Source organism: Paralichthys olivaceus, chromosome 5 (genome assembly GCF_024713975.1).
Source record: "Paralichthys olivaceus isolate ysfri-2021 chromosome 5, ASM2471397v2, whole genome shotgun sequence".
NCBI classification, from domain to species: domain Eukaryota; kingdom Metazoa; phylum Chordata; class Actinopteri; order Pleuronectiformes; family Paralichthyidae; genus Paralichthys; species Paralichthys olivaceus.
Genome location: NC_091097.1, coordinates 25,379,043 through 25,451,131, shown reverse-complemented (window position 1 = coordinate 25,451,131; position 72,089 = coordinate 25,379,043). Strand labels below are relative to the sequence as shown.

Sequence of the window (72,089 nt, the reverse complement as noted above, 5' to 3'; positions counted from 1 at the left end):
TCTTCTCCAAATTGGATCTTCGTAATGCCTATCATTTGGTCAGAATCAAGGAGGGGGATGAGTGGAAGACCGGTTTTAACACTCCTTTAGGGCATTTTGAATATCTTGTAATGCCTTTCGGTCTCACCAATGCACCTGCTGTTTTCCAAACGCTTATTAATGATGTGTTGCGGGATATGTTGAATAGGTTTGTTTTTGTTTATCTAGATGATATTTTGATTTTTTCACGCAATATCAAAGAACATGTTCAGCACGTTTCACTGGTGCTGAAAAGACTACTTGAGAACAAACTGTATGCAAAGGCAGAAAAATGTACTTTTCATGTTTCATCTGTAAGTTTTCTGGGGTTTATTGTGGAGAAAGGGCAAATTAAGACCGACCCTGCCAAGGTTCAGGCAGTGGCCGAATGGCCCACTCCTACATCAAGGAAGCAACTTCAGAGGTTTCTAGGATTCACCAATTTCTACCGTAGGTTTATCCGTGACTATAGCAAAGTTGCCACACCTCTGACCAAGTTAACTTCAGTTAAGATCCCCTTTGGATGGTCGCCGGCAGCAGAGGCGGCGTTGTCTAAGCTAAAATGTTTGTTTTCCTCTGCACCTGTGCTAATCCATCCTGACTCTGCAGTTCAGTTTGTGGTGGAGGTGGATGCTTCGGACTCCGGTGTGGGGGCGGTTCTTTCTCAGCGAACTGCCTCCGACCAGAAGCTGCACCCCTGCGCCTTTTTCTCCCACCAGCTCTCCTCTTCGGAGAAAAACTATGATGTAGGAAACCGGGAGTTATTAGCGGCCGTCCTGGCCCTCCAGGAGTGGAGGCACTGGCTTGAGGGCTCTATTCACCCGTTTATAGTCTGGTCTGACCATAAAAATCTCTCTTACCTCCGCTCTGCCCGTAGGCTTAACTCACGCCAGGCTCGGTGGGCCTTGTTCCTGGGACGCTTTAACTTTACTCTCACCTTCAGACCCGGCACCAGGAACATCAAACCGGATGCTTTGTCCCGTCAGTTCGCCCCTCCTGTGGAGGATTCTGCTGGGAGTACTATCTTACCTTCCTCCTGTGTGGTCGGAGCAGCTGGGTGGGAAATCGAGGGAGTGGTCCAGGGAGCCCAGAAGGACCAACCAGTTCCTCATGGGTGTCCACCCAACCGTCTGTTTGTTCCTCCAGCTGCCAGATCCTCAGTTCTCCAGTGGGGGCATTCCTCCAGGATTTCATGCCACCCTGGTTCCCACCGGACTTTGACCCTCATACAACAACGTTTTTGGTGGCCCTCGATGGCTGCAGACACTAAGCTGTTCGTTTCCACCTGTTCTGTCTGCGCCCGGAGTAATGCTTCCCATCAGGCTCCTGCCGGCCTGCTCCGTCCCCTGCCCATTCCCCACCGGCCGTGGTCCCACATCGCTGTGGACTTCATCACGGGCCTGCCGCCTTCGGAGGGGAACACTGTTATACCATCGTGGACCGCTTCTCCAAGGCGGTACATTTCATCCCCCTGTCGAAGCTGCCATCCGCCCTCGAGACAGCCACTCTTCTGGTCCAGCATGTGTTCCGTCTTCACGGCATCCCGGTAGACATTGTATCGGACAGGGGTCCGCAGTTCTCCGCCCGTGTGTGGAGAGCCTTTTGCCAGGCGTTGGGGGCATCGGTCAGCCTGTCGTCTGGTTGCCACCCACAGACGAACGGCCAGACAGAACGGGCAAATCAGGACCTAGGGGCGGCCCTGCGTTGCGTCTCATCCCGCCATCCGGCTTCCTGGTCCACCCACCTCCCCTGGGTAGAATACGCCCACAACTCCCTGGTCTGCTCCGCCACAGGTATGTCCCCGTTTATGGCTGCCCCCGCCACCCACCCGGAGTATTGATGACCACCCTGCCTATACGGTTACTGAGATATTGGACGTACGTCGGCGAGGCAGGGGGTTTCAGTATCTGTTGGATTGGGAGGGTTATGGGCCGGAGGAGCGTCAGTGGATTTCCCGCTCCCTCATTCTGGACCCCACACTCCTCCATGACTTTTACTCTCAGTTCCCGGACAAACCTGGTAGGCCACCAGGAGGCATCCCTTGAGGGGGGGGTACTGTGGTGATTCTGGTGTTGGGTGTGTTGTCTCTGTCTTCCCCTTCTGTTCTGTTCCTATCCTGCAGGTGGTGTGTGTGGCAGGGGGTATGGCTGGCTTCCTCACTGCAGCTAACAAGGCACACCTGCAATCATTCACCCATCATCCCCTCCATAAAAGCCTGGTCCTGACTCCACTACTCTGCCAGTTAATTCCGTCTAGTCCGGTAGCGTACCTTGTCACCTCTGATTCTTACTCCTCGTTTTTTTGTTTCGTACTTAACCAGTATTGTTTTCTTTTGCTACACAGACTCCTCGGTGTGCCTTGTTGCTGCTCCTCGGTTTTCGTTTTCCCTCGTGCGTGTTTTCCCTTGGATTATTCGGCCAGCCAGCACCCTGCCTCCACAGCCTGCCTGCTCTGTTTTCTGGTGTTAATAAACTTTTCGTTAACACTAGACTGCTCTCAGTGTCTGCTTTGGGGTCCAACCAAGAACCACCCGTAACATACAGAGTCCCCATATAGATGACCTTGCTTTAGAGGATGACAGTGAAAAAGAGACTTCTAATTTGTAAAAAAAAAAATGTTGTTATGTTATTTCCTAAAAATAAAGTTTAGGAGGAACATATTATTTTAAACTCCAGTGTTTGTTCTAGTCGTATGCATATAGTGATGATTACAGCTTTGCATTATATGTTGAAAAAATATATATATATGTTGTGGTTGAAAATTTGTGAAAGTTGAAATGATAATCCTGCGAGGATAAGAAGCCACATCGCCATGCATCGTATGCTCTTGCAACCTCTCCATGGTGGTGACCCTCTACGTACGCAATGTACATGGGTTGAAGACTCTTCAATGTGTTAATTATGATGATGGTCAAGGTGCTTAAGTTTTGATTTTGATTGAAGTTGTTGAATCAAGTATGTTTATTTAATTATTTTATTGTGCTGATGAAATCAAGTATGTTCATGTTACCCTCTCAGTTGCTTGAGTTTCATCTAATATCAGACACGGCAAAAATCGGTCTTTTTCCTCCCCATCATTGAGGTTTGGCCTTTGCACCTGTCTAGAGTAGAGTAGTTAGTGCAGGGTCTTTTTCACTTTTAGTTGAATAAGTGAACATTTTTGGCCTCTGTCAGCAGGTGCATGTGATCTGTGACCTCTGTCGTGAGCTCCTTTAATGCCTTGGTGTTTCAGGGGATCATCATAAAATGAAGGTTTGCTTCATAAATGCCCTTGTTGGCCAGAAGATGGTACTCATGGGACTCATAGGTGTAAGAAATGGTAAGGGTGGTACAAAAGAGGGGTTTTCATTTACCTCACTGATTGTATGAATTGAGCTTAACTGAATGACAAGTTCAAAGAATAATGTTTGTTGATTTTGTGTTTCGTATATTCTCTTGATTTGTTGTTTAATTGAGAAGGATTTCGTAATGCATGATGTTGGATCTGTTCTGAAGGGGCTCCGAGCAGTCTGAAAATTAAAAAAAAAAAGTAGGGTAATGGTAATCAGGATTGATCTTATGATCAAGAAAAGGGGATTGTTATGGAATAGACACTGTCTCTTGTCCTCTCTGGGGTAGAGTGCAACAGGCTGTTGTGTTTGGGAAGTGCGAGAGCTTGACAAAGGTCAAAGGCTTCACTCCCTAGACATCACAGATATGAGACTGAGTAACAGTGGAAGTTCTACATTGAGTTACTCCCCGGGCGAGACCCCCTCCGAGCCCCCCCCCCCCCAAAAAAAAGTTAGCTAGTTTTTTATTATAACTATATACGTGAGGCAATTCTGCACAAAACAGTAGAAGTTATCAGACCTTAAATAAATAGACACTATATACAAAAAGTGGCAAATATATACAATTGGATATATTAAAAAAAGTAACAAGAGCAGAGAACAACAATAATGTAAAATATTAAAATGAACAATATACAAATAAAATATAGAATAAATATTCTAAATAGCACAAATCCTTCATCAAACAAATTTGAAAACATACTAAAGAAAATCTGATTATAAGACTGTTGCACTAAGAACAGGAAACTAAAACCTGACCTTTGCAATAAAACCAGTGTATTGCACTATATGTACCCCCCTTGTCCGTTTCTATTTGGGAGACCCAGAGGTGAACTGTCCCCCACCCGCCCCTCCCCTTCTCACACAGCTTCTGTGTACCGTGCGGCACCTTCTCAGCAAGCAGTGGCGCCTGCAGCAGCTGCAGTGGCGTCTGCAGCAGCTGCAGGGGGCGTCAATTTGCCAATTTCCCACACACTGTGACATGATAGATAATAGAAAACCGCTTTGCTGCGCAGATGATTATTTTTTTCTAAGTGCTCGTGCCGCCCCGTGACATGAAAAAATGCTGCCCTGGGCGGCTGCCCGGATCGCCCGTGCCTAAAACTGCCACTGCTGTGTAAGCAGCACTACTGTCTCCATAACTAGAAAATACATTTGACTGTTTAGGAACTAGCAGACCCATAGATTAAATGATCTGTTGGGGTTTAAAGTGTGACTGCTGGAAAGCAGACTTCAGAATATGAGAGAGCATCATGCACAGATGTTGTATGGATGAATTCTGATTTTCTCCTTGGCCAAGCTTCAATAAATATTTCAGCATAAGACGTCAAAAGTCTACTGAACGCTTTCTTCACTGATGAGTTGACCATTGATCAGCAGATTTTCCACACCAACCACATTATCTAAAGAGTTTAGTTTACTATTAAATTATTCAGGTGTGCTAAGTGTACTAGTAATGTGCTTTTCTTGCATTTTCACAAATAAAGGAAATGTTTCACATATCAGAATTTTTATTAATGAATGTAGCATAATCTAGTCCAGATTTGAGAGGTCTAGGTGTAGTGGTTTTTGATCTGGACTAACGTGGTCTAATGTGGTATAAATAAAAACAGTGACATCGTCCCTTTAGCATTTTCACAAATAAAATTAAGGTTTCACAAGTTCAATAGTGGGTGTCAGGCAAAGTGAATGTCTTACCTAAAATTTCTAAAATGTTTTTACATCAATAACATGCACCAAAAACAGACAATCAATGGACAAACAGTCGCTCATCAAGTTAATATTCCCTTCGCTTCCCCTGCCAAATCAAAAGTTGGTGACTCTTTATTGGTAGATTTTTGACAAGAAAACTTATAGGTTGTGTTTACACATGTCAAGTTTATTAAAATCTTATAATATATAATCTTGTATAAAGCACAAGAAAATAATAATCAAGATAAGACAAGTACTTTCACATTATGTGAGTGAGAAAAACTTCATGTTTTTATTTAGATGTCTTCCATTTCTCAAATTATTTGCAGCAGTTCTGTCACGATGTGAACTTGGAGATAGCACTCGGATGCAGAGTTAGGAGAATGCTGACAAAGATCCAATTTTTATTCAACCCAGAAAAATACAATAACTGGCTAACAGAGGGCGCCTCAAAAAGAGGGAATGATTACAAAACATACAAATGAAAAATCCTACCTTCCGTGAAGAGATAAGAAATAAACAACACTTAACAGAAAACTGCTCGGAAGAGGGAAAAGCTATGAAAAGGGTTTACAAAATAAATCTAGTCCTGAGAGGGAAATGCTATGAACATTAACTAAAAAAATAACACTCCTATAATGAGGGACAACAATGCTAACCCACAAAACAAAAATCTCCTCCGAAGAGGGACAAGATCTAAAGATAAACTAACTATACTAACTAAAAGAGAGCTATGAAAACTATAAGGCAAAGCCAACAAAAAACAATTTTAGCGACGCAAAAGGCTGGTGGCACTTGACGAACGTACAAGACACACTGGCACAGGACAAAGGGGAGAGGCAGACTATAAGCACACATGGAGGTAATGGGAAACAGGTGAGTATAATCAGGATCATGGAAGACAATCAGACCGAGGCACATGAGGAAGGGCAAGTGACCTGAAACGAGAGGAGAGTTAATTTCCAAAATAAAACAGGAAGTCACAATACAAACATGGAGACAGGACAAAAACTTAACTTGATTTTACTGTGGTGTGACAGGAGACAGGACAAAAACTTAACTTGATTTTACTGTGGTGTGACAAGTTCGTCTCTTAACATGATGTACAGGTCAGCCGCAGCAAGTGGATCTGCAGGAGCATCCCACCCATTCTCCTCCTTCAGGAGACAACACAGTTCAAAAACGGTCAAGTTCATCCTGCATAGAAAGAAGCACAGTACATACAGAAATGTGAAATAGGTTTTGCAACACTTAACTGTTGCCTGTCTATACTGAGGCCTAGGTTGCTGTGTTGTATTGTTTATGGAGGGGTAGAAAATGCCAAAATCAAAAATAAATAATTTAATGAATAATTACAAACAACAACAACTGCTACAATTCCAATAGAACCTACAGCAACTTCATTTCAGAGGTTGAGGAAAGATTTTTACCTGAACAAGATTCATGAAACAGAACTGGATTAGACTTTTGTCCAAAAATTCTCCTGTGAAATGACCATCATCCTGGAAAGTTTGAAATAAGTTCATCCAGGACTGTGCACTCTGTTTGCGAAGGGTACCCCACCATCCTTCAATGCGCTGGTTTGCTGTGCTTCTTCCATTAAGGAAACTCTTCTCTCCTGCAAAACTGTCTGGATGGTTTCTCCGCAAAAAACATCTGCATTTCTTAAACACAAACATTTTCTGTTCCCCCTGCCTGGTCCACCTATGCTTGACACCGTTTTGGTAAAGTAACTTGCTAATTTGGGATCACTGTTTGTGGTAAAGGCCTCCATCCATAACACATAGCGGCTGAAACCATCTTTGCAGCCATTGATGGCAATGCCATAGGGTTTTAGCTTGTCATAGCCGTCCATGTGCCAAAGTGCATTTGGCACCATGCTCTTCTCAATTCTACACCTTGTGGATCAACCAGTTTGATTGATGAGCGTCTTATGGTGTCTTGTAACACAACAAATCCTCGCTGAACTGCTCAAAGATGTAGCCAGCGATAACCTTGCATCTGTCCATTGGTCATAACCTCATGTTGGACAAAAGCCAGCACTTCTTCCATGTCAGACTGGTTCTTCCTCCTGAACAGCCCAAGTATTCTACAAACTCTCTTTAAAGTTCTGACACTTATCACTGTCTGGTTGTAATGCGCTAAAATTGCAAGTATTTCCTTGTTACTGAAAAGAAAGTTTGAAGTATAATTTGATTAGGTCCTCCAAATCAGGCACTGCAGGCATTGTTGTGAAAAGGAAATTGAAGGGATCTATCATTCTGCATCATCCATGAGTACAATGACATTGTGGTCGATCTGCACAGAGGAAGACATAAAATAAAAGACAATGATTTTTTTCAATGTGCACATGCAAAAATGTTCAAGTGATATTACATGTTCTCACTGTGAGACAGATTCCAGAGGTGTTGCCTGCAATCATCTAGTTTACTGTATTCTGGACCCTTTCCGTGCACGTAGGAAAAGCCTTTGCGTTGACTTAAGTGAAACTAGTGCTACTAAACATCTGTCAGACTTGAGAGAATGGGATGAATAGAGCTGGCTAAATCGTTTGAACTAACCCTTGTAAGCACTGTGCTGTTTATGGTTCAAACAATAAATCAACAGGCTAATTGATCCTAGGGAGTGCAATGCCTGCACATGAATTTACATAGTCATGTAATGTCTTCTGTTTTAGTCTTGTCTGTCTATTTCTCGCATTTGCATTTGTGTAAACTGGGAATCCAAAATCAAATCAAATCAAATTTTATTTGTATAGCCCAAATTCACAAAACACATTTAGCCTCAGAGGGCTTTACAATCTGTACAGGTAGTGACACCCTCTGTCCTTAGACCCTCAGTTCGAGTGAGGAAAAACTTGCCCACAAACAAAACCCTTTTAACAGGGAAAAGAAGGTGGAAGAAACCTCAGGGAGAGCCACAGAGGAGGGATCCCTCTCCCAGGACGGACAGACGTGCAATGGATGTCACGTGTACAGAACAACGCAACAGAAACAATTGTACAATTACAATGAAAGACAATGATTACAGTAGCAGTGGTTAGCAGTGGTGGTAATATGTAATAATGCTACAATAATAAACATGTTAATATTAATGTCATGGAATTATGACTAATAGTAATAACAAGAGTGGATGTCAGGCAGGGCCATGGCAGTAGTGGGAACCACGATCCAATACAGGGAGCAGCCATGATCCATGAGAACCTGCTGGGCGAGAGAGCACAGAAACTCCAGGGAAGAAGTTTAGTTAGTAACATGCATTAATGAGACATGTTTAGAGATGGGGATGATAATAGAGAGAGAGAGAGGGGGGTGGAGGTGTCCCCCAGCAGTCTTATCCTATAACAGCATAACTAAGGGCTGACCTGAGCCAGCCCTAACTATAAGCTCTATCAAAGAGGAAAGTCTTAAGTCTACTCTTAAAAGTGTTGACCGTGTCTGCCTCCCGAACCCAAAATGGTAGTTTGTTCGACCATTTGTACAGGCTTCCTCATCTTGATACTGAAGGTTGAGTATGTAGTAGATTGCAAACACAGCAAGTCCCGTTGCAAATGTTGGTGTGATGCCCTCAGAGATTATACGGCCCTCAAGGGTGATCCTCCAACCTCCAACTGTGACTTGCCCTGTTGCACCTGAAACTTTAAGTCATACCAACATGAGAATGCATCTCACCTTATGTAAACATTTGTTAACTCAAGATGAATGACCAATATGCTATATTATATGTCTAACACAGGATCTAAATGAAATGTATACCATGAAGTATCAGGCGAGGACTTGCAGAAAGACTAAGAGTCGCCCCATGCAATGCATTGGCACTTATATTATTATTATGGGTGCCTTGCCAGCTGGGGGCTCTGCCCCCAGCTGGCAATGCATTGCATGGGGCAAAGCCCCATGCAATGCATTGGCACTTATATTATTATTCCTCGGGTTTATTATTCTTATTTCTTCTTCCCAAAATTTCGTCCCGCTACTCCTCCCACAGATTTCATCGCACATACTCGAGACCTATAAAATACGATGCGGAATTACGTCGAATCCTGTGCTATGACTTTTCTAAGAATTTCGTCCAGTAGTTCGCTCAAAAATCGCGAAAACGTGGCCAAAATCGACGAATGGGACTCAAGGTCTCTTGCCCTAAAGAGAGAATCGGCAAAAACGGGCGTTTTTCAGCCACTTTTTCTCTGTTTAAACACTTCTCCTAGCCACAAACGGAGTCCGACAGACATGATTTTCACATCAGGTGAAAATAGAGATTGTTTCCTACGCACACATGCCACTCTGACATCTGTCGGTTCAGTAGTTTAGGCTTGAACATTTTTTTGAAAAATCTTTTCCGGTCTCACCTCTCCATTGACTCCCATGTTAATTTCTGGAAAAAAGTCCGAAAAGGAGAAATACGAAGAAAAATTTCTAACTCGCTCCCACGGTCTCATTTCTGAACTCTCTCGCACCAAAACATATCTGTACGTTCGTGGAAGTCTTGGGATTCTCACAATGTTTTCATTTCTCAGATAGGACCTATAGTTTTTGAGTTACAAGCATTTGTTTGAAGAGTGGCGCTAGAGCAGCGCCCTCTACCGTTTTCATTGACTTCAATGGAGATCTCCAAAAAAGATTCCTGATGAGAAAACTAAATTTCTAAATCGCTCTTACGGTCTCATTTCTTAACTCTTATTAAATATAAAAGTATAAAGTCTTGTGATTCTCACAATGTGTTCATTTCTCAGATACGACTTATAGATTTTGAGTTAGAAGCTTTTGTTTGAGGGGTGGTCTGAAACCAGTTTTTGTCTCCAAAGTGTGCGCGCAGCAGGTGTTCCTCATCTAATCAGTGAGTAACCATAGCAACCCCATAGACTGTCAGAGGTCAAGTCTCCTCTATAAATTTACTAGATTCAAAGTTTTTGCCACCATCCGCTTTGGCCCAGTGGTTAAGGCACTCGGATCATGTGACGTGAGTCTGGGTTCGAATCCGGGTGTGGCTGGTGGTTTTTGCTAATTTTTGGAGCATATGAATAAAAGTAAAAATAAGCCCCCCCACCCCCCCATAGTAACTGGATATTACCAGGAACATGTAATGGGCCTTTATTTTGAAAATAAGCCCCCCCCCCCCATTATAACAGAATGTTACTAGGAAGTCTATACAGAGCCTATATTTTGAATATAAAAATAAACAACCCTCCCCCATTGTAATAGAATGTTATCAGGAAGTCTGTAGAAAGCCTTTATTTTGAAAATAAGCCCCCCCACCCCCCATATTACAAGGAAACATGTACAGAGCCTATGTTTAAGCGTATAAATAAGCCCCCCCATCCCCCCCCATAGTAACTGGATATTACCTGAAAACATGTAATGAGCCTTTATTTTGAAAATAGCCCCCCCCCATTGTAATAGAATGTTACCAGGAAGTCTGTACAGAGCCTTTATTTTGAAATAAGCCCCCCCCCATTATAATAGAATGTTACCAGCAAACATGTAATGAGCCTTTATTTTGAATATAAAAATAAACAACCCTCCCCCATTGTAATAGAATGTTATCAAGAAGTATGTACAAAGCCTTTATTTTGAAAATACCCCCCCCCCCCACCCACGCATATTACAAGGAAACATGTACAGAGCCTTTATTTTGAAATAAGCCCCCCCATAGTAATAGAATGCTACCAGGAAAGCTGTACAGAGCCTGGATTTTCAAAGTAAAACCCCCAAATAGTTACAGAATGTTTCCAGGAAGCCTGAAAGACACTGGATTTTCAAAATAAACCCCCCAGGTGGTTACAGGATGTTCCCAGGGAGCCGGAAAAAGAGTGGACTTTCAAAATAAAATCCCCAGATTGTTAAGGAATGTTTCTAAGAAGCCTAAAAAAAGCTGGACTTTCAAAATAAAATGCCCAAATAGTTATAGAATGTTCCCAGGAAGCCTGAAAGACGCTGGATTTTCAAAATAAAACCCCCAAATAGTTACAGAATGTTTCCAGGAAGCCTGAAAGTTGCTGGATTTTCAAAATAAACCCCCCAGATGGTTACAGAATATTCCCAGGAAGCCTGAAAGATGCTGGATTTTCAAAATAAAACCCCCAAATAGTTACAGAATGTTTCCAGGAAGCCTGAAAGACACTGTATTTTCAAAATAAAACTCCCAAATAGTTACAGAATGTTCACCAGGAAGCCTAAGAGATGCTAGATTTTCAAAATAAAGTCCCCAGATCGTTAAGGGATGTTCCTAAGAAGCCCAAAAAAGTCTGGACTTTCAAAATAAAATCCACAAATAGTTACAGAATGTTCCCAGGAAGCCTGAAAGTGGCTGAATTTTTAAGATTAAATGCCATGGATGGTGATCAGACCTTATAACATGGTTTCTCTCTGTCTCTGAAATTGGTACAGTCTCTCTGTCACTGACCTGGATTCATGCATGATTATAAAATCAAGCAACATTTGGAAATGTCTTTCGCTCTCACCGTCTCTCATGTAAACCTGGATAATATGTCTCTCTGTACGCGAGCATCGGCGACGAGCACAAGGCACCCATTCAAAATGTCTCGGCAGGAGAGATTTTCTAGTTCTTATTCTTCTTCCGTAAATTTTCGTCCGCCTACTCCTCCCAGAGATTTCATCGCACATACTCGAGACCTATAAAAAAACATGCGGAAATACGTCGAATCCTGTGCTATGACTTTTCTAAGAATTTCGTCCGATATTTCGCTCAAAAATCGCGAAAACGCGTCATTTTCAAATGAATGGGAGTCAAGGTCTCTCGCCCCCCAAAACGAGAGTGTAGACGATCGGATTTTCAGCCACATTTTTTGTCTTTAAACACTTCTCCTAGCCACAAACGGAGTCCGACAGACATGATTTTTACATCTGGTGAAAGTAGAGTTTGTTTCCTACGCACACGTGCCACTCTGACATCTCTCGGTCCAGTAGTTTAGGCTGAGTCAATTTACCGAGAAAAGTTTTCCGGTCTCACCTCTCCATTGACTCCCATGTTAATTTTGGGGAAAAAAGTCAGAAAGGAGAAATACAGAAAAAAATTTCTAACTCGCTCTTACGGTCTCATTTCTTAACTCTCAGCAATAAAAAAGAGATCTGTATGTTTGGGGAAGTCTTGGGATTCTCACGGTGTGTCCATTTCACAGATAGGACTTATAGTTTTTGAGTTACAAGCTTTTGTTTGAAGAGTGGCGCTAGAGCACAGAGCTCGCTGTTCCCCATTGGATTCAATGTAAAGTTGAAGAGAAGATTTTGGAGGGAAAAAACTAAATTTCTAAATCGCTCTTACGGTCTCATTTCTTAACTCTTATGAAATAAAAACATATATGGACGTCGGCCAAAGTCTTGTGATTCTCACAATGTGTTCATTTCTCAGATACGACTTATAGATTTTGAGTTAGGAGCTTTTGTTTGAGGGTTGGTCTGAAACCAGTTTTTGTCTCCAAAGTGTGCGCGCAGCAGGTGTTCCTCATCTAATCAGTGAGTAACCATAGCAACCCCATAGACTGTCAGAGGTCAAGTCTCCTCTATAAATTTACTAGATTCAAAGTTTTTGCCACCATCCGCTTTGGCCCAGTGGTTAAGGCACTCGGATCATGTGACGTGAGTCTGGGTTCGAATCCGGGTGTGGCTGGTGGTTTTTGCTAAATTTTGGAGCATATAAATAAAAGTAAAAATAAGCCCCCCCACCCCCCCCCCATAGTACCTGGATGTTACCAGGAACATGTAATGGGCCTTTATTTTGAAAATAACCCCCCCCCATTATAATAGAATGTTACTAGGAAGTCTATACAGAGCCTATATTTTGAATATAAAAATAAACAACCCTCCCCCATTGTAGTAGAATGTTATCAGGAAGTCTGTACAAAGCCTTTATTTTGAAAATAAGCCCCCCCACCCCCCATATTACAAGGAAACATGTACAGAGCCTATGTTTGAGTGTATGAATAAGCCTCCCCATCCCCCCCATAGTAACTGGATATTACCAGGAACATGTAATGAGCCTTTATTTTGAAAATAGCCCCCCCCCCATTGTAATAGAATGTTACCAGGAAGTCTGTACAGAGCCTTTATTTTGAAATAAGCCCCTCCATAGTAATAGAATGCTACCAGGAAAGCTGTACAGAGCCTGGATTTTCAAAATAAAACTCCCAAATAGTTACAGGATGTTCCTAGGAAGAGTAAAAAAAGCTAGAATTTCAAAATAAAATGCCCAGATTGTTAAGGAATGTTTCTAAGAAGCCTAAAAAAAACTGGACTTTCAAAATAAAATGCCCAAATAGTTACAGAATGTTCCCAGGGAGCCGGAAAAAGAGTGGACTTTCAAAATAAAACTCCCAAATAGTTACAGAATGTTCCCAGGAAGCCTGAAAGATGCTGGATTTTCAAAATAAAACCGCCAAATAGTTATAGAATGTTTCCAGGAAGCCTGAAAGACACTGGATTTTCAAAATAAAACCCCCAGATGGTTACAGGATGTTCCCAGGGAGCCGGAAAATGAGTTGACTTTCAAAATAAAACTCCCAAATAGTAACAGAATGTTCCCAGGAAGCCTGAAAGATGCTGGATTTTCAAAATAAAACCCCCAAATAGTTACAGAATGTTTCCAGGAAGCCTGAAAGACACTGGACTTTCAAAATAAAAACCCCAAATATTTTCAGGATGTTCCGAAGAAGCCTGAAGGAGGGGGAATTTTAAAAATTAAATGCCATGGATGGTGATAAGACCTTACATCATGGTTTCTCTCTGTCTCTCTGAAATTGGTCAAGTCTCTCACTGACCTGGATCATGTATGTTTATAAAATCAAGCAGCTTTTGGTAATGTCTTTCGCTCTCACCGTCTCTCTCTCTCTCTCTCTCTCTCTCTTAAACGTAATGTCTCTCTGAAATCGGATGTCATGTAAACCTGGATAATATATGTCTCTCTGTCCTTCGTCTTAAAGGAAATGTCTCTCTGTACGCGAGCATCGGCGACGAGCACAAGGCACCCATTCAAAATGTCTCGGCAGGAGAGATTTTCTAGTTATTAATCAGAGTTCCAAATTTGTAGTCAGTAATTTCATGAGACTTATTCAATAAATTGGCTATCTTTTCCCTTCCTTTGAAGGGTGGTGCCCCGATTTATCTTTTATTAGTTTAATTATTATTTAATATTAATATTTTTAATATTAATATTTCAGTGATAGCCACATTTATTGAATGCCCAAAAGCACACCATTTAATGGTGCCCTGCATGAAGGAAAGTACATAATCGTACCCCGCGCGAGGGAAAGTACATAATAACAACATTAATACCAACATTTTTGGTGCTCCAGGCAAAGTCATTAATAATAACATTATTTTGACGCCACGTGGAGCAGTGCACAAAAATATATTGAGTTTGGTGATGTTGACAGGTCACACTCCAGGACATCAGTTCATGTAAAAGAATGCCCTTAAAAAAGCAGACTATGAACAGAAACGTTGTTTCAAAATGAGATTATTCATGTAAATACCCTGAAAATCAAAACTGACTATCTGTATTTCAAACTCAGTAATTGTTTGAAATGTTTTGAGTTTTGAGACAAAACAAGAACAAATACAAAATACACTAAAGGTGTGCACTATAACTAGCCTCTTTGGTCCACTTTGTTTTACATGACCAACACCGGAAATCAGTACTCTCTCACCAAGTATGATTTGACTGTGAAATAATAAGATGATCATATTTAAATCTGAAAATCAGTTTAATGCAAAACATTTGAATACAAAAATAAAATACAAAAATATTTCCTTAGTGTGATCTGTTTTCATTCCACAACATCACAACATCTCATGACACCACAAAAACGTCTTGCCAAGAATTTTTCTCTTTTTTCTCATCAAAAATAGTAATTAGTAATAAGATTTTTTGACAAGAAATAAGACAATTATTCTTTGTAATATTTTGAGCTTTTGCAGTGCACATGAAGCAAAGCCTGTTGTATGGGAAGCATGAAAATATATTACAATTACAGTCATGAAACTGTAATTCTCTAACAGTACCTCTAAATTCAACAGTTTAAAACAACAAAAAGGACCAGCATGTGCATTAAAACAAGAATGCATCACTTTGCTTCAGATTTTGCTATCTGGTACATTATATGTTCAGTCAAAAATAACTTGTAAGTTTTTTAACCCTTCTGTAAACTACTTCAACTTTTGTGCAAAACTGCAAAATGGATCAAAATGCATTATCTCTGTAAAGTATCTTCAAGCATGTAACATTTTGAAGTTAACAGAACATTGTTGGCTTTTGGTTACAGCCACTGTTCCACCTTTGTGGATGCTAGACAAATATACTATATACAAAATGCTCTAGAAATCCAGCATTTACAAACTACAACAAACACAACATTGCTCCTCTAAGAACAATATGTTGTAGTCTTTGAAATACTTAGCCCTTAGTGTAATGTTTGTAGCATTTATGGTCCTCATGACACTGTTGTACATGAAATACTGTCGCCTAGTGGCTGATTGTAGTTGGTATAATCTATGATTCTGCTCCCTGATGGATGTATACATGTGCAGGTTCATTGCTAAAGATCAGTGCAATTTCTTAAGAACATCACAACCATGACCATTCTGGGGTCTTCACTTCACATACCATGTTTAGTCCATATCCATCACCCATATTCCACTTTGCAACACAGACAGAAACTCTGACCTGAATTCTGAATAAGTGCTGTAGTTGCATGCAAGTTCCAGTCCACAAGTGCAGGTGTGGGCAACAGGCCTTCTGGAGAACTCTGACATGTCGGTGAATGTAACCTTGATGGTTTTTGACAGAAAAAGGTCAGACCCTGTGCAGAACCTAAGGAACTGTCCAATCTCTCTCTGATCAATTTCTCTGACAAATCTCAGAAGATGAAGAGAGATGGTCCTCTCTGCTGGTGACATAGAGTTTGGAAACTGAATGTATTGTGTGATACTTCTTGCCTTTGGTTGAAGATTAGCAAGTATCTTGTCCAGCACTCCACCACTCAAAGACTCTCCAATAGTTTCCAGGACTGGCTTCCAGCACTTTACTATAAATGATGGCTGTTGTACCAACTCCTTATGTGCGATTTATTTCAACAATATTGGTAAATTTTGTTCTGTTGGTAGAATGGTGCAGTTGTGACTTCTCAGAATGGTGAGAAGCTCTTCCATATCAGCTCCCTTGAAATCAGTCAAAGCCTCTGTAAGTGCATCCTTCTCAGTGGGGCTGATATAGTTGAAAAATACCTCCATAAGGCTGCAGTTTTTTGAAGATATGGAAAGGGCTTCATTAAGAAATGGTGGAGCCAGCTGAACTGGTATGTATTCAAATCTCTGCCATCCATAGGCCAGAATAAGGGCAACAGCTTTCCACTCCCTTTCTTGAAAGGCATGATGCAATGTGGGGATCTTGTATGTGGTTCCAGAGGTTCTTAATACATAGAAATTGCTCCAGAAATCAGTGAGACAGTCCATAACAAGCCCACTTCCAACTCCATTCTCCAACTCATCATTTTCCTGCACACGCCTAAATCCAATATTGGCATCTAGTATATTCTCATCTGAAAATGCTTCAATCATGTCAGAAAGACAATGCACTGTGCAAATAATAATGGTCTGCTTCTCAACTACGTTCTCTGGATTGTCATAGAAATTTACAGATGAGCTGGCTGTTGAGGTGTGGTTTGAACTTGTTTCCTGATTTATGACTTCAAGTGGTGCTGACTGACGATCAACAGAGTTGTGACATTCACTGTTTGTGGGCACAAGGTTGGAACTTTTGTGACAATCCTCAACTTGGCAGAGACTCAGTAGCAGAGAAAACGAGTGAGGCAGAAAAATAAAGTATTAAATCAAACTTTACTTAGATGTCCAAAGAAACAAGTCCATACAGGTAACAGGCAGAAAACGAATGATGACAATCTGGCAGAGGGTGAGGGGAAACACAGGGTTTAAATAGGGAATGCTTAATGACAACAAGGTACAGGTGTGTGGGGAAACCAACAGGAAGTAAAGCTAGACACAAGAACCCAGACACCAAAATAAAACAGGAAGTGAAATCAAAAACAGACACAGACTGAACAGATCGTTACAACTTTGTACTTCAGTCATGGGTTCAGGATTCTCAGGATTTCTATCACTTGCTGGATTATTCTGCAATCTCTAGTACTGGAAGGCAGGGTTGGAATCCACTTGAGGTTCAATGACATTATCTGATGCCTGCTGTTTAGAAGCATGGAGAGGCTGATAAATCAGTGTGTCACAGAGAACATCCAGGGAAATGTTTCCATCGTCATCAAGGAAAATAACTTCATTATCAGGTGATAGACTAAATATCTGGGCCATAGATGGTTTAGATGTCGGAGAAGCTGGGGTAGAATTAGAAATCAAGCTGATGGTACACCTGCATGCATTAAAGGGCTGGAGCTAGACAAAGGCCTGTCGGAGGACAGAGAGCTCCAAGAGCACTCAGGTGACATGGTATGAGAGGAAGATTTGGGGGAAAGATCTGGTGAGGTGGGAGCCTCTGCTGCCTGGGATCTCTCTGGTGACTTGGCTTGTGTTGATGAGTCACTTAAATCTGAATCATCACTTTGTCTTTTCTTTGAGCAAATGTACAACCTGAGTATTTTATTACGAGTTGTATCGTACAACGCCCCAACTGTGAGTGTGCAATCTAAGGGCTCCTCAAACCAAGTCCAGAGCAAGTATGATTTGATGAGCTTGCTGTTGCTTGGCCAGAGCTTGGAAGTTTCATTTTAGCTCATATGCGTTCTATAAGTTTCTTTTTCTTATCTGCATTGCTCCCAGCTTCTGCTGAGGCTGAGCCTGTCCAATTTTTGGCAAACACACGGTCTCCAAAATGAGGAATGTACTTTGACAGGGTTTCCTCATCCATCATACTGACAACATCTTGGTCCACCTACCAGGGTGAAAAAAAAAAACAACAACAAAAAACTCATTAGTATCAACATTAATATGAGATTAAGACAGGTGCTCTTCAACCTAAAAATGGTTAGGTTACTGTCTTTAAGGAATAGTTCACTTTAAAACTCACTGTATGGCATGGTTTAGGCTCTATGTCAGTCAAAAGCCAACTAAAATGTTTCAATCTACATAATATTCACAGAGTTACAACATCATTGTCTTCACCAATTCAATGTCTGGACACCATAGAAAGGGGCTGCTTATGGCCATAAAGTGAGTTTTTAAGTTAACTATTCCTTTAATGTAGACCAATAAGGGGTATTTTCACAACCCATTGGCAAGATTCATATTCTTAGGGTATGTGTTTTCAGAAGGATTTTCTAAACTGGAATTTTCCAATTAGAACATGTCACATTTAAATAGCAGTTTCATCACTTATATCTAAGGATAAGCAAACCATAATGAGAAATACATTGGGGCAATGCGAGTTGTCAGCGGTTAGCAGGATTTAGTTTAGGCTATGTGAGAAAAAGAACGCAAAACAGAAATATGTCTTTCTCTTTCTATAGTGACAGCATCCTTATTGATGTAGGGCATGCAATATTAACATGTTTCCTTTTTTTCTTCAATTAACTGCACAACTGTACAAAACGGTTTTTGACATGAGCTTAAGGACTTTTGGCTGTCTTGTAGATAATCATTGAAAAGTGAAAAAGAAATAAGCTCACTGCACATAACACAATAACACACCCAATTTACCAGGACAGCAAATATTCCCTTATCAAAGCAGGTAATTTCTCCTTTATCATCAGTCTTACTCATTTTACAGCTTGACCAGGTAAGTAAAAACGTTTCTCATCTATTAATATTTCTCTTACAGAAACATCAGGTAAGTACATGGTCTTTTAATAACAAAATCATCATCAACATCATATTTAACTAGAAGTCCAAGGCATCCATTGGTCCCATGTCATGATAGCTTGTTGGGAAGAGTTATTGTGTTGTGTTGATGTTATTTACCTTGCCCTGTGACATTTTCTCAAGGTTTGCATCAGGTATCCCTCTTTGCCTCAAGGCAGCAAGGAACGAATCATCCATTTTTGAGCAGCTGAATGATGACAGAAGTGTTAGCACTGGGAGGCTCAGAAAAAAAATATATTACTTTTCGTGGAGCTTTCTATTATACAACAAGTAGGTCCAACCAAGCAATCGGATTGGTCAACTAGACGTTTAGAATGTGCTCAAATCAGCATGACAGCACACCTGACTAATCACTAAAAATATTACTCCGCCATCTCCACATTGTCACGTCCTGAAAATATGTAGCATGTAAACAAATACGAATAAGTCCACTGGAAGTCAACTTTAATAAAGTAATACATCTGAATTTACAATTTCAGCTTTCTTTAATGAATTATGTGTGTTACGGAGATGTTAGACCGCCTCGTTAATACAGGTGTGTACCTCGTTAATACAGGTGTGTTCCTCGTTAATACAGGTGTGTGCCTCGTTTGTGTGCAGCACGTCAGAGATCAAACAGTTCAGTAACAGAGAAAATATTTATAAGACTAAAGGTGGACTAATCTGGACTGAAGAGGAATATTACGTTAGATACAAACATGCTGTTCATTTTGATTATATCGATCTTTGTTCTACACGTTGTGACTTCTGGACTTTAACGCTGTGGAGTTACTGGAAATGTCTGGATCATCCTCCATCAGCTGTGCAGGTGAGTTGCTGAAACGGCGCGAGCTTCATAATAAACGTGAAGTTAGGAGGCCAGTCTGTCCATGGAAATCTGTTTGTCAGCAGATATCTGAGTCACTGAGACTGAACTAACAAAGCAGTTTAGAGTTTATATGGGAGTATGTATTCAGTTTGGGAAACTCCACGATCTCCATCAGCTTTGACGGGACCAGAAAGCATCTCCGTTGCTAGGTCATTACTAAGGCTCGGGCTACTTGCTGGACTAGTGAACTGGGTTCCATTTCACACAGGAGTCTACTGCTGTGACTGATTGTTTTCCAGGTATTAGTCAGGCCCCGTGTATCTCCATAGAAACGGACATCAGAACAGAAACGGCGAGCAAAGAAATGTTCATTTTGAGAGCAAATTGCCCCAAAACATGAATATCTTTTGATTATATATTTTATTTAAGTTAGTCATTGTTGTATAATCGCAATATTACACTTGAGGGTGTGCTTTAACGTCATTTGAGCACTTCAAATGACGTTAAAGCACACCCTCTCGGGTAATATTGCTTAAACATAATAACCTAACATTACGTTAACTAAATGGGAGCATATTGCTAGCAAGCTCACGTAACGTTAGGTATTGATACACAACACAGTATCCATTGAGAAGCTAAACGTGGGTGACTTACGGGATGGTTATTTGTGTCCAGTTTCTCCTGAGTGAGAGGAGCAGACACGCTGCACGCAAATGAATTAACTCGTTATCACGAGAAAACGGAAGGATTATCTTGTTATCATGAGAAAACAATCTTTGTTATATCGAGATAACGAGATAATTTAAAAAAAAATCGATGGCCGTTCTCGGCTTCTGTAGTTACTCCCTGATTTGATGAGAAACACCTGTTGTCCCCTCACTTTAGAGAGCCGAACAAGCGCCAGACCACCCCTCAAACAAATGAGTCTAATGACCAATTTAAGAGAGACAGAGAGAAACCATGATGTAAGGTCTTATCACCATCCATGGCATTTAATTTTTAAAATTCCACCTCCTTCAGGCTTCTTCGGAACATCCTGTAACTATTTGGGGGTTTTATTTTGAAAATCCAGACTCCTTCGGGCTTCCTGGTAAGGTCTTGTCATCATCCAGGACTTTTATTTTGAAATACCAGCATCTTTTAGGCTTCCTGGAAACATTCTGTTACTATTTGGGAGTTTTATTTTCAAAGTCCACTCTTTTTCCGGCTCCCTGGGTACATCCTGTAACCATCGGTGGGTTTTATTTTGAAAATCCAGTGTCTTTCAGGCTCCCTGGGAACATTCTGTAACTATTTGGGCATTTTATTTTGAAAGTCCAGCTTTTTTTAGGCTTCTTAGAAACATTCCTTAACAATTTGGGGATTTTATTTTGAAATTCTAGCTTTTTTTACTCTTCCTAGGAACATCCTGTAACTATTTGGGAGTTTTCTTTTGAAAATCTACAATTTTTCCAGCTCCCTGGGAACATCCTGTAACCATCTGGGGGTTTTATTTTGAAAAACCAGGCTCTGTACAGCTTTCCTGGTAGCATTCTATTACTATGGGGGGGGGCTTATTTTCAAAATAAAGGCTTTGTACAAACTTCCTGGTAACATCCAGTTACTATTGGGGGGGGTTTATTTTCAAAATAAAGGCTCTGTACAGACTTCCTGGTAATATCCAGTTACTATTGGGGGGGGCTTATTTTCAAAATAAAGGCTCATTACATGTTTCCTGGTAATATCCAGTTACTATGGGGGGGTGGGGGGGGGCTTATTTATACGCTTAAACATAGGCTCTGGACATGTTTCCTTGTAATATGGGGGGTGGGGGGGGGGTTTATTTTCAAAATAAAGGCTTTGTACAGTCTTCCTTGTAACATTCAACATGTTACAACCCATAATAACTAGAAAATCTCTCCTGCCGAGACATTTTGAATGGGTGCCTTGTGCTCGTCGCCGACGCTCGCGTACAGAGAGACATTTCCTTTAAGACGAAGGACAGAGAGACATATATTATCCAGGTTTACATGACATCCGATTTCAGAGAGACATTACGTTTAAGAGAGAGAGAGAGAGAGAGAGACATTACCAAAAGCTGCTTGATTTTGTAAACATACATGATCCAGTTCAGTGAGAGACCAATTTCAGAGAGACATAGAGAAACCATGATGTAAGGTCTTATCACCATCCATGGCATTTAATTTTTAAAATTCCCCCTCCTTCAGGCTTCTTCGGAACATCCTGAAACTATTTGGGGGTTTTATTTTGAAAATCCAGTGTCTTTCAGGCTTCCTGGAAACATTCTGTTACTATTTGGGAGTTTTATTTTGAAAGTCCACTCTTTTTCCGGCTCCCTGGGAACATCCTGTAACCATCGGTGGGTTTTATTTTGAAAATCCAGTGTCTTTCAGGCTTCCTGGAAACATTCTGTAACTATTTGGGGGTTTTATTTTGAAAATCCACTCTTTTTCCGTCTACCTGGGAACATCCTGTAACCATCTGGGGGTTTTATTTTGAAAATCCAGTGTCTTTCAGGCTTCCTGGAAACATTCTGTAACTATTTGGGGTTTTTATTTTGAAAATCCAGCATCTTTCAGGCTTCCTAGGAACATACTGTAACTATTTGGGAGTTTTATTTTGAAAATCCACTATTTTTCCAGCTCCCTGGGAACATCCTGTAACCATCTGGGGGTTTTATTTTGAAAAACCAGGCTCTGTACAGCTTTCCTGGTAGCATTCTATTACTATGGGGGGGCTTATTTCAAAATAAAGGCTCTGTACAGACTTCCTGGTAACATTCTATTACAATGGGGGGGGCTATTTTCAAAATAAAGGCTCATTACCTGTTACTATGGGGGGGATGGGGGGGCTTATTTATACGCTTAAACATAGGCTCTGTACATGTTTCCTTGTAATATGGGGGGTGGGGGGGCTTATCTTCAAAATAAAGGCTTTGTACAGACTTCCTGATAACATTCTATTACAATGGGGGAGGCCTTAACCTTAACCACTGGGCCAAAGCGGATGGTGGCAAAAACTTTGAATCTAGTAAATTTATAGAGGAGACTTGACCTCTGACAGTCTATGGGGTTGCTATGGTTACTCACTGATTAGATGAGGAACACCTGCTGCGCGCACACTTTGGAGACAAAAACTGGTTTCAGACCAACCCTCAAACAAAAGCTTCTAACTCAAAATCTATAAGTCGTATCTGAGAAATGAACACATTGTGAGAATCACAAGACTTTGGCCGACGTCCACATATGTTTATATTTAATAAGAGTTAAGAAATGAGACCGTAAGAGCGATTTAGAAATTTAGTTTTCTCATCAGGAATCTTTTTTGGAGATCTCCATTGAAGTCAATGAAAACGGTAGAGGGCGCTGCTCTAGCGCCACTCTTCAAACAAATGCTTGTAACTCAAAAACTATAGGTCCTATCTGAGAAATGAAAACATTGTGAGAATCCCAAGACTTCCACGAACGTACAGATATGTTTTGGTGCGAGAGAGTTCAGAAATGAGACCGTGGGAGCGAGTTAGAAATTTTTCTTCGTATTTCTCCTTTTCGGACTTTTTTCCAGAAATTAACATGGGAGTCAATGGAGAGGTGAGACCGGAAAAGATTTTTCAAAAAAATGTTCAAGCCTAAACTACTGAACCGACAGATGTCAGAGTGGCATGTGTGCGTAGGAAACAATCTCTATTTTCACCTGATGTGAAAATCATGTCTGTCGGACTCCGTTTGTGGCTAGGAGAAGTGTTTAAACAGAGAAAAAGTGGCTGAAAAACGCCCGTTTTTGCCGATTCTCTCTTTAGGGCAAGAGACCTTGAGTCCCATTCGTCGATTTTGGCCGCGTTTTCGCGATTTTTGAGCGAATTATTGGACGAAATTCTTAGAAAAGTCATAGCACACGATTCGACGTAATTCCGCATGTTTTTTTATAGGTCTCGAGTATGTGCGATGAAATCTGTGGGAGGAGTAGCGGGACGAAAATTTACGGAAGAAGAACTAAGAAAAACTAGAAAATCTCTCCTGCCGAGACATTTTGAATGGGTGCCTTGTGCTCGTCGATGCCCGCGTTGCTTCGAACACAGAGACATTTCCTTTAAGACGAAGGACAGAGACCCTGAGAGTTGACCAATTTCAGAGAGAGAGAGAGTGAGAGAGAGAGACTGTAATAGTTCGAGAGGAAGGAGAGAGACCCTGGGAGAGAGAGTGAGACAGTGAGAGATAAAGACATGTATAAAAGCTGCATTTTGATCACATGATCCAGAGTGGTGACTGAGAGACTTTACCAATTTCAGAGACAGAGAGAAACCATGTTATAAGGTCTGATCACCATCCATGGCATTTAATCTTAAAAATTCAGCCACTTTCAGGCTTCCTGGGAACATTCTGTAACTATTTGTGGATTTTATTTCGAAAATCCAGACTCCTTCAAGCATCCTGACAACATCCCGCAACTATCTGGCGTTTTTATTTTGAAAGTCCAGACTTTTTTGGGCTTCTTAGGAACATCCCTTGACCATCTGGGGATTTTATTTTGAAAATCTAGCATCTTTTAGGCTTCCTCGGAATATTCTGTGACTATTTGGACATTTTATTTTGAAGGTCCAGCGTTTTTTAGACTTCCTAGGGACATCCTGTAACTATTTGGGGGTTTTATTTTGAAAATCCAGCATCTCTTAGGCTTCCTGGGAACATTCTGTAACTATTTGGGGGTTTTATTTTGAAAATCTAACATCTTTTAGGCTTCCTGGAAACATTCTGTAACTATTTGGGGGTTGTATTTTGAAAATCCACACATTTTCCGGCTCCCTGGAAACATCCTGTAACTATTTGGACATTTTATTTTGAAAGTCCAGCTTTTTTTAGGCTTCTTAGAAACATTCCTTAACAATTTGGGGATTTTATTTTGAAATTCTAGCTTTTTTTTACTCTTCCTAGGAACATCCTGTAACTATTTGGGAGTTTTATTTTGAAAATCCACTATTTTTCCAGCTCCCTGGGAACATCCTGTAACCATCTGGGGGTTTTATTTTGAAAAACCAGGCTCTGTACAGCTTTCCTGGTAGCATTCTATTACTATGGGGGGGGTTATTTCAAAATAAAGGCCATGTACAGACTTCCTGGTAACATTCTATTACAATGGGGGGGGCTATTTTCAAAATAAAGGCTCATTACATGTTTCCTGGTAATATCCAGTTACTATGGGGGGGGATGGGGAGGCTTATTTATACGCTTAAACATAGGCTCTGTACATGTTTCCTTGTAATATGGGGGGTGGGGGGGCTTATTTTCAAAATAAAGGCTTTGTACAGACTTCCTGATAACATTCTATTACAATGGGGGAGGGTTGTTTATTTTTATATTCAAAATAAAGGCTCATTACATGTTTGCTGGTAACATTCTATTATAATGGGGGGGGTGGGTTATTTTCAAAATAAAGGCCCATTACATGTTCCTGGTAATATCCAGTTACTATTGGGGGGTGGGGGGGCTTATTTTTACTTTTATTTATATGCTCCAAAATTTATCAAAAACCACCACCCTCACCCGGATTCGAACCCAGACTTACGTCACATGATCCGAGTGCCTTAACCACTGGGCCAAAGCGGATGGTGGCAAAAACTTTGAATCTAGTAAATTTATAGAGGAGACTTGACCTCTGACAGTCTATGGGGTTGCTATGGTTACTCACTGATTAGATGAGGGTCACCTGCTGCGCGCACACTTTGGAGACAAAAACTGGTTTCGGACCAACCCTCAAACAAAAGCTTCTAACTCAAGATCTATAAGTCGTATCTGAGAAATGAACACATTGTGAGAATCACAAGACTTTGGCCGACGTTCACATATGTTTTTATTTCATAAGAGTTAAGAAATGAGACCGTAAGAGCGATTTAGAAATTTAGTTTTCTCATCAGGAATCATTTTTGGTGATCTCCATTGAAGTCCATTCAAAAGTTAGAGGGTGCTGCTCTAGCGCCACTCTTCAAACAAATGCTTGTAACTCAAAAACTATAGGTCCTATCTAAGAAATGAAAACATTGTGAGAATCCCAAGACTTCCACGAACGTACCGATATGTTTTGGCGGGAGAGAGTTCAGAAATGAGACCGTGGGAGCGAGTTAGAAATTTTTCTTCGTATTTCTCCTTTTCTGACTTTTTTTCCCAAAATTAACATGGGAGTCAATGGAGAGGTGAGACCGGAAAAGATTTTTCAAAAAAATGTTCAAGCCTAAACTACTGAACCGACAGATGTCAGAGTGGCATGTGTGCGTAGGAAACAATCTCTATTTTCACCTGATGTGAAAATCATGTCTGTCGGACTCCGTTTGTGGCTAGGAGAAGTGTGTAAACAGAGAAAAAGTGGCTGAAAAACGCCCGTTTTTGGAAACTCGCTCTTTAGGACGAGAGACCTTGAGTGCCATTCGTCGGTTTTGGCCGCGTTTCCGCGATTTTTGAGCGAATTATTGGACGAAATTCTTAGAAAAGTCATAGCACACGATTCGACGTATTTCCGCATGTATTTTTATAGGTCTTGAGTATGTGCGACGAAATCTGTGGGAGGAGTAGCGGGACGAAAATTTACGGAAGAAGAACTAAGAATAACTAGAAAATCTCTCCTGCCGAGACATTTTGAATGGGTGCCTTGTGCTCGTCGATGCCCGCGTTGCTTCGAACACAGAGACATTTCCTTTAAGACGAAGGACAGAGACCCTGAGAGTTGACCAATTTCAGAGAGAGAGAGAGTGAGAGAGAGAGACTGTAATAGTTCGAGAGGAAGGAGAGAGACCCTGGGAGAGAGAGTGAGACAGTGAGAGATAAAGACATGTATAAAAGCTGCATTTTGATCACATGATCCAGAGTGGTGACTGAGAGACTTTACCAATTTCAGAGACAGAGAGAAACCATGTTATAAGGTCTGATCACCATCCATGGCATTTAATCTTAAAAATTCAGCCACTTTCAGGCTTCCTGGGAACATTCTGTAACTATTTGTGGATTTTATTTCGAAAATCCAGACTCCTTCAAGCATCCTGACAACATCCCGCAACTATCTGGCGTTTTTATTTTGAAAGTCCAGACTTTTTTGGGCTTCTTAGGAACATCCCTTGACCATCTGGGGATTTTATTTTGAAAATCTAGCATCTTTTAGGCTTCCTCGGAATATTCTGTGACTATTTGGACATTTTATTTTGAAGGTCCAGCGTTTTTTAGACTTCCTAGGGACATCCTGTAACTATTTGGGGGTTTTATTTTGAAAATCCAGCATCTCTTAGGCTTCCTGGGAACATTCTGTAACTATTTGGGGGTTTTATTTTGAAAATCTAACATCTTTTAGGCTTCCTGGAAACATTCTGTAACTATTTGGGGGTTGTATTTTGAAAATCCACACATTTTCCGGCTCCCTGGAAACATCCTGTAACTATTTGGACATTTTATTTTGAAAGTCCAGCTTTTTTTAGGCTTCTTAGAAACATTCCTTAACAATTTGGGGATTTTATTTTGAAATTCTAGCTTTTTTTTACTCTTCCTAGGAACATCCTGTAACTATTTGGGAGTTTTATTTTGAAAATCCACTATTTTTCCAGCTCCCTGGGAACATCCTGTAACCATCTGGGGGTTTTATTTTGAAAAACCAGGCTCTGTACAGCTTTCCTGGTAGCATTCTATTACTATGGGGGGGGTTATTTCAAAATAAAGGCCATGTACAGACTTCCTGGTAACATTCTATTACAATGGGGGGGGCTATTTTCAAAATAAAGGCTCATTACATGTTTCCTGGTAATATCCAGTTACTATGGGGGGGGATGGGGAGGCTTATTTATACGCTTAAACATAGGCTCTGTACATGTTTCCTTGTAATATGGGGGGTGGGGGGGCTTATTATCAAAATAAAGGCTTTGTACAGTCTTCCTTGTGACATTCTATTACAATGGGGGAGGGTTGTTTATTTTTATATTCAAAATAAAGGCTCATTACATGTTTGCTGGTAACATTCTATTATAAAGGGGGGGGGGGGAGCTTATTTTCAAAATAAAGGCCCATTACATGTTCCTGGTAATATCCAGTTACTATGGGGGGGTGGGGGGGCTTATTTTTACTTTTATTTAAATGCTCCAAAATTTAGCAAAAACCACCACCCTCACCCGGATTCGAACCCAGACTTACGTCACATGATCCGAGTGCCTTAACCACTGGGCCAAAGCGGATGGTGGCAAAAACTTTGAATCTAGTAAATTTATAGAGGAGACTTGACCTCTGACAGTCTATGGGGTTGCTATGGTTACTCACTGATTAGATGAGGAACACCTGCTGCGCGCACACTTTGGAGACAAAAACTGGTTTCAGACCAACCCTCAAACAAAAGCTTCTAACTCAAAATCTATAAGTCGTATCTGAGAAATGAACACATTGTGAGAATCACAAGACTTTGGCCGACGTCCACATATGTTTATATTTCATAAGAGTTAAGAAATGAGACCGTAAGAGCGATTTAGAAATTTAGTTTTCTCATCAGGAATCTTTTTTGGCCCTTGCCATTGAAGTCCATTCAAAAGTTAGAGTGTGCTGCTCTAGCGCCACTCTTCAAACAAATGCTTGTAACTCAAAAACTATAGGTCCTATCTAAGAAATGAAAACATTTTGAGAATCCCAAGACTTCCACGAACGTACAGATATGTTTTGGCGAGAAAGGGTTCAGAAATGAGACCGTGGGAGCGAGTTAGAAATTTTTCTTCGTATTTCTCCTTTTCGGACTTTTTTCCAAAAATTAACATGGGAGTCAATGGAGAGGTGAGACCGGAAAAGATTTCTCGGTAAATTGACTCAGCCTAAACTACTGGACCGAGAGATGTCAGAGTGGCATGTGTGCGTAGGAAACAAACTCTACTTTCACCAGATGTAAAAATCATGTCTGTCGGACTCCGTTTGTGGCTAGGAGAAGTGTTTAAAGACAAAAAAAGTGGCTGAAAAACGCCCATTTTTGCCGATTCTCTCTTTAGGGCGAGAGACCTTGAGTCCCATTCGTCGGTTTTGGCCGCGTTTTCGCGATTTTTGAGCGAATTATTGGACGAAATTCTTAGAAAAGTCATAGCACACCATTCGACGTAATTCCGCATGTTTTTTTATAGGTCTCGAGTATGTGCGACGAAATCTGTGGGAGGAGTAGCGGGACGAAAATTTACGGAAGAAGAACTAAGAATAATAAACCTGGAATGTTCGAGGAATAATAATATTAGTGCCAATGCATTGCATGGGGCTTCGCCCCATGCAATGCATTGCCAGCTGGGGGCAGAGCCCCCAGCTGGCAAGGCACCCATAATAAGCCCGAGCAATAATAATATTAGTGCCAATGCATTGCATGGGGCTTCGCCCCATGCAATGCATTGCCAGCTGGGGGCAGAGCCCCCAGCTGGCAAGGCACCCATAATAAGCCCGAGCAATAATAATATAAGTGCCAATGCATTGCATGGGGCTTCGCCCCATGCAATGCATTGCCAGCTGGGGGCGGAGCCCCCAGCTGGCAAGGCACCCATAACTAGAAAATCTCTCCTGCCGAGACATTTTGAATGGGTGCCTTGTGCTCGTCGCCGATGCTCGCGTACAGAGAGACATTTCCTTTAAGACGAAGGACAGAGACCCTGAGAGTTGACCAATTTCAGAGAGAGAGAGAGACTGTACCAGTTCAATAGGAAAGAGAGAGAACCTGAGAGAGACATTTATAAAAGCTGCATTTTGATCTGCAGCCTGATGAGACTGATGTTTCCAGTAGTAAGTCACAAAGTCAATGGAAGTGAATTGAACCAAACTGCAGATTGCCTTCTTTGTGGCAGGTTTTATTTGTTTTGCCACACTGTAGCTATGCCTACAAATTTCGAACCCAGAATTGCAGTTTACACCACTACAAATAAAACTCAATTCCAGAGAAAGAGTAAGTAAAGCATCTCTCACAGTTTATTTGTACAAAGGAATAAATAAATTAAATAAATAACAAAAATATTACACATTGAACAAGAAAACTATAAATTACAAACTCAAGATATACATTGACAACATTTGATAGAATATAACTTCACATTTTATACATTTATAAAAGTTAATAAATTATGATTTGTTTAAAAATATGTTTAAATTTGTATTTGTATTGTACTTTCCCTACATCTATATTTATAAAAACAAAAAAAACAAAAGGGAAATATTCAAAACACTCAAATGAAAACACTACAATAAGCACAATGTTAAACCACATAGTATGCAGCATCAAGAAAGGTTAAGACTGCTTTGAGGTAACCATTATGGAGAATGGATACAGTTGGTTTGATGTGCAGCAGAGGGACATCTTGGAAGAATCCAGCCATCTTCCTCTATCCCTGAAAGCACACAAAAGCAAACATCAGTAATGGCAATCTTACATTGTAGTGTGACTCAACTGTATTTGAATTCAGTAAGGAACTCAAAGAAAACACCAGTTTGGCAAAAGATTAAATGCGAGTTGTCAGTCGTATTGTTTACCTTGGAATGTCGCTTCTTCCCTCGAGTTCTCTCAAAGGTTGCTGTTGTTACTTGGGTTCTCACTGATGATCCTCTTGTCCCTCAATAAAGCTATGACTGTACCCATTTTGCTGATCATTGATTCGGCCTCTGTCTCATTTGGTTTTTAATTTTCTAAAAGAAAAAGCATAAACAGAAACTTCAAAAGAGCTACTGTTGGCATCACTTGCGTAATTATTGTTGTTACTGCTTTCCCTTACTAAAACTGCTGGTGTCTTATGACATGTCAGTCTAGATTCTCCCTCCTGTTCTGATTTCTAGTGGGAAAAAGACAAGTTGCTGATGAAATATCTTTGGCAAGTAGTACATCTGATCAACGGTAATGATGCAGTAGTCTTCATAAAGTGTAAGGTGTCACCTCAAGCCTTGTGTGTAAAGCTGATTCTTCACTGGACATGGAAGTGCTGTCTTCACTGATGGAACAGGTTCTTCTCCTTGCCAGCCTCATTTGGGTCCCTCACAGGAACAGGTCATCCTCGTCCTGCTCGTCCTCATGACTTTTTCTCACCATTTCAAGATTATGGCAGTCATATTACAAAAAAGAAATAGAAAACAAAACTGCATTAATTTTAATGTTTCAGACCAAAGGGAAAAAACACAATTGTATTATGTTTAAGAAAATGAGTACTTAGCTTTACGCAGTTTTTCTGCATATGATAACGAGTAGTCAGGCACTACCTCATGTGGGTGTCATGGCATGAGGAAACAAAAGCATCGTTAGGCACTGGGCATAACTTCAGCAACTAACTTAAGCAATTAAGAATAATTATCAAAAGGCATAACAACCTTAATAGACAAAGAGGTGAAGACATTTTGTGTGGTGCATTACCAAATTTCTTCCTCTTTTGAACTGCCACCTCTCGGACTTTGCACCGCTGTAACCGTCTTCACTGTGGGTGGCTATGGAAAAATAAAACAAACATCAGGATACTCAGCATAACCTACAAAACATTCTAGATCTCTCTGAATGAGTTACAAACAATAATTCTCTGGGCATTATATACCAAACAATATGTAGATGAACATTTGACTGAATAAACACCAACAATGATGTCTGTGCATCTCTATACTTATGTTAAACTACTACTTACCTCAATTTCTTCTTTTTGGGCTGCAACTTCTTCATCCAAGCAGCTGTCCCTATCCTTCTCTGCATCTGGATCTCTGGAACTGCATTGCACTGGAACTGCTTCGGGATCCCTCTGTCTCATTTTTTATCTCACTTTGTTTACAGTTACACAGCATTTGTCAATCAATGTCCACCCAATAGACAACTGTGCCACTATACCACGAGTTTACAATGACTCAAAACACTCGGGTAAACAATATACAAAAAGAAAGAAAAATGACATTCAACAAATACAAAGAAATGTCAACCTAACAGAACACAAAGTTAAATTGGACAGACTACTGGCTTGTATGGCGATGTAACAAATGCCATTTTGCCCGCTCAGTAGAAGCCCTCAAAACCTCTTTTACTTTGTAAAAACACGCCGCTGCCTGAACCGCACCCTTGGGAGCCAATCCAAACAGCCAGCAAATAAAAGAAATAAAAAAAAATAAAGGTAAATTGGACAGACTACTGGCTTGTATGGCGATGTAACGAATGCCATTTAGCCCGCTCAGTAGAAGCCCTCAATACCTCTTTGACTTTGTAAAAACACGCCGCTGCCTGAACCGCCCCCTTGAGAGCCAATCCAAACAGCCAGCAAATAAAAGAAATAAAAAAAATAAAGGTAAATTGGACAGACTACTGGCTTGTATGGCGATGTAACGAATGCCATTTAGCCCGCTCAGTAGAAGCCCTCAATACCTCTTTGACTTTGTAAAAACCTGCCGCTGCCTGAACCGCCCCCTTGAGAGCCAATCCAAACAGCCAGCAAATAAAAGAAATAAAAAAGTCACACAATAGAAATAATACTGAACCCAGAGAAGTTAGAATTTAAGAATGTGATTGACCCAGAATCGCAGATGAAAGAATCAGATGTTGATGAATTTTTTAAACCTAACGGTACACAAAACTGAAGGTAAATTGGACTGACTACTGGCTTGTATGGCGATGTAACGAATGCCATTTAGCCCGCTCAGTAGAAGCCCTCAATATCTCTTTGACTTTGTAAAAACCTGCCGCTGCCTGAACCGCCCCCTTGAGAGCCAATCCAAACAGCCAGCAAATAAAAGAAATAAAAAAAATAAAGGTAAATTGGACAGACTACTGGCTTGTATGGCGATGTAACGAATGCCATTTAGCCCACTCAGTAGAAGCCCTCAATACCTCTTTGACTTTGTAAAAACCTGCCGCTGCCTGAACCGCCCCCTTGAGAGCCAATCCAAACAGCCAGCAAATAAAAGAAATAAAAAAAATAAAGGTAAATTGGACAGACTACTGGCTTGTATGGCGATGTAACGAATGCCATTTAGCCCGCTCAGTAGAAGCCCTCAATACCTCTTTGACTTTGTAAAAACCTGCCGCTGCCTGAACCGCCCCCTTGAGAGCCAATCCAAACAGCCAGCAAGTAAAAGAAATAAAAAAAATAAAGGTAAATTGGACAGACTACTGGCTTGTATGGCTATGTAACGAATGCCATTTAGCCCGCTCAGTAGAAGCCCTCAATATCTCTTTGACTTTGTAAAAACCTGCCGCTGCCTGAACCGCCCCCTTGAGAGCCAATCCAAACAGCCAGCAAATAAAAGAAATAAAAAAAATAAAGGTAAATTGGACAGACTACTGGCTTGTATGGCGATGTAACGAATGCCATTTAGCCCGCTCAGTAGAAGCCCTCAATACCTCTTTGACTTTGTAAAAACCTGCCGCTGCCTGAACCGCCCCCTTGAGAGCCAATCCAAACAGCCAGCAAATAAAAGAAATAAAAAAAATAAAGGTAAATTGGACAGACTACTGGCTTGTATGGCGATGTAACGAATGCCATTTAGCCCGCTCAGTAGAAGCCCTCAATACCTCTTTGACTTTGTAAAAACCTGCCGCTGCCTGAACCGCCCCCTTGAGAGCCAATCCAAACAGCCAGCAAGTAAAAGAAATAAAAAAAATAAAGGTAAATTGGACAGACTACTGGCTTGTATGGCGATGTAACGAATGCCATTTAGCCCGCTCAGTAGAAGCCCTCAATACCTCTTTGACTTTGTAAAAACCTGCCGCTGCCTGAACCGCCCCCTTGAGAGCCAATCCAAACAACCAGCAAATAAAAGAAATAAAAAAAATAAAGGTAAATTGGACAGACTACTGGCTTGTATGGCGATGTAACGAATGCCATTTAGCCCGCTCAGTAGAAGCCCTCAATATCTTTGACTTTGTAAAAACCTGCCGCTGCCTGAACCGCCCCCTTGAGAGCCAATCCAAACAGCCAGCAAATAAAAGAAATAAAAAAAATAAAGGTAAATTGGACAGACTACTGGCTTGTATGGCGATGTAACGAATGCCATTTAGCCCGCTCAGTAGAAGCCCTCAATACCTCTTTGACTTTGTAAAAACCTGCCGCTGCCTGAACCGCCCCCTTGAGAGCCAATCCAAACAGCCAGCAAATAAAAGAAATAAAAAAGTCATGCAATAGAAATGACAACGCCCTGTGACAACTTAGGCTTAAGTAACATGATTATACACAGAATCACAAATAAATAGAAATAAAAATAGTCCAGATAACTTAGACTTAAGTAACATGATTAGAAATGGAGGTAACAACCGTCCACAGAACTTAAGTTGCATGATTATACACAGAATCATGAATAAATTTATACACAAATAAATAGGAATAACAAATAACCCAGAAAACTTGGGCTTAAGTAACATGGTTGAACGCAGCACCCAGAAAAAAAAAATAGTAAATTGGACTGACTACTGGCTTGTATGGCAATGTAACGAATGCCATTTTGCCCGCTCAGTAGACGCCCTCAATACCTCTTGGAATTTGTAAAAACACGCCGCTACTTGGACCGCCCCCTTGGGAGCCAATCCAAACAGCCAGCAAATAAAAGAAATAAAAAAAATAACGGTATATTTGACAGACTACTGGCTTGTATGGCGATGTAACGAATGCCATTTAGCCCGCTCAGTAGACGCCCTCGATAACTCTTTGACTTTGTAAAAACACGCCGCTGCCTGAACCGCCCCCTTGGGAGCCAATCCAAATAGCCAGCAAATCAACAAATAAAAAAAAGTTACATTCATATATATATTGGCTGCTAAGGTTATCACAGACTTAAAACGCAATAAACTGGACTGTGATAACTATAGTAGGTTTGAAGCACACCACTTTGGAGGCACGTATGTGGCTGAGATACATAAATGTGATCAAGTAGTGTCTGACCTTGAGTTGTTGCAGCTGTGATTATCTGTGTATAGCCTCTGGACTGAAACAGTTCATGAATGGTCTTCTTTCCTTTGCTGAGGAGGTCCTCATTAAAGTCTCCGCACACAATGACAGGCTGGTGATTCATTATGGCAAGAGAGTCCAAGAGATTAGACATATTTGGTAAAAACCTCTCAAGGCTGAAGTGCGGTGGTCTGTACACAGCTGCAATCAGTGCTTGGACTGGGTTCTCCAATTTTACAACTACAAACTCAAGATCAGTCACATTTTGAATGTACCTTCGAGCCTCTGCTTGAATGTGGCTCTTACAGTACACTGCAACTCCACCTCCATCCTTTTTTGCCATGTCTGGATAGTTTGTGTAGGACACATGTCTGCTGCGTGTAAAGATGTTGTATCCTTCTAACTGGAACTGTGGGGAATCAACTGATCCAGACAAATGTGTTTCTGTTATGCAAAGAACATCGGCAAGTCGCAGTTCATGGTGGCACTTCATGTCCTCAATGTGAGAAGGAAGTCCCTGAGCATTGTGGTGTACTAGTGTCAAAGTTTGAGCCGTTTGATCTGCTGCTGTGATTTTTTGCAACAGTGGCCTTGTGCTCTGGAAAGATGCTTGTTCCATATCTTCCATTGCAGCTGAGATTTGAGGGTCAGCATAGATTTTCTTTTCATTCAATTCTGTGATGTAAAGTCCTTGAAGTGAGGTTGTCCGGCTGAGGGCAACATAGGACATTCCAGGCTCAAAAACACGCTTCAAGCACACCACTGCAGACTGCATTGTCATGCCTTGCACTTTGTGAGCTGTGCAGGCAAAGGCCAGCTTCATCGGGAACTGCCTTCGGACCACTCCTTTTTTGCTGGTGTATTCTTCGCTCTTTTCGATGTACACCAAGTCATCTGACGGCCCTTTTAACTTTTTGCAGAGTTTTTGTCCCGCGGTTGGATTGTCTAACTTAAGTCCAACCAGTCTCACTGTTGTTCGTCCACTTTCCTCTCTCGTCACAAGGTTGGCAATCGTTCCAAATGTGCCATTAACGAGCCCATCCTCCACATCCAGATTCCTGATCAGCATAACGCGTACACCGTGCGCAGCTTGTATGTTGTCAGGTAAATCTCTTTTGTTTCCCTTGACACCTCCAATCTGGACCATTTGCCCGCTGGGGATGTCCTTCAGATGGTCCTCTGCCTTAATGTTGACAAAGTCAGAATGGAGAGCACTTACGGTTGCAGAATTGTGCGCATCAACCTCTTTGTTTGTTGCAAATATATGCAGGGCACTGGGTGGACAGTTGTTGATGTCAGTGACACGTGTGTTGAGCAAAGCTCTGTCAATGTCACAGAGTACATCTGTCTTTGGTTTGACGCGCATCCTATTCAGCAGTTCTGCAAAAGCAAGATCATCTTTTTGACGCATGATCTGTGTCAGGGTGACCATTTTAAAATTGTCCTTCCATAGGTCAAGCACAGACCCCTCATAGACACAGAGTGGTTTGGCTTTACCTAGGGGTGGGAGTTGGTAGAAGTCTCCTACTGCCAGGACAGACATCCCTCCGAAAGGTTTCTTGTTGCCTTTGATCTGTTGAAATCTCCAGTGGACATAGGAAAACAACTCTTTGGAAACCATGGATATCTCATCGATTATCAGAATGTCTGCATTGGATAGCGTTGCTCTCATTTCATCCAATGCGTTGCCAAGTCCTTGATATGGTGGTTTCAAAGATTTTGGCAGTTTGAGGATGGAGTGTAAGGTTTTTCCAGATATGTTGAATGCTGCAGTGCCAGTAAATGCAGTCAGTAGCACTGCAGGCATGGACATGTCTGCCTGGTCGCGGAATCTGGGGAGTTGGCGCAGAATCTTGGTGGCCTCCTCATATATGCATTTGATTACATGGGATTTTCCACAGCCAGCTCCCCCGGAGACAAAGTAAAAGAATTGGTCTGGATTGTTGCCCCAGACACGCTTGAGGCACCACTCGCGCACAGCGTAGAAAATGGACGCCTGCGTTTCGTTGAGGCTTCGGTACAGCTGTCTAACATACTCTGCACTCAGCTTTGGCGCCTCTACTGCTGGTACAGTTCCATCACGTGTGACTTCATACTCAGGCACGTCGTCTCTCTCATTTTCCTCATTGGGGTCCGATACTGGTCGCTGTTCCAGGCACTCCAAATGATCCACCTCAGCCTCTGATGCAAAACGGTTCCATGCATTAAAAAGGGAACCTTCTTCACTGACCTTTTCCAGGGCCTTCTGCAGTTTTTTGCCATGTCCTTCATATCGGTTCTTCATGGCATCCACCAGGTCTTTTACTGCATACTCCCATTTGGTGGCACACTTGTAGTACTGCTCATATGTTGGGTATTGTTTGCTTTTGAGGTCATCATTGGATCTGTGTGGCAAGTACAGTTTAAGCAACCTGCAGTGAAACTTCTCTGGGTCTTTCTGTTCTGAGAAGCGGGGAAATCTAATGATGGCAGGTTTTCCTCTAGTTCTTTTTTGAATGAATCCTCTTTCATTCAAAAGAGGAATGGCATTTGGACCTTCTGTTTCTCGTCCATAGAGTATCCTGTACTCTGAAGCAAACTGAGCCAAAGACATGGTTTCGAGTTCCTCGGGTCTGTCTGCGTATTTCTCAGGTAATCCCGACATCCACACTTGCTCTGTATCAGGAGCCATTTCCTTCAACTTGCTCATGGGAAGACTCATCTTCAGTGCGTTTTCATCAGTCTGAACAAACACCACACTGCGTGAACACTTTTTTAGTGGTAAGCTGCATGTCCGCGCCACAGACTCTTGAGCACTTACCTCTCTGTGCTTGGAGTACGCCTGCATGATCTGCTTCATTTCGTCTTTCTCATTGACGTCTTTTTTACGCACTTCACCGATGACTTGATTGAGCGTCTGAGTCATCTCGTGTTCCGGCTTGGACATGTATGACAACATGTACGCAATGCAGCAGTACTCATCGAGAACAAACTGAATGTCCATGTTAGCGTTCCATACCCTGAGCAAATGGTCATTGAATCCATTCACCCAACAGTCGATTGGACGACGCTTCATCACAATGACATAGCCGGTAGTTAGATTCTCGACATTGACCCTGAATTCTTGGTAGGTCATCTGGAATTTCTCCAGCAGTTCTGACAAAGTCATGGGTGGGTTCTTTGATTCACTAAGGAAAGTCCATATTGGTTTGAGTTTAGCCATGGCGTCCTTTTGGATCTGTCGAAGACGTCTCTGTTTTGGCTTGGACTTTTTCCCTTTTCTCCCACTTTTACTTGTTGCTGGTTTCTTGTCATCATCATCTTCACGATCATCTGGGCAAGTGATGATGGTTTTGTCCATGGGTGCTTTAGGATAACCAAATCTGCAGTCGCTGCTGCCTTTTCTGCAAGATTTGGAATGATTTCTGCTGTGCATCTGAACCTCGGAGACGATTTTGTGGAGCTCCGGGTCTGCATTTGGGTCAGGCATCTGGCATGTTACGTGCTGGTCGATGAACTTGCACACTTCATCGTCCTTATCCTCTCCAAACTCAGGTGCATCCTTAATCCAAACCACCAAATGGATGTGTGGGCTTCCTCTGGCTTGAAACTCCACTCGATAGAAGTAATCTTCTACTTGACCAATGGGCTGTGCGTCTGACAGGATCAGATTCATTAGCGCATCAACCCTTTTTTCAAACATCCGCATCACAGTGACAGGGTTGCTTCGTAGAATGTCACATTTTGCATTCCAGTCGAGCTGTGAAAAGTCAACACTTTGACCTTGCTGTGCTTTTATGACCTCTATGAACTCAGGCCATCTCATCTCAGCAGCAGAAAATGTCAGAAAGAATGTGGGCTTGCCCACCTGTCTGACCATGGCATGTAGGTCTTTCAGCGCCTTTTCCCAATAAGCCGGAGTGCCTCGGAGAGGTTGCATGAATCTTGTCGCGTCCTTGTTTGTTATCAGTCTTTCAACCTCTTTATTATCTTGAAGCATCCGGCTGGAAATTTTGCGTCCATCTCTGGTGATTGGTTTACCTTTACGCAATTGAATTGACATGCTGTTTTTAGCAATGTGCGTTTCTGTCACAAACTGCGAGAAGAACAGGTAAGTCTGGTCCGTTGCAAAGCGGTTATCTGCTGAGAAAAGCCTTGCATTAAAGTACATGCTTGGGGAAACATTAATCTGCCGGACCTCATCCAATGTGTTCTGTCCAGTTGGGAACTGAACAGGGAAGGCCATGGCTTCTAGTTTTGGTATTGCAAAGAACCCAACAGGTTTGTTACCTTGGGCGGGTGCAATGCTAAATATTCCCTCACCGTATGATAAAATGTCCTGCGCAATGTCAGGTGGCTGCATGCAGGTGTCCAGGGCCAGACCAGGTCTAAGTTCCTCTTTGTCTTTGTCTGGGTCTGATTTGGACTGATCGGCCTGTTCACCTTTTGGTTCAGCCTCCACCGGCTGATCATCTGAGTTGAAAGTAGCACTCTCATCGATGGTTATGTCTTGATATTCTGAGTGCATCTCTTTCAGTGTGTGTAGTCCTGCCAGCACATTTCTCATGTTGACAGTGTAAAAGTACTGATGCCCTTTGTATTTGATGTTCCTTTTCAGTTTAACCTGTAACAGCTGGGCTTCACCGCTGGGTCTTGGGAGACAGTTCACTGTTGCACTTACTTCCGATGGCACACACACAACAGCGCCGTGTACTGCTCTTTGCTGTCCTTTGGGCAATGCAATAATTTTCGCAAAAGGCAAGACTTTGGCAATTAGCTGTCTCTCAAGCACATTTAATTCACCCAACTCTGCTGGGATAGGTGCCAGCTCTAATTCATTAGCCACTGCAATGGATGGCATGCTTCCTCTTCTCAGGTGGCTGTTACAAGTGTGGCAAATCCACTCCTGCTGCCTTTCTTGCGGAACGGTACAAGTAGGCGAGCATTCCGTGTCACAAACGTGAACATATTTCCCTGTTAAGCAACTGGCTACCAAGTGAACGTTTTTGACAAATTTGGACCTGTCGCAACGCACAACTTGATTAGCAAAAAGTGCCCTGTGGCACACTGTACAAACATAGGTGGGGCCATTACGGAGTTTTTCACGGAAGGAAGACATCGCAGCTTGCATCACACTGTTGATCACAGGCTGTGGAGTTTGGTGGATTACAATACGTCTGTATTTCCTTCTTATTTTCAGGGCCTGCTGCAACTTGTGACGAAGGTAAAAAGTAGCATTTCTAGCCAGCTTGTCTCTTTTGTTCACAGTACAGCGCCGTATGTGATACAGTCTAAATTCTGGGTCATTGGAATACCTGATTTTGATATGCTGACTTTGTTTTAGCCTGAAGTCCTGGTCACGTACATATCTTGATCTAATGTACGTTTTCTTAGTCTCTCTGACATCACAATCTGTGTTATACCTCTTGGCCATGTATTTTTTCTTTTTGCACTGAAATTCAGGATTTGTCTTGTATCTTCTGGCATTGTATGATATCTTTTTGCCTCGAACACAAGGATCTGCGTAACGACGTTTTGATAATAACAGCTTTTGCTTTCGGAAATGACAGTCTTTGGCATATCTGCTATTCACAACCTGCAGTTTTTTAATTCGATATTCTAAACACCTGGCATATCTGTTTCTTTCCATTTGGTTTTTGGTTTTGCAAGGTTGTTTGAAGTGAGTAGATTTTCTTGTGCGGATTGCTTTTTTTCGACGATGTTTGTTTAGTTTCAACACATTTCTTTCTGATTTGTTTTTATGATCTACCCCCCGATTCAATTCTAGATCTTTCTCTTCTTTGCATTCATTTTTCTCTGGGCTTTCAGCTTCCACAGTTAGTTGTGCTTGTGGGAGAGCTGAAGAAACATTTGACATGTCCACATTTGGATCAGAAATCTTAACACTAACAGCTTCTGATATGTAGGAAGTTGTTTGTGACTGCGATTCTGGGTCTTGTGCAATTGTGTCTGGCTGAGGTACAGATGTAGCACTTACTGTTACCTCCACATCAGCTGCCTGTCCAGGACTGCCACTGGAATTGACAGAATGGAAAGAAACAGGCACAAACTCATAGCCGGCATAACAACCACGGCCTTTAAACAGCTTGTGCAGGTGGTCGATCAAGTCACAGAGATGATTGAAACTCAGCATAACTGCAGTTCCTTCTGGGTGGGGAAGACCTCTTCCACTTCTTGTGTGAGAGTCAAAGAGTCCATAACGCCCTGATCTGTCCCGGAAAACTGCATAGCACTCAGGAGATACCAACAGTATGGCATGACTGACTTCTGTTGTCAGAGCCTCAAGTTGTTTGGCAAGAGTCAACCAACCAGCAGGGGTGTGTTCTGGGGCCTTCACGCAGCCACATCTCACTGAAGACATCTGGACATTGTAGATATCAGTGTCTGTTAAAACTTGCTTTGGCATTTCCTCTACTGTCAGGTGGTCACCTACATAGCTTTTGTCTAATATGAGCTGGTTTTTGATGGCGACATAGAGCGCATCTCCCTGCTGAAGCACTCTGTCGAGGTTGTCTCTGTTGAATCGCAATCCTTCGTTGTGGTATGCCAAAAATGTCAGTGCCATACACGTGCACTGATGATTCCTGGAGAATTTGTCGTATCGACCATCATTCTGACTATGAGTTGCCCTCACCGTCCACATGGTCCCTCTCTCTTTGTTTGGTCCCTCAAACAGTGGGTCTTCATCTGCCCAGGGCTGAAGCTAAACAAAGTATGGTATAAAGGATCATAATTAATATTCAATTTATGGGGTTTGTCTTGATACACACGCACACAAAATGAAAGCTTTCTACAACCTGTTTAGCTGGACCTCCTACGCATTCAAAAAAAGGCCCATCTCTATGCTACTACATTGGCAATTGCAAATTTGAGATAGAGCACTGTTAAGAGTACACTGTAAGGGTTGTCCTCCTTTGGTTTCAGATGTGTATGTTTCTAAAAAGACACTACTGTCAATCAATTCATAAGTAACCATACTCAGAGTACAGTTGAAGGTATTATATAGTTTAGAGATTTGTTTGGGTAACTTTAGTGTGATTTTTTGTTTTGTCATGAATAATTACAATACGTTTTTTTTAAGTTGAACACATGCAATGTTTTAAGTGTATCCTGTGTGTCATAATTGTGGAGAGAAAAAAAACCCTACCTTCATAGCTGAAGAACAGGAGCCACTGGGTGTAGCCATCTTCCACACATTTCCTGGCTGTGGAGGGTTTTGTTCTTTGGGAAGCTGATGATGTAAAGTGAAATTTGACATTTGGCTTCATGTCAAACAAAACAATAACTTGATAATGTAAAACATATATTTGTTTCTGTAAATCAGGACTAGTTGACTCAGTAAAATCAGACTAAACACATTCTGGGTTCAGGTCATATCTGTGTGTCCACTTTGGCCATCTAATAACACAATACCAAGTTCATGACAGTGTATTGTAAAGATGTTCCACAGTGTGACGAATAAAAAGCCTACCTGTTTTGCTGGAGAACAGGAGCCAGTAGATGCATCGGTCCTCCAAAAATGTCTTGGTTGGGGAGGAGTCTGTATTTTGGAAACCTGATGACATGAAATTAAATTTATTAATGACTTTTTGTCCAACATAGCAGTCACTTAATAATTATAAAACATAAATAATTGTATCTGGAAACCAAGTATTTATGACTACTCAACTCTGTAAAATTATAACAGAGTCTGGGTTCAGCCCATATCTCCAATGAGTCAAAAACAAATCCATACCTTTGTAGATGGAGAATTCACAGGGGTGTGCAAATTGTCCTTTGACCAGAAATGTCGGGCTGCTGGAGGCGTCTGTACCGTCTGAGGAAAAAAATTATACCAAGTATGTGAAACTCAAGACATTGTGTATTGTATAGATATACCGGAGTGACAGAGACAGTGTGAGTGAGAGTGTGTGTGTGTGAGAATGGTGGTGGGGACTGTGGTGGGGTCTGTGGTTTCAGTCATCTGATAACTAAATACCAAGTTCAAGACTGCATATTGTATGGAAAGTGTGGGAGATATAAAAGCCCACCTTTTTAGCTGGAGAATGGGAGCCAGTGGGTCCATCCGTCCTCCAAACATTTCTTGGCCGTGGAGAGGTCTGTACTTTGGGAACCTGATAATACATATAACTTATCAATTAATACAAATACATTATCTTAACATTACAATAATGCTGTCAAATTCAGCTATGTATTTATTGTTTAGGTACCTCTTGGCCAAGACCGGGTGGGCTGACTGGGTTTGGATCTGCCAGGTCGAGCTTTGACCAGCGCACTTTTTGTGCCTGTGATCTCTTGCCCTTCCTCGGCATCTCTGATACAATTTGGCGTTTAAAAAAAAAAAAAAAAAAAGTCTTGTAACAAAATTAATTTTTTTACATTTCTTTTTAATTGTAATTTAAATACTTAATACAATACCTTCAACCGAGTTTCTCCCGTCTGTGGCCAGTAGATGATGATCAAATGATGAACAGAAACGGAATGTAAGTGGTAAAGAAACAAAACAGGACAGTAAGATGGATAGTTATAAATCTATGAATCAAATTACTCACCAAGATAGAAAAAGATTTGACTGGACCCTGGTCGTCCTCGTCACAGGTGGTCCTGCCTTGGTCGTCACACGTTGGCCTACAATTTGGGGTACAAGTTAAGAGTTTGTGTTACTTAACCAACAGGTGTGCTTTTTCCAATTTAACGTCTTTTGTATAGTGTATATTGTCATCTACTCTAACTTACCTGGAAAATCTGGTGAAGCTGTGAAGGATACCTAGACAGAGAAACTCACAAAATATGTTAATAACAATACAAATTATATATATATAACAAAAATATGCCGTCTATAACTGCAACAGTGAAAATTTCGATGAGCCTGTCTTGAAGATCTTGGGCACAAAACCTGAGAAAGACAATACATTGTGAATTATTCCAGAGCAGATATTAATGAGGACCACATACGACAAAGAACGACATGATCTACCACACTCACGATGAGGTCAATTAGGGCTGGACGCCGAAGGTCAATGAAGGGCTGGACGCCGAAGGTCAATGAAGGGCTGGATGCCGAAGGTCAATGAAGGGCTGGATGCCGAAGGTCAATGAAGGGCTGGATGCTGAAGGTCAATGAAGGGCTGGATGCTGAAGGTCAATGAATTGTGTCTATAAAAAAGTGAGCATAACAGACTTGTAACTAAAATAGAAATTATCATACATAAACAATGGAGGCGGGACTTTTAAAATATATTTTGTTTTGAAGAAATAGTCTGCATGCAAACTGAGCTCTGTATCATCAAATCACCTGACATGATTGGATGACTAATGTAATTAAATACAAGCAGTCAAACATGTCTGTAAAAGCATTGCCACTTGTATTGATTTAATACATAAAAAAATATACAATATGCATTTTCATTAGTATTTTATGCTGGTGACAGTATTCAACCAACACTCACCGGTAAAGCACTGCTCAAGAGCCGTGAATCTGTGAGTGAAATAAATTAAACCTTTAATGGCAGTGTAAAATCACATATATGTACACACTGAGTGCTCTCAGACATCTCCAAAACAGTTCTGCTGCACACCAAGACGCTTAATATATAATATAATCACATAGTTTTCTAGCTTATACATTTCTGGTAGGCTCCATCACACCTACAGTAACAGGAAGGACTGCACATTTTAGGCAAACACCATTGAGAGTAGTGAAATCCTAAAATCATTCACACAAAAAAAATCTATTTAAAAAGCAGTCCGGATATAAATTTAGTATTCTCAGTAAAAAACAGTGTTGGCAACAATGTCCTCACTCAAAGGTTTAGTGTGTAGAATGTAGTGACACCTAAAAACATGGCAGCCTTAGTAGAGAGGACCCAGCATAAATAAATATAAAGGTCACCATTCTAGGATTAAGAAGACAACAATTAGAACAATTTAGATGAAACACACATGTGGAAATATCACTGGCATTATTTTAATAATCAATTTCCACCCATCTTCCCTCTCCTCCCTATTTTTCTGTGCTCATCTCAACCGGTCGAGGCAGATGGCCGCCCACATTGAGCCTGGTCCTACTAGAGGTTTCTCCCTGTTAATGAGGGAGTTTTTCCTCTTCACAGTCGCCAAAGTGCTACTCATTGTGGGAAATGTTGTTTTTCTCTATGTCAATAAGATTTTAAGGTCTTGACCTTCTATGTAAAGTATCTTGAGGTAATGTAGATTATGATTTGGCGCTATACAAATACAGTTGAATTGAATTTCTGCCAATAGACCCCTTTCACATAAATCTTACACACTGGACCTTTAAACACAAACCATCTGTGCCTACTTTATCAACTCACAGTTACTCACAGTGCATTAATAGCTCACAGACTAAAATCACATATATCAACATGTAACTACACTTTGTCTAAATTATTTCACATCACTTTTAGCAACAAGCCAGCAGGTTCCACTTTCCATGCACACACATTCTTACAATGTGAATCCAAACATGCTGCAGAAACACAAAATACCCATGCTCTCAGTAACACACAATGACATAATAAGCAAAAATGTACACACTTCGCAGACATGCACGCACACAAACACACAAAAACACACACACACATCTATAAGTTAATGTTACTTGGGAAATTAGTCCGATACAGTTACAGTGCATTAATAGCCCACAAACTAAAATCACATAGATCAACATGTAACTACACCTCGTCTCAATATTTCACATCAGTTTTAGCAACAAGCCAGCAGGTCCCACTTTCCATGCACACACATTTTTACAATGTGAATCCAAACATGCTGCAGAAACACAAAATACCCATGCTCTCAGTAACACACAATGAAATAATAAGCAAAAATGTACACACTTCGCAGACATGCACGCACACACACACAAACATCTATAAGTTAATGTTACTTGGGAAATTAGTCCGATACAGTTACAGTGCATTAATAGCCCACAAACTAAAATCACATAGATCAACATGTAACTACACCTCGTCTCAATATTTCACATCAGTTTTAGCAACAATCCAGCAGGTCCCACTTTCCATGCACACACATTTTCACAACGTGAATGCAAACATGCTGCAGGAACACAAAATACCCATGCTCTCAGTAACACACAATGAAATAATTTGCAAAAAAAAGGGCAACACTTCTCACAGACACACGCAACTATAAGTTAATGTTACTTGGGGCTTAATGACACTGTCGGTGCCTGAGGTATCAATTCACAGGGTAAAACCACAACATTTAGCAGCGCTGTGGATAACGGATATTTAACTGTACTTCGGGATAGGTGTGGGCTACACGTTCAACATTTCCAACCGGAAACAGTCAGCTTACGAATGAACAATACAACCAATCCCTCCGCTAGGTTACTTGCTTTATCAAGTCAACTATTATTACATTAAACTACAACCGCAACCTTCCGCGTCCCGACCATCATCGGGAGTCATGTTGGTGCTAATGCTCGGCTACAATGCTCATCTTATGTCTGGAGCTGTAGCGTGTATTCTCCGACAAAGTTTAACAGCGAACACAACGCTACGTTCAAACTTCTCGAAGCTTCTCTGCCAACCGTGACGCATACGCCCCCCTCCCTCGCCCACTCACTACGCAAACAGCGTAGACCTACGGCTATTCCTTAAGGGAGCTACGTACTCAATGCAACATGTGCTCCTAGCTTAAGCTATCCGTGAAAAACATTCAAACTACACAAAACCCAAATAAAACTAATCGAACCCGCCGCGGTTAGTCTCCTAACTGTTCCAAAAACCACTCACAATGACATCTGGCCCAAATAAACCATGAACTCACCGAGTGAGATGAGAAAATAGTCCGGCGCGAAAGAGTTTTTCCACACTGCCACGCCCTACCTGACCGAGGCAAGCTAACGCTACTTAGCATCACGTTAGCTCCCTGTTTTCACTCATTCATTTAATTAGCAACATAAAATGACCACAGGAATCAAAGATAAGCAGCAGAAAACACAAGACAAGCCAGCAACAATATTTCCACATTTGTCATGAAAGCAACCAGCACAATAACCAGCACATTAGAAACATTTAAAAGCAGCAGGTAACAGCAGCAACTGCATGTTTTACAGTAGGTTAATTTCAATCTTAAATTATGAGCCCGAATTTAATAAGTTAGCATGCTGGCTAAGTACATACTTCAATAGAGAGAGACACATCACTTACCTCAGATGAAGATCAGAGAGGTCGGAGAACGTTGAACAAAAGGTTTTAAGGAAAGGTCAAAAAGACAAGAGCCAATCAGAGGTCTCCTATCGAAGAAGTCCAATCAGATTCACCTGTTATCCATTTCAAATCTAAGCAGCTGGTTGCTATGGTGATTAAAACATACTGATATGAGGGAAGTTTTTCTAGTTATTTATTTCAGTAAATACTTTATTTTACTCTCACTCATTAAGTTATTTTGAGGACTACATTTTATATTCATATGAAATTCTAATCATAATGTTAAGAATAATGTTATTTGATACAATTGAATGTTTAAAACTCATCTTTTATACATGGTGGTATTTGACCCTTTTTGACATTTGACAGCAGTATAAGTGCTGCAAATGCCATCGGTTTAGCGTGAAATGTGTTGATTTCTCCTAAAGTCACCCCAAATACACAAACATTCTGGTTGGGGGTGTCATAAGATTATAAAGGTAAGTGAGCTGCCATCTCAGTGACAGATTATAGCAGCAAGTTAAACTGTGCAAGAGACCCATGGCCTGATCTTCCGAAATAATAAAGCAGATATTGTTTCCGAGAAACAGAAAGACAACATGGAGGAAAACTCAATTGTTATAATTATGCTTATTAAAATTATATTCCATTAACTCCATTAACTCAAAAAATACAATTGTGTTAAATCAAACACTGCAGTGGACTGCAGCAGCAGTGTTGTCACTGACCACAGTACGTTGAGTCAGAAATTCCCCTCATCTTCTGATCTGCTTGCTTCAAAATACAAACAACATGCATGTTGAGGGTTAATGGTGGCTGTAATGTGTTGTTGGGTCCGCCTCTGTAATCCTTTCCTACTGTGACTTTAATCCCAAGAAAGCTTGGGTGTGATTCCATAGAAAGTGTTATCTTGCTGAGCTGCAGCAGAGCAATCTTTGGTGGTTGCATATAGTTTGTTACTAGGACAAAACATCCACTTAATTTTTCTTACTCAGTGCTGAATCCTCATATAGGCTCATTAGATGTTTCCTTCATTCTGTAACTGTCTTTTAGGCTTCCTGGGAATATTCTGTAACTATTTGGGGGTTTTATTTTAAAAATCCAGTGTCTTTCAGGCTTCCTGGGAACTTTCTGTAACTGTTTAGGGGTTTTATTTTGAAAATGCACTCTTTTTCTGGCTCCCAGGGAACATCCTGTAACCTTCTGGGGTTTTTATTTTGAAAAACTAGGCTCATTACATGTTTCCTGGTAACATTCTATTACAATGGGGGGGGGGGGGGTTGTTAATTTTTTATTACATTGGGGGGGGGCTTATTTTCAAAATAAAGGCTCATTACATGTTTCCTGGTAATATCCAGTTACTATGAGGGGGGTGGGGGGGGGCTTATTTATACGATTAAACATCAGCTCTGTACATGTTTCCTTGTAATATGGAGGGGAGGGGGGGCTTATTTTCAAAATAAAGGCTTTGTACAGACTCCCTGATAACATTCTATTATAATGGGGGAGGGTTGTTTATTTTTATATTCAAAATAAAGGCTCATTACATGTTTGCTGGTAACATTCTATTATAATGGGGGGGAGCTTATTTTCAAAATAAAGGCCCATTACATGTTCCTGGTAATATCCAGTTACTATGGGGGGGTGGGGGGGCTTATTTTTACTTTTATTTATATGCTCCAAAATTTAGCAAAAACCACCACCCTCACCCGGATTCGAACCCAGACTTACGTCACATGATCCAAGTGCCTTAACCACTGGGCCAAAGCGGATGGTGGCAAAAACTTTGAATCTAGTAAATTTATAGAGGAGACTTGACCTCTGACAGTCTATGGGGTTGCTATGGTTACTCACTGATTAGATGAGGAACACCTGCTGCGCGCACACTTTGGAGACAAAAACTGGTTTCAGACCAACCCTCAAACAAAAGCTTCTAACTCAAAATCTATAAGTCGTATCTGAGAAATGAACACATTGTGAGAATCACAAGACTTTGGCCGACGTCCACATATGTTTTTATTTCATAAGAGTTAAGAAATGAGACCGTAAGAGCGATTTCGAGATTTAGTTTTCTCATCAGGAATCTTTTTTGGACCTTGCCATTGAAGTCAATCAAAACGTTAGAGGGCGCTGCTCTAGCGCCACTCTTCAAACAAATCCTTGTAACTCAAAAACTATAGGTCCTATCTAAGAAATGAAAACATTTTGAGAATCCCAAGACTTCCACGAACGTACAGATATGTTTTGGTGCGAGAGAGTTCAGAAATGAGACCGTGGGAGCGAGTTAGAAATTTTTCTTCGTATTTCTCCTTTTCTGACTTTTTTCCAAAAATTAACATGGGAGTCAATGGAGAGGTGAGACCGGAAAAGATTTCTCGGTAAATTGACTCAGCCTAAACTACTGGACCGAGAGATGTCAGAGTGGCATGTGTGCGTAGGAAACAAACTCTACTTTCACCAGATGTAAAAATCATGTCTGTCGGACTCCGTTTGTGGCTAGGAGAAGTGTTTAAAGACAAAAAAAGTGGCTGAAAAACGCCCATTTTTGCCGATTCTCTCTTTAGGGCGAGAGACCTTGAGTCCCATTCGTCGATTTCGGCCACGTTTTCGCGATTTTTGAGCGAATTATTGGACGAAATTCTTAGAAAAGTCATAGCACACGATTCGACGTAATTCCGCATGTTTTTTTATAGGTCTCGAGTATGTGCGACGAAATCTGTGGGAGGAGTAGCGGGACGAAAATTTACGGAAGAAGAACTAAGAAAAACTAGAAAATCTCTCCTGCCGAGACATTTTGAATGGGTGCCTTGTGCTCGTCGATGCCGGCGTTGCTTCGAACACAGAGACGCATATTATCCAGGTTTACGTGAAATCCAATTTCAGAGAGACATTACGTTTTGGTGGGAGAGAGAGAGAGAGAGACGGTGAGAGCGAAAGACATTTCCAAAAGCTGCTTGATTTTATAAACATGCATGATCCAGGTCGGTGAGAGACTTGACCAATTTCAGAGAGACAGAGAGAAACCATGTTTTAAGGTCTTATCACCATCCAAATTCCCCCTCCTTCAGGCTTCTTCGGAACATCCTGTAACTATTTGGGGTTTTTATTTTGAAAATCTAGCATCTTTCAGGCTTCCTGGGAACATTTTGTAAATAATTGGTGTTTTTATTTAGAAAATCCAGACTCCTTCGTGCTTCCTGGTAAGGTCTTGTCGCCATCCAGGACTTTTATTTTGAAATACCAACGTCTTTTAGGCTTCCTGGAAACATTCTGTAACTATTTGGGTGTTTTATTTTGAAAATCCAGCGTCTTTCAGGCTTCCTCGGAACATTCTATAACTATTTGGGAGTTTTATTTTGAAAGTCCAGTGTCTTTCAGGCTTCCTGGAAACATTCTGTAACTATTTGGGGGTTTTATTTTGAAAATCCAGTGTCTTTCAGGCTTCCTGGGAACATTCTGTATCTATTTGGGAGTTTTATTTTGAAAGTCCACTCTTTTTCCATCTCCCTGGGAACATCCTGTAACTATTTGGGCATTTTATTTTGAAAGTCCAGCCTTTTTAGGCTTCTTAGAAACATTCCTTAACAATCTGGGGATTTTATTTCGAAATTCTAGCTTTTTTTTACTCTTCATAGGAACATCCTGTAACTATTTGGGAGTTTTATTTTGAAAATCCACTATTTTTCCAGCTCCCTGGGAACATCCTGTAACCATCTGGGGGTTTTATTTTGAAAAACCAGGCTCTGTACAGCTTTCCTGGTAGCATTCTATTACTATGGGGGGGCTTATTTCAAAATAAAGGCCCATTACAGACTTCCTGATAACATTCTATTACAATGGGGGAGGGTTGTTTATTTTTATATTCAAAATATAGGCTCTGTACAGACTTCCTGGTAACATTCTATTACAATGGGGGGGGGCTATTTTCAAAATAAAGGCTCATTACATGTTTCCTGGTAATAACCAGTTACTATGGGGGGGGATGGGGGGGCTTATTTGTACCATCAAACATAAGCTCTGTACATGTTTCCTTGTAATATGGGGGGATGGGGGGGCTTATTTTCAAAATAAAGGCTTTGTACAGACGTACAACATTCTATTAAAATGGGCGAGGGTTGTTTATTTTTATATTCAAAATAAAGGCTCATTACATGTTTGCTGGTAAAATTCTATTATAATGGGGGGGGGGGTTATTTTCAAAATAAAGGCCCATTACATGTTCCTGGTAACATCCAGTTACTATGGGGGGGGTGGGGGGGCTTATTTTTACTTTTATTTATATGCTCCAAAAATTAGCAAAAACCACCACCCTCACCCGGATTCGAACCCAGACTCACGTCACATGATCCAAGTGCCTTAACCACTGGGCCAAAGCGGATGGTGGCAAAAGCTTTGAATCTAGTAAATTTATAGAGGAGACTTGACCTCTGACAGTCTATGGGGTTGCTATGGTTACTCACTGATTAGATGAGGAACACCTGCTGCGCGCACACTTTGGAGACAAAAACTGGTTTCAGACCAACCCTCAAACAAAAGCTTCTAACTCAAGATCTATAAGTCGTATCTGAGAAATGAACACATTGTGAGAATCACAAGACTTTGGCCGACGTCCACATATGTTTTTATTTCATAAGAGTTAAGAAATGAGACCGTAAGAGCGATTTAGAAATTTAGTTTTCTCATCAGGAATCTTTTTTGGAGATCTCCATTGAAGTCAATGAAAACGGTAGAGGGCGCTGCTCTAGCGCCACTCTTCAAACAAATGCTTGTAACTCAAAAACTATAGGTCCTGTCTAAGAAATGAAAACATTGTGAGAATCCCAAGACTTCCACGAACGTACAGATATGTTTTGGCGAGAAAGGGTTCAGAAATGAGACCGTGGGAGCGAGTTAGAAATTTTTCTTCGTATTTCTCCTTTTCAGACTTTTTTCCAAAAATTAACATGGGAGTCAATGGAGAGGTGAGACCGGAAAAGATTTTTCAAAAAAATGTTCAAGCCTAAACTACTGAACCGACAGATGTCAGAGTGGCATGTGTGCGTAGGAAACAAACTCTACTTTCACCAGATGTAAAAATCATGTCTGTCGGACTCCGTTTGTGGCTAGGAGAAGTGTTTAAAGACAAAAAAAGTGGCTGAAAAACGCCCGTTTTTGGCCACTCGCTCTTTTGAGAAAGCGAGCTTTAGTCCCATTCGTCGATTTTGGCCACGTTTTCGCGATTTTTGAGCGAACTACTGGACGAAATTCTTAGAAAAGTCATAGCACAGGATTCGACGTAATTCCGCATCGTATTTTATATGTCTCGAGTATGTGCGATGAAATCTGTGGGAGGAGTAGCGGGACGAAATTTTGGGAAGAAGAAATAAGAATAATAAACCCGAGGAATAATAATATAAGTGCCAATGCATTGCATGGGGCTTCGCCCCATGCAATGCATTGCCAGCTGGGGGCTCCGCCCCCAGCTGGCAAGGCACCCATAATAAACGCAAAATGTTCGAGGAATAATAATATAAGTGCCAATGCATTGCATGGGGCTTTGCCCCATGCAATGCATTGCCAGCTGGGGGCTCCGCCCCCAGCTGGCAAGGCACCCATAACTAGAAAATCTCTCCTGCCGAGACATTTTGAATGGGTGCCTTGTGCTCGTCGCCGATGCTCGCGTACAGAGAGACATATTATCCAGGTTTACATGAGAGACGGTGAGAGCGAAAGACATTTCCAAATGTTGCTTGATTTTATAATCATGCATGAATCCAGGTCAGTGACAGAGAGACTGTACCAATTTCAGAGACAGAGAGAAACCATGTTATAAGGTCTGATCACCATCCATGGCATTTAATCTTAAAAATTCAGCCACTTTCAGGCTTCCTGGGAACATTCTGTAACTATTTGTGGATTTTATTTTGAAAGTCCAGACTTTTTTGGGCTTCTTAGGAACATCCCTTAACGATCTGGGGACTTTATTTTGAAAATCTAGCATCTCTTAGGCTTCCTGGTGAACATTCTGTAACTATTTGGGAGTTTTATTTTGAAAATACAGTGTCTTTCAGGCTTCCTGGAAACATTCTGTAACTATTTGGGGGTTTTATTTTGAAAATCCAGCATCTTTCAGGCTTCCTGGGAATATTCTGTAACCATCTGGGGGGTTTATTTTGAAAATCCAGCAACTTTCAGGCTTCCTGGAAACATTCTGTAACTATTTGGGGGTTTTATTTTGAAAATCCAGCGTCTTTCAGGCTTCCTGGGAACATTCTATAACTATTTGGGCATTTTATTTTGAAAGTCCAGCTTTTTTTAGGCTTCTTAGAAACATTCCTTAACAATCTGGGGATTTTATTTTGAAAGTCCACTCTTTTTCCGGCTCCCTGGGAACATCCTGTAACCACCTGGGGGGTTTATTTTGAAAATCCAGTGTCTTTCAGGCTTCCTGGAAACATTCTGTAACTATTTGGGGGTTTTACTTTGAAAATCCAGGCTCTGTACAGCTTTCCTGGTAGCATTCTATTACTATGGGGGGGCTTATTTCAAAATAAAGGCTCTGTACATGTTTCCTTGTAATATGCGTGGGTGGGGGGGGGGGGGTATTTTCAAAATAAAGGCTTTGTACATACTTCTTGATAACATTCTATTACAATGGGGGAGGGTTGTTTATTTTTATATTCAAAATAAAGGCTCATTACATGTTTGCTGGTAACATTCTATTATAATGGGGGGGGGCTTATTTCAAAATAAAGGCTCTGTACAGACTTCCTGGTAACATTCTATTACAATGGGGGGGGGCTATTTTCAAAATAAAGGCTCATTACATGTTTTCAGGTAATATCCAGTTACTATGGGGGGGGATGGGGGGGCTTATTTATACGCTTAAACATAGGCTCTGTACATGTTTCCTTGTAATATGGGGGGTGGGGGGGCTTATTTTCAAAATAAAGGCTTTGTACAGACTTCCTGATAACATTCTATTACAATGGGGGAGGGTTGTTTATTTTTATATTCAAAATAAAGGCTCTGTATAGACTTCCTAGTAACATTCTGTTATAATGGGGGGGGGGCTTATTTTCAAAATAAAGGCCCATTACATGTTTTCTGGTAATATCCAGTTACTATGGGGGGGGATGGGGAGGCTTATTTATACACTTAAACATAAGCTCTGTCCATGTTTCCTTGTAATATGGGGGGGTGGGGGGGCTTATTTTCAAAATAAAGGCTTTATACAGACTTCCTGATAACATTCTATTCCAATGGGGGAGGGTTGTTTATTTTTATATTCAAAATAAAGGCTCATTACATGTTTGCTGGTAACATTCTATTATAATGGGGGGGGGGGCTTATTTTCAAAATAAAGGCCCCTTACATGTTCCTGGTAACATCCAGTTACTATGGGGGGGGTGGGGGGGCTTATTTTTACTTTTATTTATATGCTCCAAAAATTAGCAAAAACCACCACCCTCACCCGGATTCGAACCCAGACTTACGTCACATGATCCGAGTGCCTTAACCACTGGGCCAAAGCGGATGGTGGCAAAAACTTTGAATCTAGTAAATTTATAGAGGAGACTTGACCTCTGACAGTCTATGGGGTTGCTATGGTTACTCACTGATTAGATGAGGAACACCTGCTGCGCGCACACTTTGGAGCCAAAAACTGGTTTCAGACCAACCCTCAAACAAAAGCTTCTAACTCAAAATCTATAAGTCGTATCTGAGAAATGAACACATTGTGAGAATCACAAGACTTTGGCCGACGTCCACATATGTTTATATTTAATAAGAGTTAAGAAATGAGACTGTAAGAGCGATTTAGAAATTTAGTTTTCTCATCAGGAATCTTTTTTGGTGATCTCCATTGAAGTCCATTCAAAAGTTAGAGGGTGCTGCTCTAGCACCACTCTTCAAACAAATGCTTGTAACTCAAAAACTATAGGTCCTATCTAAGAAATGAAAACATTGTGAGAATCCCAAGACTTCCCCGAACGTACAGATATGTTTTGGCGGGAGAGAGTTCAGAAATGAGGCCGTGGGAGCGAGTTAGAAATTTTTTTCTGTATTTCTCCTTTCTGACTTTTTTTCCCAAAATTAACATGGGAGTCTATGGAGAGGTGAGACCGGAAAAGATTTCTCGGTAAATTGACTCAGCCTAAACTACTGGACCGAGAGATGTCAGAGTGACATGTGTGCGTAGGAAACAATCTCTATTTTCACCTGATGTGAAAATCATGTCTGTCGGACTCCGTTTGTGGCTAGGAGAAGTGTTTAAAGACAAAAAAAGTGGCTGAAAAACGCCTGTTTTTGGCCACTCGCTCTTTTGAGAAAGCGAGCTTGAGTCCCATTCATCGATTTCGGCCACGTTTTCGCGATTTTTGAGCGAATTATTGGACGAAATTCTTAGAAAAGTCATAGAACACGATTCGACGTAATTCCGCATCGTATTTTATAGGTCTCGAGTATGTGCGACGAAATCTGTGGGAGGAGTAGCGGGACAAAGTTTTAGGAAGAAGAAATAAGAAAAACTAGAAAATCTCTCCTGCCGAGACATTTTGAATGGGTGCCTTGTGCTCGTCGATGCCGGCGTTGCTTCGAACACAGAGACATTTCCTTTAAGACGAAGGACAGAGAGACATATATTATCCAGGTTTACATGACATCCGATTTCAGAGAGATATTACGTTTAAGAGAGAGAGAGAGACGGTGACAGCCAAAGACATTACCAAAAGCTGCTTGATTTTGTAAACATACATGATCCAGGTCAGTGAGAGACCAATTTCAGAGAGACAGAGAGAAACCATGTTATAAGGTCTAATCACCATCCATGGGATTTCATTTTAAAAATTCAGCCTCCTTCAGGCTTCCTGGGAACATCCTGTAACTATTTGGGGGTTTTATTTTGAAAATCCAGTGTCTTTCAGGCTTCCTGGAAACATTCTGTAACTATTTGGGGGTTTTATGTTGAAGGTCCAGCGTTTTTTAGACTTCCTAGGGACATCCTGTAACTATGTGGGGGTTTTATTTTGAAAATCCAGTGTCTTTTAGGCTTCCTCGGAATATTCTGTAACTATTTGGGCGTTTTATTTTGAAGGTACAGCATCTTTTAGACTTCCTGGGAATATTTTGTAACTATTTGGGGTTTTTATTTTGAAAATCCAGCATCTCACAGGCATCCTGGGAACATTCTGTTACTATTTGGGGGTTTTATTTTGAAAATCCACTCTTTTTCCGGCTCCCTGGGAGCATTCTATAACTATTTGGGCATTTTATTTTGAAAGTCCAGCTTTTTTTTAGGCGTCTTAGAAGCATTCCTTAACAATCTGGGGATTTTATTTTGAAATTCTAGCTTTTTTTACTCTTCCTAGGAACATCCTGTAACTATTTGGGAGTTTTATTTTGAAAATCTACTATTTTTCCAGCTCCCTGGGAACATCCTGTAACCATCTGGGGGTTTTATTTTGAAAAACCAGGCTCTGTACAGCTCTCCTGGTAGCATTCTATGACTATGGGGGGGCTTATTTCATAATAAAGGCTCTGTACAGACTTCCTGGTAACATTCTATTACATTGGGGGGGGCTATTTTCAAAATAAAGGCTCATTACATGTTTCCTGGTAATATCCAGTTACTATGGGGGGGATGGGGGGGCTTATTTATACACTCAAACATAGGCTCTGTACATGTTTCCTTGTAATATGGGGGGTGGGGGGGCTTATTTTCAAAATAAAGGCTTTGTACAGACTTCCTGATAACATTCTATTACAATGGGGGAGGGTTGTTTATTTTTATATTCAAAATAAAGGCTCATTACATGTTTGCTGGTAACATTCTATTATAATGGGGGGGGGGGGGGGTATTTTCAAAATAAAGGCCCATTACATGTTCCTGGTAATATCCAGTTACTATGGGGGGGGTGGGGGGGCTTATTTTTACTTTTATTCATATGCTCCAAAAATTAGCAAAAACCACCACCCACACCCGGATTCGAACCCAGACTCACGTCACATGATCCGAGTGCCTTAACCACTGGGCCAAAGCGGATGGTGGCAAAAACTTTGAATCTAGTAAATTTATAGAGGAGACTTGACCTCTGACAGTCTATGGGGTTGCTATGGTTACTCACTGATTAGATGAGGAACACCTGCTGCGCGCACACTTTGGAGACAAAAACTGGTTTCAGACCAACCCTCAAACAAAAGCTTCTAACTCAAAATCTATAAGTCGTATCTGAGAAATGAACACATTGTGAGAATCACAAGACTTTGGCCGACGTCCACATATGTTTTTATTTCATAAGAGTTAAGAAATGAGACCGTAAGAGCGATTTAGAAATTTAGTTTTCTCATCAGGAATCTTTTTTGGTGATCTCCATTGAAGTCCATTCAAAAGTTAGAGGGTGCTGCTCTAGCACCACTCTCCAAACAAATGCTTGTAACTCAAAAACTATAGGTCCTATCTAAGAAATGAAAACATTTTGAGAATCCCAAGACTTCCACGAACGTACAGATATGTTTTGGCGGGAGAGAGTTCAGAAATGAGGCCGTGGGAGCGAGTTAGAAATTTTTTTCTGTATTTCTCCTTTCTGACTTTTTTTCCCAAAATTAACATGGGAGTCAATGGAGAGATGAGACCGGAAAAGATTTCTCGGTAAATTGACTCAGCCTAAACTACTGGACCGAGAGATGTCAGAGTGGCATGTGTGCGTAGGAAACAAACTCTACTTTCACCAGATGTAAAAATCATGTCTGTCGGACTCCGTTTGTGGCTAGGAGAAGTGTTTAAACAGAGAAAAAGTGGCTGAAAAACGCCCGTTTTGGCCAATTCTCTCTTTAGGGCGAGAGACCTTGAGTCCCATTCGTCGATTTCGGCCACGTTTTCGCGATTTTTGAGCGAATTATTGGACGAAATTCTTAGAAAAGTCATAGCACAGGATTCGACGTAATTCCGCATGTTTTTTTATAGGTCTCGAGTATGTGCGATGAAATCTGTGGGAGGAGTAGCGGGACGAAAATTTACGGAAGAAGAACTAAGAAAAATAAACGCAAAATGTTCGAGGAATAATAGTATAAGTGCCAATGCATTGCATGGGGCTTCGCCCCATGCAATGCATTGCCAGCTGGGGGCGGAGCCCCCAGCTGGCAAGGCACCCATAATAAACGCAGAAAGTCTCGAGGAATAATAATATAAGTGCCAATGCATTGCATGGTTAAGAATCTTATTGTGATTTGTGGTACAACATTCATCACAGAAAATTTATTAACATTTACATAAATAGTTACTTAATATTTAATTAATTGTGATTTTCCAAAATGAAAATAATTCATTAACATTTACTCAATATTTCTGACTGCTCATATATATTTAGAGGTAAATTTTACTTCATTTTCATAAGTAAGTTGCACTCAAGATTATAGCATTAAAATGTATTCAAAAAAATTGAGTGCAAATTGTTACTAAGATTTTCTTAAGTAAATTCTATAAGTTACTTTTTTCAGTGTGAGGAAGAAGGCAGCAAAGAACAGTGCTCTGGCTGCAGAAAACGCTGCATTGCAGAAGCTGACTGCGGAGAGGCTGGCAGCTATGGAGGAGCAGGCAGCAGAGATAACTGCTCTGAGGAAGGAGGCAGCACAAAACGCTGCTGCAGCTGCAATACAGTCTGCTCTGAAGAGCCAGCTGACTGTTGAGAAGGCTGCTCTGGATAAAAGCCTAGACTCTTCCGTCTCACAGCTGTGTCAGGTCAAAGACGACTTGGCCAACATGATGGAAGAGTTGGAGAAGGAGGTCAAAGATCTTCAGCTCCAGCACGTGGAGAAGCAGAAAGTGCAAAAGCAATGGAAGGTCAAATTCCAAGCTTTGCAGAAGAACTGTGACAAGCGGCTGAGGTGCAGAGTCCTGGAACAGGAGGCCAGCTTCCAGGAGAAGGACAAGAAGAAGAAGGCAAAGGAGGAGAGCAAAGAACTGAAGAAGAAGGAGAAGGAGGAGAGAAAAGGGACAGAGAGAAGGAATATATTCAGCTTTCTCTCACTCATCATAATCTCCTCTCATCTTTCCTCTACCTCAACCATCCCCTCATCCTGACTCCACCCCATGAGACATGAGAGTAGATTCTATATTGAATGTGCTGTAACTGATATATACTTATTTCAGTGTTTATGTACTGCTGTTGGAAATGTAATTATTTCTTCTTTGGGGAACAAATTGTTGTCTCGAAAACTGGAAGATGTTTGAACTCAGGTCCTGACAGAACATTAACCTGAGGACATTTCCTGTCTCATCGAGTGAGGCCTCTCTGATTGGGGAATTACTTAAAAGCTACATTTTCACAGTGTCTACATTGTTCAAATAAAAAGACTTGAAAAAACAAAGTTGTCTGGAATCTTTTTCTAATCTCGTTTTGTTCTTGAGTCTGACAAAAACTCACCGGACGATTTTCGCATTCTAGAAAAGGACAAGTCAGCACACAGTCCTCCAGTGGGATCTTCCCTCGCTGACACGAGTCTCTTCTGCCTCCTTCGTATTTATAATACAGCAGCTTGTCTGGCATCAGCACAAACCAGCGAGCCTTCCAGTTGTGCACAATATGAATATCTCCTGAGGATTTTCTTGTCTTGACATGTACTTTCTCTTGTCTTCAGATCCTGCAGTTGAGTAAAAACCACCTAGGAGTTTCACCAAGCAACATCTCAGACTTTTAGGACCCATTTGATACCACATAAAATGTAATCAAACATATATATTCCAGCCAAAGTATGAAACTATGATGTAATAGTGGAACAGGCAATTATAATATCACTTTTTCCAGTGCTTAAAATTTGAAATAACGAATCCATTCATAAAGTCAACACGTTACATTATTGAGAGTGTTAGCTCAGGTCTGGTGTATATTAAGCTATAATAAGTATATTGAATAAGTTCTGCGACACAGCTCTGTTTGAAGTGTTTGTTTTTAGAAATATTGGATAATTGGATAATTTCAATAACATTTTTGCTGGATCATGCATGATTATAAAATCAAGCAGCTTTTGGAAATGTCTTTAGCTCTCACTGTCTTTCTCTCTCTCTCAGGGTCTCTGTCCTTCCTCTTGAACTGGTACAGTCTCTCTCTTTCTCTCTCTCTCTCTGAAATTGGTCCACTATCTGTGGTGATTCTGGTGTTGGGTGTGTTGTCTCTGTCTCCCCCTTCTGTTCTGTTCCTATCCTGCAGGTGGTGTGTGTGGCAGGGGGTGTGGCTGGCTTCCTCACTGCAGCTAACAAGGCACACCTGCAATCATTCACCCATCATCCCCTCCATAAAAGCCTGGTCCTGACTCCACTACTCTGCCAGTTAATTCCGTCTAGTCCGGTAGCGTACCTTGTCACCTCTGATTCTTACTCCTCGTTTTTTTGTTTCGTACTTAACGAGTATTGTTTTCTTTTGCTACATAGACTCCTCGGTGTGCCTTGTTGCTGCTCCTCGGTTTTCGTTTTCCCTCGTGCGTGTTTTCCCTTGGATTATTCGGCCAGCCAGCACCCTGCCTCCACAGCCTGCCTGCTCTGTTTTCTGGTGTTAATAAACTTTTCGTTAACACTAGACTGCTCTCAGTGTCTGCTTTGGGGTCCAACCAAGAACCACCTGTAACATACAGAGTCCCCGTATAGGTGACATTGCTTTAGAGGATGACAGTGAAAAAGAGACTTCTAATTTGTAAAAAAAAAAAAATGTTATGTTATTTCCTAAAAATAAAGTTTAGGAGGAACATATTATTTTAAACTCCAGTGTTTGTTCTAGTTGTATGCATATAGTGATGATTACAGCTTTGCATTATATGTTGCAAAAATATATATATATGTTGTGGTTGAAAATTTGTGAAAGTTGAAATGATAATCCTGCGAGGATAAGAAGCCACATCGCCATGCATCGTATGCTCTTGCAACCACTCCATGGTGGTGACCCTCTACGTACGCAATGTACATGGGTTGAAGACTCTTCAATGTGTTAATTATGATGATGGTCAAGGTGCTTAAGTTTTGATTTTGATTGAAGTTGTTGAATCAAGTATGTTTATTTAATTGTTTTATTGTGCTGATGAAATCAAGTATGTTCATGTTACCCTCTCAGTTGCTTGAGTTTCATCTAATATCAGACAGGGCAAAAATCGGTCTTTTTCCTCCCCATCATTGAGGTTTGGCCTTTGCACCTGTCTAGAGTAGAGTAGTTAGTGCAGGGTCTTTTTCACTTTTAGTTGAATAAGTGAACATTTTTGGCCTCTGTCAGCAGGTGCATGTGATCTGTGACCTCTGTCGTGAGCTCCTTTAATGCCTTGGTGTTTCAGGGGATCATCATAAAATGAAGGTTTGCTTCATAAATGCCCTTGTTGGCCAGAAGATGGTACTCATGGGACACGTGTGTAAGAAATGGTAAGGGTGGTACAAAAGAGGGGTTTTCATTTACCTCACTGATTGTATGAATTGATCTTAACTGAATGACAAGTTCAAAGAATAATGTTTGTTGATTTTGTATTTCGTATATTCTCTTGATTTGTTGTTTAATTGAGAAGGATTTCGTATTGCATGATGTTGGATCTGTTCTGAAGGGGCTCCGAGCAGTCTGAAAATTAAAAAAAAAAATAAGGGTAATGGTAATCAGGATTGATCTTATGATCAATAAGAGGGGATTGTTATGGAATAGACACTGTCTCTTGTCCTCTCTGGGGCAGAGTGCAACAGGCTGTTGTGTTTGGGAAGTGCGAGAGCTTGACGAAGGTCAAAGGCTTCACTCCCTAGACATCACAGATATGAGACTGAGTAACAGTGGAAGTTCTACATTGAGTTACTCCACGGGCGAGACCCCCTCCGAGCCCCCCCCCCCAAAAAAGTTAGCTAGTTTTTTATTATAACTATATACGTGAGGCAATTCTGCACAAAACAGTAGAAGTTATCAGACCTTAAATAAATAGACACTATATACAAAAAGTGGCAAATATATACAATTGGATATATAAAAAAAAGTAACAAGAGCAGAGAACAACAATAATGTAAAATATTAAGATGAACAATATACAAATAAAATATAGAATAAATATTCTAAATAGCACAAATCCTTCATCAAACAAATTTGAAAACATACTAAAGAAAATCTGATTATAAGACTGTTGCACTAAGAACAGGAAACACAAACTAAAACCTGACCTTTGCAATAAAACCAGTGTATTGCACTATATGTACCCCCCTTGTCCATTTCTATTTGGGAGACCCAGAGGTGAACTGTCCCCCACCCGCCCCTCCCCCTCTCACACAGCTTCTGTGCTCCGTGCGGCACCTTCTCAGCAAGCATTGGTGCCTGCAGCAGCTGCAGTGGCGTCTGCAGCAGCTGCAGGGGGCGTCAATTTCCCAATTACCCACACACTGTGACATGATAGATAATAGAAAACCGCTTTGCTGCGCAGATGATTTTTTTTTTCTAAGTGCTCGTGCCGCCCCGTGACATGAAAAAATGCTGCCCTGGGCGGCTGCCCGGTTCGCCCGTGCCTAAAACCGCCACTGCTGTGTAAGCAGCAATACTGTCTCCATAACTAGAAAATACATTTGACTGTTTAGGAACTAGCAGACCCTTAGATTAAATGATCTGTTGGGGTTTAAAGTGTGACTGCTGGAAAGCAGACTTCAGAATATGAGAGAGCATCATGCACAGATGTTGTATGGATGAATTCTGATTTTCTCCTTGGCCAAGCTTCAATAAATATTTCAGCATAAGACGTCAAAGGTCTACTGAACGCTTTCTTCACTGATGAGTTGACCATTGATCAGCAGATTTTCCACACCAACCACATTATCCAAAGAGTTTAGTTTACTATTAAATTATTCAGGTGTGCTAAGTTTACTAGTAATGTGCTTTTCTTGCATTTTCACAAATAAAGGAAATGTTTCACATATCAGAATTTTTATTAATGAATGTAGCACAATCTAGTCCAGATTTGAGAGGTCTAGGTGTAGTGGTTTTTGATCTGGACTAACGTGGTCTAATGTGGTATAAATAAAAACAGTGACATCATCCCTTTTGCATTTTCACAAATGAAATAAAGGTTTCACAAGTTCAATAGTGGGTGTCAGGCAAAGTGAATGTCTTACCTAAAATTTCTAAAATGTTTTTACATCAATATCATGCACCAAAAACAGACAATCAATGGACAAACATCGTTCATCAAGTTAATATTCCCTTCGCTTTCCCTGCCAAATCAAAAGTTTGTGACTCTTTATTGGTACATTTTTGACAAGAAAACTTTTTGTGTTTACACATGTCAAGTTTATTAAAATCTTATAATATATAATCTTGTATAAAGCACAAGAAAATAATAATCAAGATAAGACAAGTACTTTCACATTATGTGAGTGGGAAAAACTTCATGTTTTTATTTAGATGTCTTCCATTTCTCAAATTATTTGCAGCAGTTCTGTCACGAAGTGAACTTGGAGATAGGACTCGGACGCAGAGTTAGGAGAATGCTGACAAAGATCCGATTTTTATTCAACCCAGAAAAATACAATAACTGGCTAACAGAGGGGGCCTCGAAAAGAGGGGATGATTACAAAACATACAAATGAAAAATCCTACCTTCTGTGAAGAGATAAGAAATAAACAACACTTAACAGAAAACTGCTCGGAAGAGGGAAAAGCTATGAAAAGGGTTTACAAAATAAATCTCGTCCTGAGAGGGAAATGCTATGAACATTCACTAAAAAAATAACACTCCTATAATGAGGGACAACAATGCTAACCCACAAAACAAAAATCTCCTCCGAAGAGGGACAAGATCTAAAGATAAACTAACTATACTAACGAAAAGAGAGCTATGAAAACTATAAGGCAAAAGCCAACAAAAAACACTTTTAGCGAGGCAAAAGGCTGGTGGCCCTTGACGAACGTACAAGACACACTGGCACAAGACAGAGGGGAGAGGCAGACTATAAGCACACATGGAGGTAATGGGAAACAGGTGAGTATAATCAGGATCATGGAAGACAATCAGACCGAGGCACATGAGGAAGGGCAAGTGACTTGAAACGAGAGGAGAGTTAATTTTCAAAATAAAACAGGAAGTCACAATACAAACATGGAGACAAAAACTTAACTTGATTTTACTGTGGTGTGACAAGTTCGTCTCTTAACATGATGTACAGGTCAGCAGCAGCAAGTGGATCTGCAGGAGCATCCCACCCATTCTCCTCCATCAGGAGACAACACAGTTCAAAAACGGTTTCATCACAAGGAAACTCACCTTTGGGAGTGCACTCTTCCATACACACAGTGACCTCCTCCATGGAAACAGGTTTGAGTCTATCCTCAGCACTGTGCAGCTCTGGGAATGAATACATCACATCAGGCCGACCCGATGCTTGATTGATCTTGGTCTGATTTTGTGTGAATTCCAGGTGGTGAAAACTTTGTCAAGTTCATCCTGCATAGAAAGAAGCACAGTACATACAGAAATGTGAAATAGGTTAACTGATGCCTGTCTATACTGAGGCCTAGGTTGCTGTGTTGTATTGTTTATGGAGGGGTAGAAAATGCAAAAATCAAAAATAAATAATTTAATGAATAATTACAAACAACAACAACTGCTACAATTCCAATACAACCTACAGCAACTTCATTTCAGAGGTTGAGGAAAGATTTTTACCTGAACAAGATTCATGAAACAGAACTGGATTAGACTTTTGTCCAAAAATTCTCCTGTGAAATGACCATCATCCTGGAAAGTTTGAAATAAGTTCATCCAGGACTGTGCACTCTGTTTGCGAAGGGTACCCCACCATCCTTCAATGCGCTGGTTTGCTGTGCTTCTTCCATTAAGGAGACTCTTCTCTCCTGCAAAACTGTCTGGATGGTTTCTCCGCAAAAAACATCTGCATTTCTTCAACACAAACATTTTCTGTTCCCCCTGCCTGGTCCACCTATGCTTGACACCGTTTTGGTAAAGTAACTTGCTAATTTGGGATCACTGTTTGTGGTAAAGGCCTCCATCCATAACACATAGCGGCTGAAACCATCTTTGCAGCCATTGATGGCAATGCCATAGGGTTTTAGCTTGTCATAGCCGTCCATGTGCCAAAGTGCATTTGGCACCATGCTCTTCTCAATTCTACACCTTGTGGATCAACCAGTTAGATGATGCTTCTTATGGTGTCTTGTAACACAACAAATCCTCGCTGAACTGCTCAAAGATGTAGCCAGCGATAACCTTGCATCTGTCCATTGGTCATAACCTCATGTTGGACAAAAGCCAGCACTTCTTCCATGTCAGACTGGTTCTTCCTCCTGAACAGCCCAAGTATTCTACAAACTCTCTTTAAAGTTCTGACACTTATCACTGTCTGGTTGTAATGCGCTAAAATTGCAAGTATTTCCTTGTTACTGAAAAGAAAGTCTGAAGTACAATTTGATTAGGTCCTCCAAATCAGGCACTGCAGGCATTGTGGTGAAAAGGAAATTGAAGGGATCTATCATTCTGCATCATCCATGAGTACAATGACATTGTGGTCGATCTGCACAGAGGAAGACATAAAATAAAAGACAATGATTTTTTCAATGTGCACATTCAAATATGTTTAAGTGATATTACATGTTCTCACTGTGAGACAGATTCCAGAGGTGTTGCCTGCAATCATCTAGTTTACTGTATTCTGGACCCTTTCCGTGCACGTAGGAAAAGCCTTTGCGTTGACTTAAGTGAAACTAGTGCTACTAAACATCTGTCAGACTTGAGAGAATGGGATGAATAGAGCTGGCTAAATCGTTTTAACTAACCCTTGTAAGCACTGTGCTGTTTATGGTTCAAACAATAAATCAACAGGCTAATTGATCCTAGGGAGTGCAATGCCTGCACATGAATTTACATAGTCATGTAATGTCTTCTGTTTTAGTCATATCTGTCTATTTCTGGCGTTTGCATTTGTGTAAACTGGGAATCCAAAATCAAATCAAATCAAATCAAATTTTATTTGTATAGCCCAAATTCACAAAACACATTTAGCCTCAGAGGGCTTTACAATCTGTACAGGTAGTGACACCCTCTGTCCTTAGACCCTCAGTTCGAGTGAGGAAAAACTTGCCCACAAAAAAACCCTTTTAACAGGGAAAAGAAGATGGAAGAAATCTTGGAGAGCCACAGAGGAGGGATCCCTCTCCCAGGACGGACAGACGTGCAATGGATGTCACGTGTACAGTACAACGCAACAGAAACATATTGTACAATTACAATGAAAGACAATGATTACAGTAGCAGTGGTTAGCAGTGGTGGTAATATGTAATAATGCTACAATAATAAACAAGTTAATATTAATGTCATGGAATTATGACTAATAGTAATAACAAGAGTGGATGTCAGGCAGGGCCATGGCAGTAGTGGGAACCATGATCCAATACAGGGAGCAGCCACGATCCATAAGAACCTGCTGGACGAGAGAGCACAGAAACTCCAGGGAAGAAGTTTAGTTAGTAACATGCATTAATGATACATGTTTAGAGATGGGGATGATAATAGAGAGAGAGGGTGGGGTGGAGGTGTCCCCCGGCAGTCTTATCCTATAGCAGCATGACTAAGGGCTGATCTGAGCCAGCTCTAACTATAAGCTCTATCAAAGAGGAAAGTCTTATGTCTACTTTTAAAAGTGTTGACCGTGTCTGCCTCCCGAACCCAAAATGGTAGTTTGTTCCACCATTTGTACAGGCTTCCTCATCTTAATACTGAAGGTTGAGTATGTAGTAGATTGCAAACACAGCAGCAAGTCCAACTGTGACTTGCCCTGTTGCACCTGAAACTTTAAGTCATAGCAACATGAGAATGCATCTCACCTTATGTAAACATTTGTTAACTCAAGATGAATGACCAATATGCTTTATTATATGTCTAACACAGGATCTAAATGAAATGTATACCATGAAGTATCAGGCGAGGACCTGCAGGAAGACTAAGAGTTGTCTCAATGTCAGCTGCAGTGGCAGACACCTGTAGGGAACAAATACATACATGCAACATTTTTAAGATGAAAAATTATAAAAAGGTAAATAGTTTTTAAACAGAGAAAGAAAAAAGAAAACTTACACCTGCAAGAAGGATCAGCCCGGTTAGGTCCTCCCCAAAGTGTGCCATGAGCAGCTGAACAACACGAAGTGCCACCTCATTATCTTCACCTTTAGAGATGACATCCTTGACATCTTTGTTAGTAGGTTTTTCCCTGAAGTATTGTGTGATGGCTCTTCCACATTCCTCCATACTGAGTTCCAAGCTACGAAGCACATTGATGTCTGTGAGCAACTCAAAATGTGTGAAGATCTTTTCTGGCTGCTTTTTAGTGCAACCATATCAGTCTTAATGCTGAAATGTTTAACCGTAACTGAGTTGCAATGTTAAGATTATGAAAGAAAAACCACAGCTGATGCAAAACAGTTTAACAAAGCCTTGAGGATTCAAGTGTCTCTTTTACCGAACTAGCTTCATTCCGTTAACTCATTGTAAAACACATTTCATTAAAAGTCGACACAAACTAAATAAAAATAAAAGAAAGAAAGAAAATAAGATATTAATTAACGTACCATTCAGATGCAAGACCAGAATGTTGGTGATTAAGACAGATTGTGCGTCGTGTCTCTTCTGGAAAATTTCCAAAAAATACTGTAGTGTCCCTTAATTTAAAACAGTAGCATACCGTTTATGGCCTTTGTCCTGTTGCTCCAAGTTAAGAAGCCCACAATGCATTGCTAACTACAGTACCAAACTGTTAGACATGAAAACAGTATTTTAGTGTTGTAAATTGGCTGTAAATGTACAGCAATTGTTTACAGTGTACGAGTGTGACATGTGACACAATACCCCATCAGTGGACATGTTGTCACACTACATAGGGTAAGATGTCACCATGGACTCTGGATCAAACAAAACAAGAACCAGCACTGATTCAAATTCTTAATTAGATCCAGCTACAGACGAAAAGATTGATTCATCACTGAACTGAATCGATCCTAAAGGGAGCAGTTAATTCAGTCTCTTATAATAACAAAAATAATAATAACAACTAGAAAACCAACCTTAAAATAGAACATGTAATACATTCAAAGCTCACAACTGGAAAATCATTTAAATACACTCGTCAAAACTCATCAAATTGCAGTTGTAGCACATTAATTGCCTCACCCGGGGCCCACTGTTTGCATTATCATGCACTGGACCTGTTTTACATTGTCTGTTAAAGCCAAAAGTTCCTCCTTCACTGGTGTGTCAGTAAGAATAGCAGCTGAGCAGTTCCAAGGGAATATGACGTTGGGTGGAGTATTGTTCCCTGTTACTCAAACCCCTTACACCCTGCCTGTTTAAACTCCTGTCTGGTCACCACTCTGTTTGATTTCTGCACAGTCAATACACCAGTTTCATCCATATTCCAGATGTTCCCTGGTCCCGGTGAATGTTGACGTAAACCCCTCTCCGGATTGCCAAAGAAAACCTTGTTAAAAGCTTGCTGCCACTGGCTTTCTGTATGAGCCAGTTTAGGAAGTGTGAAAACCAGTGTGAAAAGAATTGAACTTCTGTGCCTCAGCTAACTGCTGGCTTTTTCACCTCAGTTAGTGACAAACCGAAATGCCATTGAGCCAGTGTACAGTATTTAATGTTAAAATCCCTCGCTGTACTTCCTATTGATGTATTTGCTGACTCCACCTTCCTCATGTCAGGGGGTATTCAATTCAATTTTATTTATATAGCGCCAAATCATAATTTACATTATCTCAAGGCACTTTACATTTAAAGGTCAAGACCTTAAAACAATATTAACATAGAGAAACCCAACAGTTCCCACAATGAGCAAGCACAGGCGACTGTGGAGAGGAAAAACTCCCTCATTAACAGGGAGAAACCTCTGGCAGAACCAGGCTCAATGTGGGCGGTCATCTGCCTCGACCGGTTGGGGTGAGGAAAGAAAAGTAAGGGGGGAGGAAAGGAGAGATGGGTGGAGAGAGAGAGACCGGTAACAATTTGGCACCATCAAAATCAAGGCTGACTATAACAATAACAATGTATAGATCTACAACATGACTAGATATATAAATAAATTGCTAAGTTCTTGTAATAAATGAAGACAATGGTGATGGTGGTCGTTGTGGTCCTGTAGTCCTGGTGCCGGAGTTATCTGAAACGAGATAGAGAGAAGAGCCAGAGGGACTATGGGAGGACAAAGTGACACTTTGACATGATGACATGTTAAAACTAATAAATAAATAAATAAATAAATAAAGAGGTGTGGGGGGGCAGAGAGACAGAGAGAAGTGAAGAAGTGCTCAGTGCATGATGGGAGTTCCCCCAGCAGTCTAAACCTATAGCAGCACAACTAAGGGATGGTTCAGGACTCACCTGATCCAGCCCTAACTATAGGCTTTGTCAAAGAGGAAGGTTTTTAGTTTTACTTTAAATGCTGAGACAGTGTCTGCCTCCCGAACCCAGAGTGGGAGCTGGTTCCATTTAGCCTGATAGCTAAATGTTCTACCTCTTGCTCTACTCTTACAGACTCTTGGAACCACTAGAGAGCCTGTGTTTTGGGAACGAAGTGATCTACTTGGATAATAAGGTGTTATCAGCTCTTTGATATATGAGGGGGCGTGATTGTTGAGGGCTTTAAATGTCAGGAGCAGGATCTTGAATTCTATTCTAAATTTTACCAATGTAAGGAAGCTAAGACAGGAGTGATATGATCTCTCCTTCTAGTTCCTGTCAGCACTCGTGCTGCAGCATTTTGGACCAACTGGAGACTTTTAACAGTCTTCATGGAGCATCCTGCTAATAGGGAGTTGCAGTAATCTAATCTAGAGGTTACAAACGTGTGGACTAGTTTTTCAGCATCCTGCTTAGACAGGATGTTTCTAATTTTGTTAATATTGCGCAGATGGAAGAAAGCCGTCCTAGACACTAGTTTAATATGGGGGTCAAATGACATGTCTTGGTCGAACAACACTCCAAGGTTCCTCACAGTGGAGCTGGAAGCCAGACTGACACCATCCAAGGTGACTATCTGGTCAGACAATGTTTCTCTGAGATGTTTAGGGCCAATTACAACAACCTCAGTTTTGTCTGAGTTTAAAAGTAGAAAATTTTGGGTCATCCACGCCTAGATATCTTTGAGACATTCCTGAAGTTGAACTAGGCGATTAGATTCATCATGCTTCATGGAAATATACAATTGGGTGTCGTCTGCATAGCAGTGGAATTGTATGTGGTTCTGTCTAATAATGTTGCCTAAGGGGAGCATATATAAGGTGAAGAGTATTGGTCCAAGGACAGAACCTTGTGGAACTCCATGATTAACTTGCATGTGCATGGAGGAGTCATTGTTAACGTTAACAAATTGGAATCTATCTGATAAATATGATTTAAACCAGTGTAGTGCTGTTCCTTTAATTCCTATATGTTGTTCTAATCTCTGTAGCAGAATCGTATGATCTATTGTGTCAAATGCTGCACTAAGGTCCAACAAGACGAGGACAGAGACAAGTCCATCATCTGATGCCATAAGAAGGTCATTGGTGACTTTCAATAGTGCTGTTTCTGTGATGTGATAGGTTCTAAATCCTGACAGAAATTTTTCCAATAAACCGTTACTATCTAAGTAACCACACCGTTGGTTAGCAACGGCTTTTTCTAGGATTTTGGAAATGAAGGGCAGGTTGGATATGGGTCTATAGTTAGCTAAAACCTCTGGATCAAGCGTAGGCTTTTTAAGCAGAGGTTTAATAACGGCTACCTTTAAAGCCTGTGGTACGTAGCCGGTTAGCAAAGACATATTAATCTGATTTAAAATGGAACTGTCAATTAGGGGGAGGACTTCTTTAAAAAGTCTAGTTGGAACAGAGTCCAGCTGACAAGTAGTTGGTTTAGATGATGAAACTAACGAGGTCAGTTCAGGAAGATCAATAGAGTAAAATTTGTTTAGACATAATTCTGGTGCTATGGTTTCAGGACCAGACAATGTATCAGTGTTATTCACTGGGAGGAGGTGGTGGATTTTATCCCTGATGGTTGTAATTTTATTAGTGAAGAAGCTCATGAAGTCATTGCTTCTCAGATCTAGAGGAATAGATGGGTCAGTAGAGGTGTGACTTTCTGTCAGCCTGGCTACAGTGCTGAAGAGGAACCTGGGGTTGTTCCTATTTTCTTCTATTAGTAATGAATAATAAGAGGTTTGGGCATTTCTAAGTGCTTTTTTGTAATTTATAAGGCTATTCTTCCAGGCTAGGTGGAAGTCTTGGCGATTGGTGGAACACCACTTCCTTTCTAGCTTCCGCAATGTCTGTTTTAGAACGCGCGTTTGGGAATTATATCATGGAGCTAATCTCCTCTGACTTACTTTCTTCTTTTTTAATGGGGCGACAGCTTCAAGTGCTGTTTTTAGTGAGGCTGCAGTACTATTTACAAAATTATCAACTAGTGTGGGAGTAAGGTTTTGATAATTTTCTTGTATTGTACTGACACATGGCTGAGAGGGAAGTGAGGAGGGGAGCAGTTCTTTAAATTTGTGAACAGTTTTGTCGGATAAAAATTGACTATAATAGAATTTCCGTCCAGAATTGACGTAATTAACAATTCTGAATTCAAATGTAAGTAAAAAATGGTCAGACAGAAGAGGGTTCTGTTGGAATATTCTTATATTTTCTATGTCAATGCCATATGTCAGGACAAGATCAAGAGTGTGATTCAGGCAGTGGGTCGGTTGATTCACATTTTGAGTGAAACCAATCGAGTCTATTATTGATTTAAATGCTGAACTAAGGCTGTCATTGGCAACATCTACATGAATATTGAAATCACCGGCTATAATGATCTGATCTGTTTTAAGAACTAGTTCTGATAAAAATTCAATTGTTAACGAAGCCCACATTGTTATTTGGACACCACCTCGAAAGCCAGCGGTGAAAGGATGACGTGCGGCTAAACGTGTCATCACTGGAAACTCTTCCAGATTCAGTCTCTTATAATAACAAAAATAATAATAATGTGGGAATACTCGGCCCACTCCGGGGAATGACGGGAGGAGAGAATGGCTTGCGTAAAGTCTTTTATTTAGGTTGCCTTCCTTGGCAACCCCCACACACACATATATATGTCTCTGCTATCTCTCTTTATCGGGTTGGGTCTTTAATCCGCTCACACACACGCACACGTCCGCCGCTCTCCAGGTCTCAGGACGCCAGCCTACTACAAGAGACAGAACCAGGTTACAAGCATGCTTTTATTGATTGCCCTGATTACCTGATTCTGCCCAGCTGTCGGATCACCAGCTGAGCCACTCCTCCCTGTTGTCCAGCAGTTGGCGCCCTAACCATACCCCACTGC

General features: G+C 40.9%; 1 protein-coding gene and 2 long non-coding RNA genes across 4 annotated transcripts; all 3 read right to left on the bottom strand.

Moving 5' to 3' along the window:
* Window positions 1–29,608: 29,608 nt before the first annotated feature.
* On the bottom strand, window positions 29,609–31,621 carry LOC138407731 (uncharacterized). Its single transcript, XR_011241064.1, has 5 exons — window positions 31,320–31,621; window positions 30,587–31,128; window positions 30,429–30,485; window positions 30,190–30,342; window positions 29,609–30,047 (listed from the first exon to the last, which is right to left on the bottom strand). It is a non-coding gene; the product is annotated as an uncharacterized lncRNA (long non-coding RNA).
* Window positions 31,622–34,002: 2,381 nt separating this feature from the next.
* LOC138407815 (uncharacterized) lies at window positions 34,003–42,107 on the bottom strand. The gene is made up of 3 exons (XM_069525394.1): window positions 42,028–42,107; window positions 41,704–41,787; window positions 34,003–41,259 (listed from the first exon to the last, which is right to left on the bottom strand). The coding sequence occupies exons 2-3, from the start codon at window positions 41,740–41,742 to the stop codon at window positions 34,435–34,437; spliced, it is 6,864 nt and encodes a 2,287-aa protein (XP_069381495.1). The 5' UTR covers window positions 41,743–41,787; window positions 42,028–42,107; the 3' UTR covers window positions 34,003–34,434.
* A 182-nt stretch (window positions 42,108–42,289) lies between these two features.
* On the bottom strand, window positions 42,290–46,825 carry LOC109645708 (uncharacterized). 2 transcript variants are annotated; one of them, XR_011241098.1, is made up of 7 exons: window positions 46,754–46,825; window positions 44,006–44,034; window positions 43,543–43,712; window positions 43,293–43,452; window positions 43,109–43,184; window positions 42,587–42,995; window positions 42,290–42,372 (listed from the first exon to the last, which is right to left on the bottom strand). It is a non-coding gene; the product is annotated as an uncharacterized lncRNA (long non-coding RNA). The 2 variants fall into 2 exon arrangements; XR_011241097.1 differs by lacking the exon at window positions 42,290–42,372 and having other exon boundaries at window positions 42,780–42,870; window positions 42,975–42,995.
* Between the last annotated feature and the right edge of the window lie 25,264 nt (window positions 46,826–72,089).

What these genes read in the sequence shown, in the direction of transcription:
- LOC138407815 (XM_069525394.1), bottom strand. Translation starts at nt 41,742, where the DNA reads ATGGCTACACCCAGTGGCTCCTGTTCTTCAGCTATGAAG. An exon ending in CCTGTTCTTCAGCTATGAAG is followed by an intron (nt 41,260 to 41,703) that starts GTAGGGTTTTTT and finishes TACTTTGTTTAG; the next exon opens with CTTCAGCCCTGGGCAGATGA.